Here is a 53,358-nt window from a genome sequence, read left to right as displayed (position 1 = left end):
TTAATGATGGCCTAAAATTCAAGTGCTAGAATTTCAGGATTAGTTATCCTCTTAGTGGTGGGAGGCAAAATACACCAGCAGTCCCAAACTCAGATACTAATGCAGTTGAAGGCTACCTACCGTCCAATCCAACTTGTAGTGTTTGTCAGTCATTGCACAAAGGATATACCACTCACATTCTCTTACTTCATCAACTGTACATCCAAAATACTGAAAAACCTTCAAACAAAATCCCTTCCACTTAACTAGTCCCACCCAATACAACTTTAGCTACAGATTTTTGCATGATGTCTTCCAGAACAGAAAACAATGGTTCAATGCTAAATACATCAGTTGTTCTGAGCAAAATGTGTTAGAGTAAGTCAGAGTCACCAGAGGAGTTTAATAGCTTGTAAACAGACATAGCAGGTTTCATACTCTGTTACCAGTTAATGTAAGATACACATATGTAAGGCAAAGTACATATTTAAACACACTTACATGGGCAATATCTTCTGTAAAAATATTTACAATTTAAAACAAACCAATTTAAGAAATGGATGAAAGTAAAAAAATAGGATACAGAAAACTCCCTCATACCATGGAACATCACCTAAATGAATATCATTTGGCATCAAGAGTCAACTCATTTCCTTAAAATTTGTATGTTACAAGTGCATAGTTGTGTTTCCTTCTCCTTAACTATAAGCATTTACAGTTGCTGCAGGCTGCAAGTATAGTGGTATGGTATTAGAACAAATCAAAATTATCACTTGCTCTTTCTTTTGCAAGGAAACCTGCTATTAAAAAAGTTTTCCCCAAATAGCAAGCCATGTGTTAAAAATGTGGCTACAATAGTGAAGGCCATCTTTCCTGAGCCAGGAACTTTTAAGGTTAGATAGATTGTACAACTGAACTAAGCCCTTTTGGCAATCAAACATAAGAGTATGTAAAGCCAATAAGTCAACATAGGAAAGATGTGATCTATACTATTGCACTGTGTGTGTCTGCTACATTCAATCTGATGCGGTAAGTCATTGCTATGACCCCCTGTTCTGCCTAATCCTCCAGAGTAACTGCTGATTCTTCCTGAAGGGTATACGTACCACTCGCCCCAGTCAGGATCTCACACAATTGTCAAAAGCATTATTTCCCCAGCACTGTAGCAGTCTGCAATCAGAACATTAGCTCTGATTCATGTAGCCTTGTTTCAATAGTACATATTCACCAATCTTTCTGCTGAGTTAAAACAGGCTGAAAATGAAGTTTTGGATAATGTATGCTCATAGTTATCCTTGCCGTTTTTCAAGATGGGCATTTCTTTGGCATTCATTCATTTTTGCCCAGACATTGGCCACTCTCATAAATGCTCATATTGATAACATTTTTAGCAAGCAATAAAAAGCCCCCAGAACTGATAGCAATTTAATGTAGAAGTGATTGTATGACCACCAAACATCTGATGTTAGATGTCATTAAAGTGCTGCTTTATAATAATCTCTGCCAGTTTGTGCTAATTAGAGACAGAGAGATTTGGAATTTTTACAAATCCCAAGAGTCACATCTGAACAGTTTGTTTAATCAAGCTGTCTTATAGCCTGGTGAGGAAGTATCCATGAGCACTGGAACTTTGCATTAAGCTTTGCAGATCAGTAGCAGCCATCTTTCCAACTCTCATCTTTCACGTTGCCATATGTCTTGGGAGTGGGTAATGATCTAAAATGAAATGAAATATTTTTCAGTTTCATATATAACTGTTGAAGTTTCTACCTACAATATATAACAATTTAAACATTTTATAAATAATTGAAATATAGACTTAATTCATTTACTTCTCTGCAATACAGTTTACTTAAGATAAACCCCAGAGTATTTTCAGTTTCAGGTCGCATGTATTGTATCTTGGCAACTACCATGTCAGAAAAAAAGGCTAAATAAATAAATAGACAGAAAACTTACTGCTATTATACTCTGTGAAAACGCAAACCTAATCTGCTTCCACGTGAAATAGGCCATTTTTTCACTGATGTATATAAACAGGCAAATCCTTATTTGGTCACATTTTGCTTACATCAAAATCTGACATTCGTAGAAACTTGATTATTGCATTGTGTACAGAGTCTGCATTATAGAACCATGAATCGTTTAGGCTGAAAAAGATCTTTAAGATCATCAAGTCCAACCATTAATTCAACATTGCTAAATCCACCACTAGAACATGTCTTGAAGTGCCACATCTACACATCTTTTACATATCTCCAGGGATGGTGACCCCACCACTACCCTGGCCAGCCTCTTCCAATGTTTGACAACCCTTTTGATGAAGCAATTTCCCCTAATATCTGATCTAAACCTCCTCTGGTGCAAGCTGGGGCTGTTTCCCTTTGTCCTATACATGTAAACTTGAAAAAAGGTAATAAAAGGCAATTAAAAAAAAAAAAGTTTAGTAAGTGAAATACTTTTCTGTAAGACAAGCTGTGATTTGGACAACCACACTTCACTACTATCACCAGCTTCCTAGCAAAACAACTGCTTTTTATTACACAAAGTTCCACACTGCTGACCAGTGCTGGCTCCAACTGCAAAACAGTAAGTGCTGTGACAGTCATTTGTCATTTCCCTGCCCAACACTCACTGCAGAACAGAACTTTTCCACTGTGCTATTTACCACCATTTAATCTTTTTCTACAGTACTAGAAACTAATTGTTTTTCCCTTCTGTTTAAGGAGATTCTTAGTATTTCTCATGGATGACTGCTTCTTTATGTCAGCTTCTACTTGCCACCTTCAGTGAAAACTGGCATTCACAGTTAATACTCAGTCTCTCTTGCAGTAGTTTTCATAAAGACACATCAAAAAACTTCTGTAGCTGAGTGCTAGCACAGTTGTGTTTAAACTAAAAATTCTGTTTCATCCTGTGGGTTAACTGCAGTGATTTTTATGTTAAGTTTAGCAAATGCTATGGATGCCTCCTCTGTCTCGGTGCATCTTCCTTCTGGAAGATGCACCAAGGAGAGCTGCCCAAGGAGAGAAACTACTCTCACCATGGTACCACTGCTTGAGTTATGGAAGCAAGTAGTTCTGACTCCAGAATGTGTCACACAAGTGAATTTTCTCTTGCCAGCTATATTTTGGTAACTTTTACCACATGCAGACCAATTCTTGCTGCCTTCTCAGCCCAGACTAAGACTTTATTTACTTAGTTCAGTATCTTCCATTACTGATTTCACTTTCATTCATTCACCTTCACTCTTTAATACAAGAACCTTTTTCTCTCCGTTTGGATTCAAAACCATTTTGGAAATACTTCACAAGGAGGTCTCCACTTCTGTTCTGAAGACCTTGAGATCAAAATAACAACTGCAGGAAGAAGCAGCACAAATACATAGCGTACAAAATTAATTTTGAAAACTTCAACCTAAGACTACCTGTCAGAGACTCACCTGCGAACAGGCTGTGCAAGTTTGCTACGAGGCACTGGGATGCCCCCCATGGAAGGGGCACTGGGTCTGGGCAAACCACTCCTCATCCCTGCTGGTCTGGTAAGAGTAGTACTGTTAATACTGCTGGCAGGGCTTGGCAAGCCTGAGCTCTGGGCTGCAAGAGGCCCTGGTGAAGAACTACTGTGCGACAGCTGTGCGGCTTCTGGAGAGGCAACCGAGCCGGGTCCATGGTTACTGAACGCTTTCACTGGCTGTCGGAGAGCTAAGGGAGACGGTGCTGCAGGCGAGCGGAATTTACTCGAAGAAGGTACTGGAAAATACAGAAATTACTTTCAGCTTATGTCACAATACTACTGAAATTAAAAACTGGAAATTACTTTATGTGATTATACAAACAATATGGGATGTGTAATGGAATACAGCCAACCAAGCAGCAATGAGAAACAGGAATTCAGATGTCCTCTTTGTCATGTGTTTTTGATATTGTAACTCTAATGCCCTCTTTTGCTTACTACAAATATTTATCAGGATTTGTAAGTAATCCTCATTTGGCTATAACTTTTATCAATCAAGTCAAAAGAAACAGAGAAGAAGATATTTCTTAAGAAGAAATTTAACTGCTTCAGAAACATGTAAACTTCATTCTCATCCATGAAAGAACACGTTGAAGAATATAGTATTCTAGTGTGACACAGTCTTTAAATAGATTCAAAGTGTATATTAGCCTTCAATAATGAAATTTTGAGTGCAGAGCATCTTGGTACTTCTCTTATGCTGTTTTTTTTAAACCACTGAATTAGAATTCATCTAAAGATATGGTTACATCCCACATTTTCTGGCAGATGAAAAAAAAAAAAAAAAGACGGGGTCAGTTGTCCTGGTTTCAGCTGGGATAGAGTTAATTTTCTTCCTAGTAACTGGTATAATGCTGTAGTTTGGATTAAGGATGACATCAGCCAACCCCCAAAATGAAAGAGGTTAAGGTGCTGCTATGAAACTTAAACCAGACAACTCTAACAATTTATAGCCTTCCTCTTCTTACAAACATTACCTAAATTATCAGTGTAACTAATACCTGTTTGTAACTAATACCTGTTTTCTAATACTTTGTACCTGAGTTAGTATGCAAGGTTTTGTTACCAAGTCCTTTCTGGGATAGGTTAGTAAGACAGAATATTCAACAGTCCTTTGATAATGCCAAACCTTAAGCATAATTCTTCACAAGTACGAGAAATATTTTCAAATTACACATAATTTATCACTGAACAGAATACTTAAATTAACCCATAATCTTAGTAATGGAATGAAATTTCACCAGCTTTCAAACTGATTAGGGTGGGTCAGTAAGAGTCAACACAGGACAATAAAATCAATCACGTAACGAAAACATGTTTGCATTTAGTAAATTTGCATGAACTGTTCTTTCCTCTATTAAATAAACATTTTATAGTGAGACCAAAGTTGTATTGTTTTTGACAGATGTTGTACATAAAGCAGCTGGTCCTTAACACAGCTTTTATTATCATTTTCAAGGTAGATCCACTAAGAACATGAGGAGTGAGAAAGGAGACAAGTAATCCTAAATGGGGTATAGAGGAACTGGTAGTTTTGAGATTGTACTTTGAAGCCGCTTCTTACAGGGAACATCTAGGAAGATTAATATGTACCTCATTACAGATGTGAATTGGATTTGATTCCTTTCTGCATTACCCAAGGGGGCCTTTCCCCTGATAGCAATATTAAACAGCATGAAGCCACTCATGGGAAAAGCTGACAAGAAAAGGTGACAGAGAGGTCAAAAACACATGACAGTTGCTAAGTGGCAGGGAGAGTAAGTAAAAAACCTTAAAATAAAAGCTGGCGTCAAGCCAGAGTATGTATTAAGGAAAGCATTAACAACAGAATGACTGGACAAGAAGAGCATCAAAGTGCTCCTAGGACTAAGATAGATTACATTATAAGTTTTTTAAATGTGATCTTGCCTGTAACATTGATGCAATCAAACCTGCAGAATTTCCAAGTGACTCTACACTGTAAATATAGGGAGCTTTTATCACTGAACTTCTCATTACAATGGTTGGAACACAAACACAGCACCATGTTAGCAGCTACCAACAGAGCAATGCCAGTGTATAAACACTGAATACAGCTTTGGGCCTCTTACAGGCACAAGGGAGAAAAGGTGTTTAGGTATGGAATATAAGCAACAAAACGTTGCAACTGAAGAAAGCTTGTCACATTCCCAGCAGAAGTAAGGATCCAGTAAATCAGTCTTCTCCATTCTCTTTAGCCTTCTGCTGACCATATTTTACCATGCTGCAAACTTGAGCTGTCAATTCATAAAACATTTCCTGTCAGCACAGCATTGCAGACATTGCTGAGAGCTGTATTCATTCTTGTACATAAAGGAATGAACTGTCTTCCAGAGCAGTCCACATGATGCAGTCTGGCAAACTGCCTAATAATTCTGTTCTACAGATAAAGAATTTGGTCTCAGAGCAGTTTTGGATATTCATTATAGTCAGTTTGGCCTATCTGTAAGACAGGACTATAAAGAGTGAGGTACTGCCTCACAGACTATTTGATAATTGCATATCTATGTATAGTATTTAGCTGATCCATGTTTAACAAAAACATGCAAACATGTAAGGGTAGTGCTTAATAACTTTACACAACTCAATCTCCTTAGAAAGTAAACTACAAACAACTACAATTAAAACATTTGTCAACCAAAAAAAAAAAAAAAAAAAAAAAAAAAAAAAAAAGAAGCATGGTGCAGTCATGACATTTAGATGTCCTACCCTCTCTGGATTCTGTCCTGGATTGTGGGCAGGGAGCACGAGATCTCCATGTGGCAAAGTAGGATGCTGTGAAGTTGCAAACTTATTTGGCTTGCATTCCAAGGCCAGCTGCTGCACACCAACTTGAAAACAGATTAAATTCTAATGCAGTTGTTAAATCACAACCATTATGATGAGGTGAATCAGCCCAACATGAAAGAACAGATGAGGTATAACTAAAGGAATCAATAAACGGATCTGTCATCTCAGTACAGGAAAGATGTGGACCTGTTGGAGCAGGTACAGAGGGTGGATGAGCACCTCTATGAAGAGAGAGGTGGAGAAGAGAAGGTGCTGGGGAGATGTTACCACAAAGTGGTAAAAAAAAAAGCCAAAGTGTGTGTGAAAGGTGTCAAGGTACGTAATGAACAGCATTTTAAGAAGGCAAAATCAATTGTTGCTCAGCTGTTCATTTTTCTGAAAGGAAAGTCTTGCTTCATTGCTGCTAAATACTTCTACGTTCATAAGGATCTCAGATCAGAAGAAAGAAAACCAACACATGAAGGACTATAAAATAGCAAATAACTGAAAAAGACAAAGCAAGTAACTGAAAGGGTCCTCATTTGCAGTAAGGAATGACAACAGCCATAAACTGGAATATATAACTGGCAGTGCAATGTTTACTGTTCCTCATTCTCTAAGGTTTGATACATTTTTACAAATAATACAAACTCAAATAAAAGCTAATTTTCTGTACAGTCCTACAGGTTCAGATGAGGCCATTGACCTAATAAGTGTTCCAGACATCCAGAGGAAGGCATGGCCAACTGGAAAGAAAGCCAAGAAAGCTCTGCAGAGGAATAGCAATGGTGGTCTTACGCCAAAGCAGAACATTGTGCAAACTTTACTCTATTGGTATGAAGTATGAAAACTATTGAGAGACTTCCTCTTAGGACATGTGAATCTGTTTCACAGTCATCATACTTTGCTAAAGCTTTCTGCATGGCATGAAGATGCCTCTAAGGAGTTGGCATTGTTAAACCCCCGGAAAGAAACACATACATTCTGTCAGCCACCCTCATGTCTGCACAAATGACTCTTACAACGCTTAAAAGATTCTAGCATCTACAAACTCATGAATTAGTCTTGAGTGTAATATGATGTTTACAATGAGATCTTCTTGGTTGTAATAGACAACAGACCAACTATGCTTAAAACCAGAATCACTGTTTACCTTAAATGTGAAACTGAGGCAGTGTCACATACAAGTCTGCCAAAGCTGATTAAAAATCAGATAAAACTTGTATAATTGGATTAGAGACTCAATATTTATCTTCTTTAAAAAAAAAAAAAAAAAAGCCAAGTTCAGCCATTAGCAAACTGGAATATTATATAAAAGAGTCTCTAATTCCTTGAGTCAAAAAAAACTTAATTAATCTATGTTGGGATTAACCTTCTGGTTTTGTGAGGAAAAGAGAAAGCACAAGTGCACGCAAAATAAGTTGCTAGTCCATACTCATCTTTTCAAGGATAAATTTGTTAGCTTTTGTTTCCAGCACAAAGGATTGTATGAGTATTTTTACACCTTTTGTTTTAAAAACTGTATTTTGCAATTTAAAAAATTCCTATACAAATATAGCCCTAGTGAATATGCATTTAGGAGTCTACTTTTCTAATCCGTATTTCCTGATTAATGTTAGAAAGTCACCATTCCTTGGGTTTTTATCTCAAAATTCAATCTCCTAAATAACACAGTTTATTTTCAATATTTAGACAAAGAAGTTAACTTTTATACAGCAAGGACCACTTGGTTAATCTCTACAGTACTTGCAAGATCAAGTTTATTAATCTAGAACATGTGAGATTTAATGCAGGTGAACCATTATTTGAGATTTGCTGGAGCTTGATAAGAGGATGTAAGTTAATTACCTCCTTTTGTAGATGGAGTTTGAAGAAACTGTTTGGTTTTGAAGGCAGCACGAGGCAAATTTTTCTGCCTTTGCAGAGCTGTTGAAAAACAAGAAGTGTTATATTTGTCTAAGAAGATAAGAAAACTAAATTTACTGGGAATTTCAGAATTGCATCCACTTGTGAAGCATCAAGGAGCAGTGTGAGTAAAACACTCAAAAAAGCTGTTATGACTCTGGAAGTGATGGGGTTTTGTGAATGGTGCTTGCTCTTAATGGCAAAGAGTTACAGAGGAGTGTGTCAGAAATTTTGCAGTGCAAAATGCGCAGATTTGGTAAGAGTAAAGCTTCTTGCAGGGCAAAAAGCCCAGAAATGCAAAACAAAAATTAAAACACCTAAGGGAGAACAAGCCACCTAGCAAACATGCTACAGCAATATGAGAGCAAGATTAGATACAAAGATGAAAATTAAATTTTCATATTTGACCTAGCAAGACTAATTTTTTCATTTTAAAAGTGTTTTCAAAAAATATTCTAACATTATACAAAAGCAGAAATCTTTGTCTAATATGATCATCATATAAACAAATTGTATTCTTCAGTTATGGAGACTTAAGCCTTCTTGAGAGATGTCTTTTTTTTTTCCCTCTTCAAAAGGTATGCAAGAGGATTTAAGCTTAAAATGAAGACTTAATACTAAGACTTACCAGCTGCCAGCATGTACACAGCATGATGGAAATTGGTTTTTATTGCTCCTTTGCTCCCTTGTCCTGCCTTTTGTCAAGTAACATTCAAGGGCTGGTTCTGCCTTGAAATGACCTCACTACCTACCAGTTACCAAGAGGAAGCCAATGTTCCAAGAGCTGCAGAATCTTGGCATGGAGAGAATTACTCATTGCCAGAAGGAACGCATTGACTCAGCCTATTTTCACCGCAGCATATTTAAGGGGGGGAAGGAGGAAAGTAGTCAGTGAAATAAAGCTTTGACTACACAGAGACTTCGTAAAATGATAATGTATGAATAAACATCTCTGCTTATCTCAGTGTATGAAGTTTTATACCAGCATAAAACTGATTGCACTAGCAAGGTTTACTTCCATAGTGAGAAGGAAGAAAGATGGGGGAACAGCTGTGCATAAAGATCCTGACCCTGAGTAAGGAAGCTCAATAACTCCATCACCAACTAGTGAATATCACTATAAAGAAGGCAGGGGAGGAACAATTCCAGTCCTGATAATAAAATGTTAATCCTTTTGCTTGATAGCATATAATGATTGCTATCACCTTTTCTATCCTTCAGTCAGTGCAAAATACACAGTATCTTATGAATTATAAAAAATTCATCGCGTGTTTTAACATCATGCTGAAATTATGACTAGACAGTCTAGTTAGTTTAGTCTTACTAACTAACTAAAACCGTCATGTTCAACAAACAGCAAAAAGGAATTAAACTGTACATCAACACAGTAAAATTCTGCCTGTGCCTTCTACTAATAAAAACGTTATTCCTTCTCCCAACTAGAATCTAATCCAAAACAGCCTGTGGCAATATGTAGTTCTAACTCAACTGGCACATGGTCTTCCTAGAAACTTTTTCTAAAGCATACATACGAACAGCCAATTAAGCATAGTATGATCTTTAAATATGAGCATAATTCCTAGAAATTTACTGAAGCAGTCCACTGGCCAGACTGCTTCAGTCCTCAAATATTCCACTTCATTATTTTTTATTGAATCAGTGTTTTTGTTATACCACACAAAATGAAGAACAACTTCTGCCTTCGTATTTTGAATTTGTTTTGTCCTAATTCACTAAGATTTCAATACGCTACTGCTCACGGAACTTCCTTCCCCCATCATTATTCACACTTCTTGCAAGTCAGAGGTGTGGGATGATATGGAAAGGATTTAAAATATGCACATATCAAATTCCTTCCTTCTCAATGGAGACTCCAGGAAATAGACACTCAACAGCAAAACATTTCTGTGCACCAAACCACTGAAAAGAGCTTAGGCAGTACAATTTGAGCAATGCTGAGCAAACATGCAGTTTGAGATAAGTGCCCAGTGCATGTTTATCCACACTACTTGCTGCTCTTGATGTGCTCCACGTGCTGTGACATTACCTGTCACAACTGCTGCGTGCTGAATACATGTAGTTACATTTACTTCTGATCAACTGACCTGGACTACTTGGTTTCTTCAAAACTTACTCTTCCTCCTTTTATTCTGAACATGCCAAGCAGTTGGATCATGGCGAGCAGACCAGTCACTTTACTGATAGTTTGAACAACCTACAGCTCTTTGAGAAAGCTTTGTATTTAGCTCTTCTTAAAAGTATCCATGTGCTCATAGTTCTACTAAGTACAAAAGCATCACACACAATCCAAAAGCAGGTAGCTCCTCCATGGAAGCCACCCTACAACTTCTACAGCTTTGTACAATCTGTGTGGTGTAGGACCGCAATGCAGGGATTTCCCATCACTAACGCTTTAGATAATACCTGTTCCTTGGGGAACACACATATTACCGTATCTTCCAGTGTTTTAAGGTGAAATATGTACTAGCTTTCATATTAAAAAAGTATTTTCTGCAGAATGGCATGGAGAATCAAAGTAAATGAAGATTCTAATTGTTACAACTGCTATTTAATTCAGTCTCTTTTCAAAAACAATTTGGATTGTTCACCACATTGCAGCTAAAAGTTAAAATGCCAATGTTTTCATGTTTACAGTTGTACCTCTGAACACATCATATGTGTCTTCCCTCTCTTCTGTAAGCAAACCAATACAATTTGGCTATAAAACTGTAAGAGGAATTGTCTTTTCAGAAACTTACTGGATTCCTAGCTCATTTTTGAATGCCAGCAACCATAGCAAGTTCAGTATTGCAGCCACAGCAAATGTGCAAGTAAATTATGAACCGCAAATCTTTGACAAGGAGCAAAGTAGTGACCTCAGGTGGCAAGCCAGCATCCTTGCAAAGGTAAGCTCATGCAAAACTAGCAGGTGTATGAGGAAGCTTCAAATCCCAATACCCAGAAATCATTGCCAAGGGAAAACAAAAATTTGCTGCAATTTAACAGTGCTTTGTGCAAAGTGACAAAATATAAAACCAATAAAACAGAAAGTATACAATAAAAAAGGACACAATTCTGGAAATTTTTATACAATGTACAGTTTTGCAGAAAATTTTTTAATCCAGACTAAGCAAAGATACTTACTCATTGACTTCACACACAAACCGTTTTACGATTGTCAATAGCAAGACTCTGACAAACATCTGTAAGAGCAGGGAAACTGTAAAAGCTAGAAATCTGGCCTTTATTAATGATACTTAACTTACATTTAAATGTAAGTTGGTCTAGAGTGGTTCACATTTGGGGAAATAGTCTATGAAAGAGAAGCAAATTTACCTAGTAATTCTTAATGCATCCACAAGTTGAAAAAAGAAATATAAACACAATCACACCACTTTGGCTCCTGCAGTGAAGTAATTGACTAAATATTGAATACTGAGACTTCTGTTGTCTGATCTTTCCAGAAAGTTTAAGCATGAATATACTTTTAATTCTGGAAATAGCCCTCTGGCTAACTAAATTGCTCTCTATGCTCTTCCCTTCCCAGTTTACTCAATTGTAAAGCACCAAAAAAAGTCTGTAGAGATTTTTACTAAAAATATTTTTTCCTTCACTTTCTTTCAGGTCATTTTGAGAATTCTTCGAATCACTGAAATAGCACATCTGTAGAACTGCTGTCCAACTGTTTCGAGTGCTTTATACTTTAATAAGCCTGTCTAACACGTAACAGTCATGCATTTGAACTACACTGATGTCCTTTCAGCTGGAAATTCCACCTGTCTGCAAAAGGTGGAAGAAGAGGGCCAAGGTGGAAGGATGCTGGAGTAACTTACATGAACAATGGTAAAGTCACACTAACTTCTATCTACTACAGTATCACACACCTGGGACTGACTGCCCACACAACCCTTACATCTGCTCTGAGTCTGTACAAAGACAGAAATCTTGTAGTCTTTGGCATGGTCTGTATTCCTTATTCTGTACTTAACTGTATGTGGTAGCTTTAGCACATTGTTTTGAAAGTTTTAAGACAACCAACTAGGTATGCCACTATGCCTTCATTGTTCTATAGGTAAAATACCCCTTAATTCACAAACATTATTTTACATTTCCCGTCAAATATTTAGATTACTGATGAACTTTTATCACAGCATTTTTATAGTTCAAAGCTCTACACATAATAATATTCATAATGTGTTCTTCCCTTGAAAATGTCACACAAAGTAATTAAATTCAGAAACTTGCTTTAAAAAAATGGTCAGGAAATATTTAAACAACAGGACCTGGCAATATTGACATATAAACACTGAATATTTAATTTTCATTTGCTTTGGCTTCTTTAAGGTCACCATTTTCAAGGATTTGTGAGAATAGCATCATTGTCATATCAGCACTTTTGGACAAACTAGGAAGCAGGAGTCCAGCAATGGGCTAACGTGTTTTGTGAGACACAAGTTCATCCAAACCTTTTTTCGGAAGTAACTGACACTTGAAGTAAATAAAATTGGCAACAGGATATATAATCCACATGCCAAAAAAAAAAAAAAAAAAAAAAAAGAAAGAAGGAAAGAAACTGCAGACAAGAGTTAACTTAAGGTGTTAAACTGAAATGAACACTTTCAGGTCACGTTTTACTAGTTTAAAAAAAAAGCAATAAACATCATCTAGGTGATTTTCAGAGCCTAGAAAGAAAACAGTTTGACACGCCCAAATACTCTATTTATATTCTTTATATTACTTCTACATATACTTTTAGGAAACTATGAATGACACCTTAGTAAGAAATCAGATGTTTTTTGAGTATTTTGTGTACCATAAAAACAGATTCACAAAGGCCCGATTAAAAATCAAGATTAGCATCTCCAGTGTGGCATGCAATGTTTTGCTTTGCCATGAGACTGGAAGACAGCCGAGTACCATCACTTAATTCTGAAATTTACACTAAGTAGCACTAAAGGTACTTACTGGCTGAGGCTTGAGGTTGAATGCGAGGTATTCCTCCATTTGGCACTTGGAAGTTTGAGTCACTTCTGCTGTTTTTCACAGACTCAGCTTGGATGTTAGATGTCCTGGACAAGTTTGGAAGACTACGCCTTAGTTTTTCTGTATGAAATAATACAAAGATACCACAACGTGTAATCTGATGCTGGACAAAGGTCAGATTGCGAACCCATAATTGAACTCCAAATGTAAGTGACACAAAACATTAGTCATATAAAACTACATTGCAATTTAAAAGTGTGTTTTGTTACATTAATTCTTCTCAAATCTATCACATACAAAATACTTATGTATCTAAAAAAGCAAGAATGAACATTTTTCACCGATGGTGGAAAAAATCAAGCATATTGTGTTTTGGAATCGAAACATATCTGGATTATGGTTCTCTGGCTTTTGTTGTACTACTATGAAAGCTGAACAGACAAACCTAATTTGCAGTTTTGCACAGTTTTCAAATTATTTACCTACAAAGTTATTTGTAACAAAATGCTTGCCTGAAGAGTAAAAACAACACAGTTGAGTAAATTTTTGAGACTGCCTTGTCCCATATCAGTCCATTTATACAACAAATAACAACCACCCACTTGGAAAGAACCTCTTCATACACAGCATTCAAAATTATTGAAGTGTCCAGTTACGCTTCATCTTTCATATATGACTTATCTACTCAGCTAATGCTGATACTTCAGGGGCCTTCTAATATTTGTACCACTGTTCACAGAATATGGAAAGATGCCATTAAGTATTTCTCAAGTCTAATGACATTCTGTGTATCTCCAACCCATGCAGAGCTGGGTTGGTAACATATTTCGGACAAAAGACTGCAGATGCCTTGACAGGATGAGCGGCCAACCTGATTCTGAAGAGGGATGCAGGGAAGAAGTATGTTACCCATGCACAAGCACTAAAAGTGAAAACAAAACTAAGCCTGCATTGGCTGAATATTCCAACAAGTGTACTTTCTGCCCTTAGCAGTTTGCATTGCTTTGCACTGCAGCTGGTACACTGTTGAACCCTGTCAACCAAATTTCCCTCCAACCATTCTAGAAAAATAAAATTAAAAAAAAAAAAAAAAGACAAAACCTGAACAACTCTTCTTGGCTGCTGCATGATCAACTCTGAATAACCAAGCAACACTCAATTGCACAAAAACCACTGCAAGATAATTCCTTGGAATTGTTTCAGAAACATGATCACACACTCTATTTTGATACTTCCGGTAGGTGGGATACTAGCTTTTGGTACCTTTTCTCTCATGGGATATTTTTATTGCAGCTCGTCTAGCATGCATTAAGACTTCCATTTTAAGAAATGAATGGGAAAAGAATTCTCAATTAAGTCAAAATGTAATTGATTAGCTTTCGTGTTGTACATTTTCCTGGATACCTAAAATTTCCCCAAACCATTATTATAAGAGGAATTCTTAATATCTAAATGTATATTCTTTCTAAATTTAAAATCTTACTTGCCAGATAAAAACTATGTTTGCTGAAATGGGAATATGCTTGCAAAATTTCATCCCAGTAAAAGGAGTTTCTGCCAGATTGCTACCAGGAGAAAGTACATTCAAGAAGGAAAATCGTATCAGGATTATATTATTTTGTTCTATGCCAATATAGTATAATTGCACTGAATTTACTGCAAACTTTATTATTTATTATGCAGCAGTTTTCACAGCTTGAGATATCTAAAATGCATGAGGTTAAGTACTAATGTTTTTAAGACTATGTTCATGATTGAAAAGTTCTGGAGTCCTGTGCAACCAGAAGAAAGCGTTCAGCTCACAGGCTACAGGCATGTATAAATCGCCACGGTACTCTTATCTGACCACAGTTACTTTCCTCTGCATTTTATTCTGTCATCTGCAAGGCCTAACCCTAGCAGTAAATGATAGTTTTCCTGCTTTATTTTAGTGCTTTTGCCTGCCAAATATAGACCTTGGTCACTATAAAACTCAATTATACTCATTGACTGGGTAAGATCTAAAATAAATATAAGTCTATCAACTCATCTGACTGTAAGGGTGCCCCAGGAGAACTTCAGCTTTGCTTGCTCTGCGCTTTCTTCAGCAATTCAGAGATTAAACCATGATGTTACACAGGCACATAGTTTTAGGACCGCACACTGCTGGAACTCCTTTAGAGAAACTACACAACTACTTGTGTAATGAACTTCGAGCAGTTTTTTACCTTCACTTTTGACATTACTAGTTTGCAAGTCTGTAGGATGGCCTTGAAGCGAAAGACGAGGTTGCTGTAAACGGCTAATCATAGGCTGCGGTGACACTCTACTGTACTCTATGCTTCGAGCAGGTGATCGGGAGCGAGGGGAATTTCTCGGAGATTGTTTTGGTGAAGGCCAGGGAGAACTGCGAGGTGATGGTGAGAACCTGCTAACAGCAGGGTGCACTGTGTGATGTGTGCCATCTTCCTCATCTTCTAAGCTCTGTGCATCAAGCTCCTGGTCGCTGAACGTGCCTCGCCGGGTGGAATTGCAAGAGGAGCCAGAACTACGCCGAGAAGCTGTGGCTGCGTACTCTTGCCGCAGGCCTGGCAACAAAAACATTGTTTACTTGATTCCAGCCCACAAACGGTTCAAACTAGAGACAGTGCACACAGATATCTGCACAGTTCTCAAACTCAAATTTGGCTCACCTTAACTCCTGTTATTGGAGGCATTAATAAATTGTGATTAGTACCAAAAAGTTATCTACCAGCTAATAATGACTTGAAATAAGTAGGTGAGTTCATTCCTTTTCCTAGTACAGCTGTCATCAGTCTAGGTGTGTTGTGTATGTACTTGTTCATCTCCTCTCCCAGGCTGGATACCAGCAACAAAGGCTACATCATAATTTTGGTATCATGTAACATCCTGTAACAATTATAGCAGCCACAACAAAATGTCTCTTGCAATGTATTAGTGAATCTAACCAAAAAAGCAACATGATAAGCTACTCCTAGAGAAACTGGAATTGTTAGATCAGTGGTCTTGGAAGCGTGGTGCCAACACCCCTGCAGATACGCAAACCAATCCACTGGCATACAGGAAGGAAATTCGGAACAACCAGTATTTTTAAAACAGCATTTATCTTGTCTTTATTTCATATTTTTAAATTATAAATTTGTGTATATTTGTGTATTTTTGTGAACGTTATACATTAGCATAATACACATATATAATTTATTAAAAAGTACATATATTGGGCACTTGGTTTTGGTTTTTTTCCCTGATAAGGATGTGCAATAACAGTCTAGAGACCACCTAGTTAGACAAATGAAATTATTACCACTTTCTGCAAATTCAGAGGGACAAGAAGACAGTCTCAACTAAAGTTATAATGAAAGAGAGACATCTATATAGGTGCTTTTCTTAACTATTCTTTGCCATATTGACTTTACATTTTAGTAATTTAAATTACGGTTTAAGCACTGATGTGAACAAGACTGGATTACATCGGGAAGGCACCATCTCCTGAGAAGAATGGTGATAGGCTGTAGTCCATTTTAACAACCATTCTTTTAGCAAATATTGTATCTTAAAAATTCATACTCTCCAGCATTTTTTTGTCTATTGTTCCTAAAGAAAACTTCCACACAGCAACTTCCTTACCTTAGCCTGGTGGCTGAAGTCCTTAACCAGCTTTCTCAAGTGAACTATATTTGTACATCCATAGTAGAATCTATACCCCTTTTCCAATCTTACTAAACAAGTGCTACTGCAATTATTCAATTAAAAAAAAAAACCCCAACAACTCCACTTTGATTTCAGGAAAAAACCCTCACTTACTTTCTTCCTGCATTCGTGCTAAAATTTGCACATCTGTAACATCATTTAACTTGTAATTAGACCCAATAGAGTCTTCATCCATCTCTGATGCACTTAATTCACTGTCCAGAGAGGACTGTGGACTTAGCGGAGGATTTCTATCTCCTGAAATTTTAAGATGACCTGTGGAAAGAAAATAAAGTAGCAGGAATTGCTGTTATTAAAACAAACAAACAAACAAACAAAAAAGGGAACCTGCATTTCCTTTCCTAGTAAAAGAACCACCAGTCTGAAGAGATTGCTACTAAGACATTGACATTTGAAACATTTGATTATTTTATTGCAAACCTAGGCCGAAAATGTAACTTACAAAAGCAAATCTTAGCCATTACCTTCTAAAAATGGGCAACTTTATAAAATCATTGCAGTAGTGTCAAAACAAATTAGTGGCATGTAATTTGGTCTATCATACCATGTTTCAACTGCTAAGAAGTTTGCACAGCTCTACAAAAAAGCAACTGCATACCTGGTTCCATCTGTGCTTTCATTCTCATCTCTGCATACTACCTTGTAATATTGTAAGTTTGACTGTATCTTTCTTAACAATAAGGACTTGCTGATTCAATGAACTGATTCAATTTGGAATGCTTAAAATACAGTTTATCTGAAAATACTACCTGTTCCACCTACACACCTTTGCTAAACTGTAACATGGAAACTAACAAGGAAAAACTCTTCCTGTTTGCTGCCTTCTGGCTGACACCCCATTGCCTGTTACATCTCTGTCCCCCTGGCAGGTATGTCATTGTAGCACAATGCAGAGCAGAGCTACCAAGATTAAACCAAAAACTGGGTAATGGCTCTCGTGCAGCGCAGGCTTCTGTAAAAGTCCACAGTGAATTAGTGATAGCTGGATTGTCAATGTAATGTTTTTTCACCTTCCCTGCAAGCTAATTTAAATTATATACAATAAGCCAACACTCTAACTTCAGAGTAGAGATGCATTCCAGGCATCAATTTTTCTCATGCAAAGGAAGTGTCTACAGTGTAGAATAGAAGTATAAAATATTGCCAGAAGTTAACGCTTACACTGCTGGCTGCGAAGTCTCATGGAATGCTTAACTGCAATGCGTGCTTCTTCCTTATATTATACTGTTCACATGTCAGAGGTACTGATGGATACATTGCATACCAAATGTTTCAGTTAGTAAGCAATGGGATAGTTGAAAAGACTTCACAACTACCAACCCCTAACCTTTGAACACCTACCATGGAACTTAACACCCCTGTCAATTTTACAGGGTGAATTCCAGAAGCTACTTGGAAGTCCACAGAATGAACTCTGTGTTTTGGTCTAACTGCTAATATATATCAGTGATTTCTGGGACATGGACACCCAAAGAAAACATTTTACATGTATCTCATGACAGTAAGTATGTAAAAAAGCTTTTCCTAAAAAGTTTAAATACTGTATGATGCACACATCCTACAAAACACTGAAAAATTCTGGAGTCTTTCTTATTCTAGTTTGATGCAAATGTTGTCTATCTGAGCATGTTTGTGAAAGGAAAAGGAGGAAGTAAGGAAAAGACCAGACACACACTGACTTACCTGAGGTACCAGGAGGTATGAGCTGTTTCACTAAAGCAGATTTCACTGGTGTTGAGGAGGGAGAGTTGAAGCCACTGCTGTAGGGGCTACCGGTATTTGGACTATAGGAACTTGCGTAACTGACTGCACTGAAAGGGCTGCTGTACAAACTCTGTCTCTTGAGAGCTGCAGGAAAGAGGGGAAAAGTGATGAATTATACTGAATGAATGAAAAACAAATACAATACTGTATTATGGCTTCCGTGTGATTTAATTACTATGCAGTTCAAGTAGAAAACTTCAGTCACCAGGAAGTTTTCCCACTGCTTTCTTCACCCCTAGATATAACCATAACGCGAAAAGAGTGGAAGAAGAGGGCAAGACAAAATAGTGACAAGTCTTTTCGTTTTAGAAGTCAGATCTAAGATCACTGCAGCTGATGTCTTTGAGATGCCCAGCAGCGTAGGTGCTCAGAAGCAGGAGGGCAGTAGTACCTCAGTTATACTAACATACATCCTATACTCAATTACATACAAACCAGAGCACACCACGAAGTCACGTTCTCCAGAACTCTCAGACCTGTCTGGATCACACAATACTTCCACAGTAACCCCAAGACTGGCACCACATAACTAAGCAGTATCACCTACAAAATTTCCCTAAGCAAATGCTAAAATGAAAAACCATTAAGTAAGGCAAATGCTTCTGGTTTGTATTTCTGGGTACTGTGAACCTACCAGACTAAAGCAAATTGACTATTTCCTCCTGTTAACCTTCTGTTCTAATGACTTGGGATATTTTGACCATAGGCTTCAGCCTCATATGCAATATAAGATCTAAATTGGGTGCTTTCCTCTGCCATGTTTCAATGTTGAGGTATTTTCAGATGAATTTTAAACACTGGTGAACATTAACAATGGTGAACAGTAAGATACTGCAATTCCACTGGTTGTCAAGTGTATTACTTGTTTAGTTACTTGACTATTTAGTTCAAAAATGTACATTTTTAATATAACAGAAAATGGAATTTCAACAGGGGTAGTGGGATCCAAAAGATATTTACACACTTTTGCTAAAAATCAGCTGCTTCACTGCTGGAAGTGTATTTATAGAGAAGTGTATAAAAGAACAAATTAAATTGCAAAATGTTAAGATGAAAAAGCTAGAAATCTCAACTTGATAGTACATAAATCCAGATTAGATTTAGTTGCAGCTCACCCAGCTGCTGAAAGTAAGCTATTAAAAAATACTGTGTGACATTTCTCTTAGTGAAAAGGGGCTTCAATGTAATAATTAGGCTACTGATAGCAGTGGACAGAAAAAAAAAAAAAAGAGTAATTGAACCCAAATTTCCTTACTAAAAATTATTGTTGCTTTGACATTAGAGGCCAAAACAGACTACAGTTGCATGAAATGCTGCTTTCAGCAGCAAAGCCCAGCAAAGCTTCGGCTGCTCCTCCCACCCGCTTTGCTCTTGGTCACGATATCCTCAGTTGTCCAGTGCAAACAATGGTGGGGGCTGCACTATTATCTGACCTACTGAAGTAGATTTAAGTTGAAAAATATCTAGAGTATTTTAACTGACTGCATCATTTAACCAGTTTTTAAGAGTGCCCCCAAAAAAACATATTGTCCAACCTAGCCCATAGCAGAATGTAGTACAGAGGCAAAAGCAGCAGAAATTAAAGCTGACTTTGCAGCAAATTCCTAAAATTACATCTCATGTAAAGATCCTTTCTAAACCAGCTAATATTACCAGTGTTTTAGTTAAGAGTGAAAAGACAGTTATAGATGAAAGATGGAAGGCTTATATTCCAGCTTTCACTGCAAGTCTTAGATAATAGGTGTTAATTTCAGCAATTTGTGAATTCACTGAATTCTAGCAAGTATTCATGAGGTACCTTCAATTTATTTTGAGTGTCAAAAGGGAAATCTCTATTTTATTACAAAGCTCAGTAAACAAAACCAGCAATTACAAGTCACTCTACGCTGGGTGATTATGATGAGGCCTTTGATATCAACTTCACAAAGGAACCCCAAAGCATCTATTCCAATTGAATCTTTGTTGTCACACCAAAAAAAAATTTACTTTTCATCTCTTGCTGAAAATATCACTAAAAATCCCTAAAATGTAAGTCTGCACAACAGCTCTTTCTTTTGTATTTATTACACAGATAAGTATTTTAAAATACTAACCACAAATTAGAAAACAATTGTACTACTGTATAGCCTTCAAAACAGGCTCTTTGTATACATCCGTAATGATACAAAGTATTTGATCACACACAGATATTTTTTTTTTGGATGAAACTTAGCATGCTTTTGCTACATATAAAAAGTTTGCTCTGGGATGTGGTGAGGCTTGATACATACAGTAATTTTCATCCTAGCTAATGTGAACCTTCTTCAGCATGATACATTTTCCCAGGAAAAAAAAGTTGGATTCAAACCATTTTTCTGGACCAGAATTCCTAAAGGTTTTCCTACAGGGATTTCTGTAACTCAGGAAGACATTGCTATTTTTACAAATAGAGATACGGTCTTTATTAGGAGTGTCAGACAAAATTAGCAAGACAGGTAACTAATTTGAACATTAAAATGATCCTAATATTAGATGAAACAGTGGCTTACAAAAGATTACACATTAGCTTTCAAAACGCCAGAGGGGAGGGTTGACAATCAACAGTTTTATTTTAACGTAAATTTTCTTTTATAACATCCAGAAACAGTTTGCAGCATCTAATTCCTTTTAGCTATGATTTTGCTGAAATGGTCATGAATCTCACTTTCGCTGTAGGAAATTGGAAAATGTGAGTGCAGAATATACCTAAAGTTCCCTCTAGTCTGAACACACTTCCAATACTGAGCATGACTTGCTCTACAATTGTGAACCTGAACTGACTACTGACAAGGCACTGTGCATCAGTAACTGCTCTCAGTAGCGTGGAGCTGAAAGCTGCTCTTCCCTCCTTTATTATTATGCAATGAAAAATATAATGGAAGAAGAAAATGTGAAATATGAGAGTACATTTGAGACTGAAAAAGAGGAAAAAGATATTAAGATTAGAAAGACGTAACAACAGCAACTGACAATGTAAAAATAGTCAATGCAAAAGAATCATCAGCAAGGATTCAGGAAAGTTACGCAAGTGTGAAAAGCCTTATCCATGGAGACTGGGATCAGAATCGATGAACTGCACCAGTAGCTAGTAACAGGTTAGGTGATGGGTCCATGAGGTACAAGTACTATGCAAAATGCAAGTCACAAGATACTCCTGAAGTTGCGGAGTAGGAAATACACACAAAGTTACAAGAAACACTACTTGTCTTCTCCAGTGAAGCTCCCTGCTACCCTAAATCTGTAAAGGAGGCTGGTTGCTCTAAAGGACAATTTTCTATTTTGTTAAAAATTCATTTTTACATGCAATCGTCTCCAACCAGCATGTGCCCATCTTTTCTACTGTAAGTATTTCCACCTATTAGTACTATAGATGAATTGTGGTATTCTTGCAAGTATCACTGCCAGAAGCAGATCCTCAGGTCTAGGGGGAAACAAAAAAAATAGGTAAAGTTACCTAAACACATTGTTTGATAAAACTTTCAAATGCGTCCATCTCACAGGGAAGTTTCCTGCCATTCTGCTTCAGCTATGAATTTTTAAAGATACCTTAGGGGTAACAGAATTTGTGGTACTTCTGGAACACTTCTACTCAGTTCTGAAAGAAGTTAAACCAGAAACAGAATTAGGTCAATCAACTGCTATCCATTCTTGAATACTCAGTGGTATTCAGATTCCCAAACTTGTATCATCATTTATAAATGCCTGTGATCTGAGTGCTTTTCGTTGTTTAGAATCTCAGTCTTTGCCTGTACCAAGCCATAGATTATGTTAACTGTTCAGGTACATTTTTAATAGACATTTGTCCAGGCAGCATAAAAAAGCACAAGAAATAGGGGAAGATCGTAGGTGACTCACACTAAGGGCACTTTCACCACTACGCCCATAATTTTTACAAGAATAAAAAATAGATTCAAATTTTATTAAGAACAATTTCAGCACAAACCAGAATAAAGACAGAATTGCTCCATAAAACAATACAAGGATAGGAAAAAAGTTACAGTCAAATAAACTCAGCACAAAGTTTACGTTCCATAGAAAGGAGGTGGCCACTGGAACCACTACTGGAACTGCATGTTCATACACCCTTAGCTCAAGTCCAACCATTCTGCTAATTCCTGAGGATAACAGTTAAACATGTAGCAGTAGCAGACTACAGAAAGATGGAACAGGAAAAGAATAGCTATTAATAGCAAGAAAGTAAGTTGTCTCAGCATCATTTAAAAAAAATAGGTTCCAACAAAGAAATAAAATAAAGCAAGAAACCAGATGGACAGAGAATTCTAATCAGATCTTCAGCGTTTTGCTACTGGTTTGACATAAAAAAGGCTGGTAGTAGAAGGATGGAGAATGCAGACTTTCATTCTCACAGGGTCAAACACGCTCCAGTTTTGACTATAACCAACTAGTTAGTATTAAGGAAGAATAATGAACCCTGGGTTTTTTTTTAATCTGACTGTAACTAGATCTTAAGTTACTGGGGATGGGAGGAAAAGAAATCAATATCATCTCCCCAAAGTATTCAAAAACTTAAGCCTCAATTTCCTTAGATGAAATAAAACAGGTAATCTAGCAGAAAACCAAGTTCCATGCTAACATACTGACAAGTACCTAACAATTATGACACCTTAATACAGGCTTCTATTTAAAAAAAAAACCAAGAAAACTTTCAAGTTAAAAACATTGTTTTTTCCTGAAAACATCTGACCAAACTATGCAGGTATTATAGAACTCTGAAATCATGACTCACGATCTAATGTCTTCTTTCATTTTATTTCATTCATACAATCCAGAAAATGAGTAGAAATTAATGACTGTTTGTAAACCATAATGAAAGCTTTAGACACAAGTAATTGACAGATGTCTTATCTCACAACCATCAGCTAATTTTGACTCTGTTTCAAAATAAATACACAGAACCCAGTGGTTTTAGTGTGCAGAAACTCACCCGACATTGTTTGTTCCAGCTTGTGGATCAGTGACTTCTTAGCACATTCAACATCAGGACTTGGGTAATCCAGTACCTGTCTGCACCAAACTAATGGACTGATACATTTTTGTACTGGATTCAGTTTCTTCTTTGGAGATGTATATAACCTGGAAAAGAGAGAAAATAAATAATTTATGAGGACAGACAAAATGAGCATAAGATGAGCATGCAAGAAAATACCACATAGTATGCCATTTCTGTTTTTATACTCTACCTACACTATAGTACAATCCCAAAAGATAAAGAAAGCACAGATTTGACCCTAAAATTAATCATTTTGGATAGAGTATAACAGTGATAACATATGGCTACCTAAGGACTTCAGACACTTTATGTAGATGGACAATTTCACAATGTCACATAAACCTACAAATGAGGATTAATCGTTTCAGATTCACCTGAAGGAAGGAAATTGAGCACTACACAATAAAGAACTCTTGTTTTCCTAAACAAAGGAAGCAATAAGCATCTTAGTAGCCAAGGAGCAGTGCTAAAGTACACAAAACACAACTACTGTTTCAGTAGCCTTGAACAATGCACAATTTATTTTTATTATTTCTATCCTAGCACCTGATCTTTTCGTACTCTTTGAACACAGAACAAAGGGACTATCTCTGTCCTAAGGAGGTATACAATCAAGCATTAGCAACAAGGAAGAAGAGATAATGCACACAGGAGAGCAGAGAGAAATAACGAGATTATATTGTTCTCCCAGATGTGCTGGCAGATGTACTTTGCTTGTCAGCATCTCCATTCATTTATTTTAACATCAGCATTCCATGACTGAAGAAAGTTGCAGTCCAGTTTAAAGGCTCTAGAAATTTAGCTGAAAACATCTCCTCCCTCAACACACAGATTAAAGGAAAAGTCATAACCAATCACACACTCAAACCAGGGAACTTTAAGCCTTACTTTGGACTAGAACCAAACTTGGAAATGTGGTTCAGCAAAGACAAGAGTGAATTGCAAGACATACAATGCTAACTAGAGATTATGTCATGTGTAGAAACAGCTAAACGAGTTTCTTCTAGGAGTAATGACAGACTTCATATTCCGAGTATGATTGTATGCCATAAAGAGTAACTGAGGAACATCTGACAGTCTAATCAGACATGCTTCTGTACAAAACATATAACAAAAGTTGTTCCCTTTATGCCAATGACAATAGCAACACAGAAGTTATTTCCCACAACTTTCATCTCTACAAGATTATCTCATCTCTCATCTGTAATTCTAGAACTTGAACTCCGTTTGTGTTACAATAGCTTTTAGAGATTTTTTGTAATTACTACCGTTAAGTTCACTTCTTACAAAAGCTTCCCAAGAAACATGTCTAAAAAACAGTGGTCTTTGTTAAGAGCAAGCTCCAAAACACTCTTCTCTCTAACATTGAAATTAGCAAGCTATGCTTGCAAATCCAGGAGAGAAAATACCTATTGGCTGCCAGGTTTTAAAACAAAAATGAAGCTGTTTGTTACAATCCAAATAGTCACTGCCACTTACTGTAGTTCAAGGGATTTATGCTTTGGCAAATATCATGTTGTCTGTTATAGCTGATTTTGTAGAAATGCCCACAATCTTCAAAGGCACTCAGCCTAGAAGAAAAGCTAAAAACCCTTCATGTATTTATATCCCTGAAGATCCTTGAAAAGCACAAGAGTTGCTCAATTTTCACAGTTGTGTAAACAATTATGCCACTTTCTCTTATTTCTATGACTATCTCCATAGCATTAAAAGCAATGTTTAACATTTACTATCTAACATTTACTATCTACTAACTTTAAATTTACTGTCTTTTTAGTATTTGCCTGTACTCCTTTCTGTCCTAAGGTATGCTTATACAATACAAAGAAGCGTCAAAGGCAACAAAGCCAAATTTTGTCCAGTACAGGCCAGACTCACTCCTAGTTCTCTGGATAGCTGACATGCCTTGCTGCGTTTGACAAGTTCCATGCACGTTCAAAGTGTTTACAGCAGTACCCAGTATAAAAGGCAAGAAATTAAAGTGCACGTCCTCTTTGAGAAACACACAAAAGGGGTACCTTCAACAAACCTACAAGAATGTTCTAATCAAAACTGCACCTGGTATTTTAAGCTTCAACTCATTCTTTTCAGGAATTCCCAACTGTTGCATTTGTTTCACAAGCAGCTTATTTACTGAAGCAATCCAGGCTCACACAGTTCCCTCTTTTCCACCTCCCTTTCTGACCAAATACATACTGCATATTCTTCCACCTCTTTCCAGTCAACTGTTTTCCTTCATCAATCTTTGTTTCGTAACTTAGACTTTAAGATAGAACTTGAGAACATACATATTTCATGCAACTCCACTACCTCTCAACACACACGTACATTGATGCAGTGACAAAACAGCTTTTTCAGGGCAGTTTCTTGTACATCATGCAATTATGAAGCCTCATTATAAAGTGGTGATCTTAATATCCCACCTGACAAAGAACAGCCAATCTCAAGTTTTGTGACTGACTTAATTCTACTTGCTTTGCCTAATTTGGATTTTACAAAAACCAGAAGGACCAAGAGCAAGGCTAAGAATCAGAGTGATGCTTCTATTACCTCTTCTTCTCTTCCCACCATCAGAAAAAGAACAGATATATGAAGATGTGCAAATAACTTCACACAGCTAAGTGGTCTTCCTTATCAAACTGTTTGACCCAAAAGACGTAGGCCCTCCTTAGCTGAAGAACCTTCCAGAAGAGATCCCATTTGTACCTGTCAATGTATTCTACAGCAATACAACAGCACTGATAAGCAGCACAGCAACTTCAAGACTGAAGATTACCAGCATAACTTCATACATCTTTAACCACTAATAATCAACTCTCTCAAAACAGGAAGTTAAAAACAATTGAGGAAGCTGACAACTTACAGTTACCACCCATACTACAAATGTTAACACACCAGAAACATATACTCCAATTTCTCCACAACAGAGTAAAGACTCTGCAACTCAGTGACATACGGTAAAGTAGAAGAAAACAGTATATAAAAAGGAGCTCAGGAGCTTTGATTTACTTTGAAACAACACTAAGAAGACCAGACACTATGATTCTTCTGCAGCCATTAATATTTCCTTCTTTTGGCTCTTACTAACTACACCACAGCAGCACCAACATGGGGCTGAGAGCAGCCAGAGGCTCTCCTGATTAGTTCCAGGAAGATGCAGCAGAGAAAAAGGCAGAGCTTTTGCAGGAAGACTGCTGTGACTACAAGTATATATGATGTCACCCAAATGGGGCAAGCTGCAGCATGCTGCACTGGGACACAGCTGAGTCAGAAAAGGCTTTGAAGAAAGAGGACACATCACTGCAGTAGGAGTGGAATATCTGTGTATGGATTACCTCACCTGAGGAACAACTCCCAGTACGTTAAAATACAAGAGGCTAGTTGCCACAGGCATGAAACAAGAAGCCAAGATTCTAACTGGGGGAAAAGAGGAAGAGTCTTTTTGTATCAAAATCCTTCCACCGCTCAGTATCAGAGTGAGGGAAAACACGCAGATGAACGTGAAGTCACAAATCTGAATTAGAAAGAAGATGGCAAGTGGAAGGAACTTGGAGTTAGTGCTCATTTATTTTAGCTACATTAGCTTTAAGCAAAAACTGGTAGGTGTAATAAAGGAAATTAACTGGGAGCATACAAAACATGATGCATGGAAAAGCAGGATGAAAAACCTGAAAATATCAAGAAGAGAAAAAAGCTGAAATCCCAGGACAGATCAGTAAGAAATGCCTTAAAATACAAGAAGGAAATAGCACAATGAAAAGCTACTGAAAATATATAAATCAGGGGACAGTAATACTGGACAGTCTTGGAAACAGATAATTTAGAACACAACGGTGTCAATCTAAACTCTTTTAGGACAATTTAAAAGTTTCAGGAAACCCTATCTGAAGTGGCTTAAGTAAGTCAAAATTTAAGACAAATTTTGAATAGACACGTAAAGATCTGAAAAGCATCACTGGCTGAAAGAAAAATCAATCACAAAATTAAGTGTCATCCTCCCTGCACTTATGTGGCCCACAGATTTCCTTTCCTTCTCCCCACCCCACAAAGGTCCTATGTACAGCTGTAGCTGAATGAGATACACATTGTTTAGTCTGTAATTCTTAGTTTTCAGCTCTACTTCACAGAATGCTTTTAGTTCCAGGAGATGCACAAATTACAGCAAACTCCAGTCTATGAATATAAACTCCAGGATGTGAATACTACAAAAATGCTTTGACAGTCTCACTAAACCTTCATTTTAGAAGTGGCACATCTCAGCTATGCAATGCGATTTTTGCGTAGAATTAAGAACATCCAAGAGGTTGCAAAGTGGAATTTCGAACACAACTATCTTTCTCTGCTCAGCAATTAAAGATAGTTGTGCCCTGGCTAGTTGCTGGAAATTACTGGCATTATTCATCTCCTCATCCAAAAGAACATGTTGGTGTCTGAAAGGGATGTTGTAGAATGGGAAATGGGCAATCAATAACACCATCATGTAGCCTCCCTAGAACTATCAGAGAAATTGTACAACTGTCCACTATTTAAGAAGCGTTTCATAAGAAATTTTTTAGAAAATATATGCTCAAACACAGCATTGTTGATACTTACGCAGAAGAGAAAAAAGTTGAGAAGTTCTGTGTCCTACTAAATGTGTTCCAAAATAAAATTCTGCTTAATGACTTTGCTTGGGAGCTCTAACACCTACAAGTAGTAGAAATGTGAATCATGCCTAAACAATACATAATTATGTAGTAAATTTCAGGAATATCATTAAGACAGTAAAGGAAACTCGTATCAAAGCTTTCATTATATTGAAATATCAAGCATGTTTAAAAGCTGTAACTACCACAGAAGAAGACAGAAGTGGAAAAAGTTCTTCCTCAGGATTCTTCCTCCAGTCCTCAAATATCTGTTTCACAACAAACATGGATATCTCAAAGACAATAACCAAATTATTATTTAATGTTACCAGTTGTTTTTTTTGATAAAACTGGCAACTTCCATAATCCTTGGTTTTCCTACATGCTTCTTTTCATATTATCTTCCTAGTTTGTGAAGACATTATCTGAATTTGGTTAAATTCCAACAACTTTAAATCAAATTGATATTTTATCTGCCACAAAATGAAAAGCATCCATTTCTCTTTTACTTACACCATGGAGCAGAAATTGATCAGAACCTGTCCAAGGGGTCTAAACCACATTAATCCAATTAAATGTAGCGGTTGAACAGGAAATGCTGCAATGTAATTTCAGCAATAGGATTTCATTCAGGTAGAGCTCTATCCTAAAATAGCCATGCTATACTTTACCAGCTCACTATGGCAAACCAGGATTCCAAAACAATGTTAGTGCGCAAGGGACATCAAGCAATATGAGATGGAAGACAATCATTACAGATGACAATCATGTATCTCAAACAGGCCCTTAGCCAACTAACGATAATGGATGGCTAGAATGGAAACATACACTTACTATAAACAGGTGCAAATTAGAAATAGCTGCTGAATGAGAGCGTAATAGTGAAAGTATGTGCCTTCCATTTCAACTAGTCAGGATACACAACCAACCTGAGGTCTTAAAAAACACTGAAATTATTACTTTGAACTATTTAGTTAGTATAAAAAACCCACCGATAATTTCATTTTAAATACACAATAACTGCCTCTTGTTTATAAATGAGGTCAGTCAACTGTCAGCTATTTTAACTCTGCCAAGGAGACTTTATGCTGACATGAAAACATGGGTAAGTGCTAGGCTAGTTTTTATAGCACTATCATTTAAAGAGGACACAATTGTTCTGAAGTTTCCTGAGCAATTGCATGCACAAAATAGAGACACAGCAAGCTCTATACTCCTACGCACATGCTGCAAGTAATTTTTGAAGAAAAGCACTGCATGTTTTGCTCACATTTAAAACAAAACTCCTCAGAAAGCTTAGGTGAGTGACCATGTAAAAAGTTACCACAAAGGAAGTTACAGCGGATTCACAACACATTAACTAATCTACAGTAATTGCCCACGTGTGCACACTTATCCTGCAATAAACTCAAGACAGCTCTCTTTTTAAAAACAGCACAGCAAGCCACCCTGCACACTGTTATCCAGATGTCTCCAACATGCTGCACATCCACACCCAATCTTACCCAGCAAGTCAAGCAAGGAGGTGCACACCACTTCTCTGAAGATTTCTCCACTCTGGGTGCCCCTCTGCCCTTTTATCTTTTCAATTAATTAGTAAGAAAAGACCCGTTCAGATTGAAATTTGAAAAAAAATTAAATTTGATCCAATCTGGCTCAAGAACAGCCAAATAGGAACACCCGATTATGAATGTCACTGATAACTTGAGGAAATAATCAGCAGGCCTAAAGCAAAGTCTCCATGGGTCTGTGTAGAGCTCAGTACAGTGTGCAAGTACAGATCTGCCCATCTGCAACCCTCAGTACCTTATCAGGAAGAAAGTTTCAGCACATTAAACAATATTCAGAAGCATATGGACAAGAAACTCAATCTAAATTCACTGAAATATTTTTAATAACTTACCACATACATTACACATTGAAGATTGTCTCATGCTGAAGTGTTTAAAACTTAAAGCATATCTGAATTTAAGTAACCACAGAAAAGAAAAACAAGCAAAAATACAAACAGCCCCAAAGCTCACTAATACTATAATGCTGTTTTAATAGCTAAAGCTGCTATTAAAACAGTAGTGCCAAAGTTCCTTTGCTTGTTTGATAGCTGCACCTTCTCCTTTACTTTTTCACTTTACACTTCTCTTCTGTATACTTATCTAAATGCATTTAAAGAATTAAAAGCTAAAAGCGAGCTGATCAACTCTACAATGTAGATTTAAAGAAACATGTGACATTCCAGTATCAACTTCAATCACAGTATCAAGTGTTCTGTCTTAAATTCACAGCCACTAATGTGAGCATTAAATGTAAAACAATGTAATTTTAACAGTTAAGAAAATTCTTCTGCCATGACAAGGCTGCAGACAATTTCATAATGGGGTATGAAAATGTCTTTATTTTACAAAACAGAAAAGAACAGTGATAACCAGCACCCTTTACCACCTATTATTGCCCACAGCAAGGTCCTTCTGAAATCGAAAGTAAAGACAAATCTAAACTTCTCTATAGAGACAAGCAAAACAGGTAAGATGAATCACTTTTTTATGAACAATGATTTAGATTTAGTTTCTTTCTGCAAGAGGTTTCCTCAGCTGCTAAGAGGTCTTTGATTTTTACAGTGTATAATCCCATATTTTAAGCAGGATTTTGGGTTAAGCAGTAGCGATCCAAAACCATTTGAACCTCAAAGAGTTCATATGAGGCTTAAATTTCATCGAGTACATTCACCCTTTCAGTTGATTCAATTACTTTATGAGTGACCTTGCATAACCAAGGCTTTAGGAGCAGGATCTTTATGAAACAGTTTAAGGGAAATCCACTTATTCACATCAACCTCTCCTATCTTCACAGGCTTGCTTCTTTTTGATTGCTATACTAGCCCTCTGAAAATTTCAAACTTCATTAAGAGCAATAACCTTCATTAATCAAATGCATAAATACAAAGTCATTTTACCTTCATAAGAAAATAAAAGGGGTTGGACTATTTAGTGTCTCAACAGTTGAATTAGAAGGTGTTTAGAAATTCCAGGAGCTTGATTTCCATTTTTATTAAGCACTTCGGAACAAAAATATTCAAATTAGCCAAACTATGTTTATCATTAACTGCATGTAAAACTACAGCAGGAAAACACAATTTTTTAAAATTACATATCCATATTTTGTCATACGTATGGCAAAAAGTAAATTTTTACAATTTCTCTTTTTTTGTTTCATGCATTTGTGTCTCCGTCAGTGTCACATGTCTGAGATTGAAAATTACCTGCTAAAACATTTTAGCTTCACAGTTGCCAAAATATTAATAAAGGAATGAAGACGTGCAAAAGACTGCCTCTAAGTTTTGCTGTCTTTTGAGGACTAGAACTTGCACAGAAACACGACGGTGCCACAATAACTGGCAGCCAAACACCTGACACCAGCAAGGGCTGTGCTCAGGCAACCATGCAGCTGCCCCGTGAGTGCCCAGAACCGCATCAACAAAAACACACAGCACTTATGCCACCACCGTCACCATACACTCTGTTGGGACATTAACTTTTACTTAGGAGACCCATTATGTTGCCCCTGATTTAGGATGAACATATAAAACAGTAACATCTCTTGTCACTAGAATTCATGTAATTTACAAATTTGGCCATCCCAGTCCAAACTTGCTGTGCAAATTTACCATATTCTATTTCCATCAAGGGCTGTAAGCCAGTAGATTACAAGGCATACAGTGAGAAATAAGAGTAGCTGCCTTGCACAGACTCATCTTCTGGGAGATGATGCCTTGTATTAATTTAGTGTTGGATGAGAATAAACTTATGCTCTCATACTTCTCCAGTGGGTTAGGCTGAATGTCAGGCAAATGACTTCTCCAAAGAAGTGCACACACTGTCTCCTCCCCGAGCAACTAAAACATTGCTCATGCATGGAATCATTCCAGCATTTTTAAAGGCGTTTCTAACTCTGAAAGACATTTTTGTTTGTTTTGTAAATTTGTCTGCATGTTTGCTTCCAAAGACCTTTGTAGATGGACCTACAACCAATTCTGCCGCAAGTCAGTTTGCCTGTGTTACACTTTTTGTCCCTGCACATGCTTCCCTTGCATTTTTCCGTTGACACGGTGTTGACACGGTGCTCCTCCCCATTATTTCCCCTGCAGCTCTAAGGCTGCTCCTCAACAACTGTCATAGGAAACTTCAGAACGACAGCTGGAGACAGCGCGATGTTTGGAGTCTTCTTGATTCTCAGTGGAAGCTCATCCAAGTGTAATAACGACAAGGCAAACAGCCACCTGCAGCTGTTTCTGCTGGAGCAGCAGGGTAAGCAGTCCATTTAGAACGAGGAACCACCTAAGGGAAACCGTGATCCTACATCATTAGCAATAAATTGGAACACCTAAGGGCAACACGTCTATGAGAAGAAAAAGTGTTACATTTGCTGTCTCTACAACTGAAAGAAATCGAGACATAAAACATACGTGATGCATGTCTGAAGTCTAACAGTACCTGGGGGCTAATTCTGAACTACCCTAGAAATTTCCCCACACGTTTCTCAACGCCTCCCCACCTCCTGCACTCGCGGAAACACTGACGGCTGATTGTGCGGCAGCACTGGAGCCCGCTCGATGTCCGCGGGCCCCGATGTAACGCTCCCACCGCGGCCGAACAGCAGCGCAGGGCCGCGGGCCTCCGATGAGCTCCAACGTCGTGTGCAGAAAGCGAAACACCCTTCCCCGGCAGGCTTCGGTACGTATCGCAGAGCTCATTAAGCCCTTCACCCAGCCCAGAGGGCGAGGCTGCGTCCGCACACAAAGCCCCGAAACCCCCCCTCCGACATCAGACACGCGCGTGGAAACAGCCCCTTCGCCCCCGGGCACGGCGGGGGAAGGGGGACGCGCAGCCCTGCCCGCCTCCTCACCAGCCCTCCCCCGCCCCATCCCCACCCCGGCCGCCTCCTCACCAGCCGGTCTCGTCCTCATCGCAGCCGGCCAGCCGCTCCAGCTCCTCCGGCCTGAGTACTGCCGCGTCGTCCAGGAGGCCATTGCCGCCGCTGCCCCTATCGCCGCCGCCGGGCTCCTCGGGGAGCGAACACCGGGCGGCGGCCCTGGGGCTGAGGCAGCGGCCGTCGAACGACGGGGAGGCGGCGGGGGGTGGCGAGGAGGGCCCGGCGCTCGGCAGGCGCTTGGGGCTGGCGGGGGCGGCGGGCAGGGCGCCGTGGCGGTTGCGGAGCTGCTCATTCTGCTTCTCTAGCTTCTTCACCAGCTCCTGAAGCTTCCGCACCTCCGCGTCTGCATTCACGCCCGAGCCGACGTCCTCCATGGCGGCCGCCGGCAGAGCGGCGGCTGCGCGGGGAGAGGCGGCCGTGCGGCCCCGTCTACGCGGCCGGGCGGCCGGCGGCGGGGCAGGGCCGGGGCGGGGCGCAGGACGCACATCCGCCGCCGCCATGTCACCGCCTCCTGGCTGGGCCGCCGGAACCGCCGCCCCTCGCGCCGCCTGCCCCGGGCGGCCCTGCGCGGGGCGGCGCGGAGCGGAGCGGAGTGGCGCGGCACAGAACGGCCTGGCGCGGCACAGAACGGCGTGCTATGGCATAGCATGGCGGCGGGTCGCCGCCCCGGCAGCGGGAGGCCGTGACTCAGCCCCGCTCGGCGCCGTCCGACGGGCTCTTGCGGCAGCATTGCTCCTGAGGGAGCAGCCTGGTCTGGCCTGACCTCCAGTGTCTTGGGGACCAGACAGGAGTTGTATGGGAAGCCCCAGAATACCTTCTAAAAATGTTCAAAACCTCTAAACAATACAAGGTGTGCCCCTAGTCCAAGGCCTAGGCGATGGTGTTGGGCCTACTGTGTATGACAGATGTGTGAACTGAACTTCCCTTGAGTCTTTAATTTTGTATAAATATATGCATATTCATGTAAAGATTGTGGTGGTTTTGCCATCTATAGCAAAACTTAACACCTTTAGTTTGAAGTAATTAGTGGGACTTTGGGATTTGTCACAGAATCACAGAATGGGTAAGGTTGGACGGGACCATGGTCATTGTTCCGGTCCAACCTCCGCGCTCAAGCAGGGTCATCCTAGAGCACAGGGCACAGGATTGTGTTCACTGGGCAATGTGTTCCAGTAAGGAAGTTCTTCATAATCAGGTGGAACTTGCTGTGCATTACTTTCTGCCCGTTGCCTGTTGTCCCATTTCTTGGGATGTTTTGTGTCTTGTGACAAAATGTCTCCAAATTTCATCAACTGGTATTGTGGGGATGCTCTGCATCCCCCTTCCCTGAGCCACTGAGACAGTGTCCTTAGTGCCGTCCTTTCACAATATTTTCCTCTTCCCAAATTCAGTCTACTCAACAGCATCATATTGGAGCCTGCTTTTGCTGGGGAGAGGAAGAACACCAGCAAGTGGGCCAGAGGATAGCTGGAGTCTGCAGGAGATGACACTGCAGTGAATAGTTTTTACCATGCTCAGGAAGGGAAGAAGGAAAATGAGACGGGTGCTCAGACCTGCGGGATGTGCTGAGAAGGTGCAACGTTTAGGGGCAGTAAATGCCACACAATTTGGGTTGTGTTAGGTATGGTGCATGGACTGCTGGCATGTTGAGACTCCCAGGCATGAGTTTACAGCATCCTTACCAGACTGGGTCACTTCCTTGCCTTATGCAACACTCTCCCCTTATACACTCAAAGATTACATTCTCCGTATGTATAGCACTATTTGAGGATTTATGCTGGGGTGGTTTTCAACTGTTACTGTTAGCTTCTAAGCAGAATCCAGGCCTTTGATCCATAAATGCAATTTATATCATTGTTTTCCCAAAACAATTATCACCTTAAGTGTTTAACTGTATTAAAATACTTCAGGGCTGGTATCTTTCAACAAAGCAATTTAAATTACTCTTACAGTAATGTCTTCATTATCTGCAAGTGAAACAAATTTTTTAGCAGCAGCAGACTTTGCCACAGATTTTGTATAGTTCTCACAGCTATAAAACTACTAAACAGTTTTGGCCTATGAGACCTTTGGCACTGCTCACTGAGACCACATTAATGACCATCATAGCTCCCTGGAGACTGGTCTGTAAACCAGTTTGTAAATCCAGCTCACTCTTATGTCTGTATGATATGGTACAAAGTCAAGTGCCTTAAGAGAATCCAGATATATTCTGTAAGAACAGTTACTTTATCAACAGAATTTACAGTCCTCCAAAAGGCAAGGAAAACAATTATATAAAGGTTTTTGACAATAAGGATCTTCCATGACACTGACACTTTAAGTGACAGTGACACTTTAAGTGACTACTGACAATTCAGTGCTTGGTGGGTCCTAACCTATGCAGGGAAATTTATTCCAAATTAGAACATTTATAGCAGGACCACAAAATACAACTTCCTTATTCTCCTTTAACTATCCTCAGACTAAATGTCAGTGGCACAAGAAACCCTCAGTCACTTGAATTAATCATGCTTTTCTAGTAGCAATAGGAGGAGTTTAATCCTCGCTATACTGCAACTACTGGGATCAGGATGGGACCGGTGGCTGGAACTGGGAGTGTGACAGTATGAAGTGGGTCTGTGACAAAGGGAGTGCAGAGAAGGACCAGGACCACAAGCAGACCCAGATTCCTGGGAGCTGCTGCCAAAACTGTAGCTGTTCCTGGTGATTTTGTCATGTTTAGGGGCCTCCTCTGTTATGTAATGGGGCAGCTCTGAGAGCTCTTTAGTGGTCAGTGCACTGCTTACATCCTGCCTCTCCTCTACTTCCTCTTCCTTTTTGCTTCCTCTTCCCCCAGTTCATTTTATGGTCTGTATGTCCTCCAGATTTCCTACTACATCTTTCTGTCCCCTGCTGACACCATTACTTTGCTGCCAGCAGCTGTAGCAGTTTTTTCTCTCCCCAAGATATGCTCCCTGCAGGTGTGTGTGGACAAAGGGGGAGGAAAGTGAGAAAAAAGTTTCAGAAAAAAGTTTCAGAGCTGCTGAATCATCTATTTTTACAAAGAGTAAGGGCAGTAGAGATGAACAAATGGAGTCACTGCTTAATAGTCACCATAGCCTGTGCTTTGAACAGCAAGAACCATGATTCTGCTTTCTCATTCATTCTTGTGCTGTGAGTGCCCTTCTCATGTGCTGGGAATTGAAGAGCAGCAAGGCTTGGAGCATAAGCTTCCTATGAAATATCAGGCCAATAATAGACTTCGATGACCTTTTTGGTCATCAGATTCCAAGCTTGCACTGGCCAGATGTGAGACCACACCCAAGCAGAGGTCCCTGGGTGATTATAAACAAATAGTATTAATTGATAGTAATGCCACAAAAATGAAACCTTTCCACTGCATCACAAGAGCAAGAGAAATTCCTCTGCACATGAAATTAGTTCTGTTGCAGAGCTTTTTGTGAACAGCTGTGATTGCACCCACTGTCTTTTCCCTTTCCTCAGAGAGGGAGGTGAAAAGCAGCCTTTCCACAGCACTATTTTTGAGATCTCAGGACATGCATGGTACTTCTTTTGTCTGACTTGGGGCAGGTTCTAAACTCATGAGGTGAGAGGAAATGAGGAGCACTCTCTCCTAAGGAAAGAAAGTCTGAGCAAGGCTCTCGTGTCACTCAGATAATTCAATGCACATCCTTCTGACAAGTGGTTCCTAGAAAAAGGCCACCAGGAGCCTTGTTTTGCTGACCTTTGAGCTCTCTAGCATGGACAGCCCTATGGTTAGTTTATCACAGCTGTGATTTGCTGAATTGTTGTCTTTACATCTGTCAAAACTTTTAGAATCTGACTTTGAAACCTTGATTTCACTTGTTACCTGGGAGGACAATTCCTCAGGGGGAATAGTACGTGAAGATGGGCAGATGCATGGTGGGAAGTTAACATTTGTTGCAAATACTTAACTTGATGCCTGGAGAACCGGACTGGTTTTTAAGCAGCTTTGTTTATTCTCTTGCAGAAGGGTTGTTGCCTGCCAGACTTCTCAAAGGAGGTGTTCAACAGGCCTACACATGTTTGTGTTAGGCAGTGTTTAGCTAAACATTTGACAAAATATAAAGTATTGTTTATCATTACAATATATACTGTGAGCTGACATTGAATACAGAGTGGAAGAAGCATGTTCCTGTCATAGTATGTCCCTTTCAGGATTAAAGTCAGAACTGTTCGACTGGTTCTACTAAAGAACCAACATTGTAACTTCAGTTATTTGTAAAAGATATCTCTGAGTATATTGGGCTCATCAGTGGTGAGACACATGTTTAGCCCTTTAGATTGGACTTTGGAAACTCAGAAATGCACTCAGTGTCTCAGTACCCATCCCCTAAAAACTGTAAACAGCAGTGAGGTGTGCATAAATACACTTTAAAAGTCTTTATAAATAATTTTTAAAAGGTATTTTCTGCTGACGATGTCATGGAGGCGAGACCCACAATCAGTACATCGGTCTCCTTATCAAGTTACAAGCCTGCCTGAAGGGCAGGCAAAATTCCAGCTAGGTTCTGCTGTTGAAAGTACATCTATCTTTGGTATCATCAAGTAGAAAATGTAGCTCCTTGGCATGAATTTATGTGCCTGTTCTTTTTCTGCACAGAAAAAAAAGATGTTAACATTTTGACCACAACCATCTTTAAATATGTATTTTGTGCTCTGGAGCCAGAGCAATTCTAGAATACTGGACAATCAGATTCCTAATCAGTCTGATATTCATGGTATACCATGTGGCTAGAAAGTGTATGAACAGTATGCACATCAACCTTTTTAGTTTTTTATAATTAGTTTACTGATGATCCTTTTCAAGTATTATCATCACAGTTGAGCATTGGAATAAATATTTCATATCACAAAATTGCAGAGTGGCTGAGGTTGGAAGGGACTTGGAGGTCATCTGGTTTAAGCCTCCTGCTCAAGCAAAGCCACCTGTCTGACTGTGTCCAGATGGCTTTTGCCTATCTCCAAGCATGGAGACTCCACAACCTTGCTGGGCATCATGTGCCAGTGCACAGTCAGCCTCAGGGTAAAAAAAATTGTTTCCTGATGTTCTTGTGGAGCCTCCTGTGTTTCAGTTTGTGCCCACTGCCTCTGGTCCTGTCACTGGAAAAAAGCTGGCTCTCTCCTCTTGGCACACGCCCTTCAGGCATTTGTATGCACTTGGCAAGATCCACTTCTTCCCTACCTACCGAGCTCTCAGCATTTCTTGATAAAAGAAAGGCTCCAGTCCCTTCATTTTTGTTGCCCTTTGCTGGACTCTCTCTGCAATGTCTGGTTCTCCCTTGTACTGGGGAGCCCAGAACTGGACGCAGGACTCCGGATGTGGCCTCCTGAGTAGGAGGGAATAATCATCACTCAGCCTGCTGGCAATACTTTGTCTGAAAGAGACCAGGATACCACTCGCCTTCTTCACAGCAAGAACTTGTAGCTGGCTCATCTCCGACTTGGTGTCCACCAGGACCCTCAGTCCCTTCTCTGCCAAGCTGTTCTCCAGCTGGGTGGCCCTCAGCAGATACTGGTGCAGGGGATTGTTCCTCCCCAGCTGCAGGACTTTGCACTTCTCCTGGATGAAGCTCATAAAGTTCTCCAGCCAGCTGAGGACCCTCTGGATGGCAGCATGACCCTCTGGTGTATCAGCTGCTCCTCCCAGGATAATGTCATCAGCAAAGTTGCTGAGGGTACACTTGGCCCCATCATCCAGGTCATTAGTGAAGACATTGAACAGGACTGGATGCAGCTCTGACCTCTGGGGTACTGTATTAGGCACTGACCCCCAGTTAGACTTCGTGCTCTTTTTGGGCCTGGATCACTGCAGACACCTGTTATGCCTTGGTACAGTGAATTTAGGGGAAGGTTGTTTGATTCACTCTGGGCGATGCATGGCAGAAACAACAAAAATATCAGCAAGTTCAACAACAAAAAAACTTTCATTTACAAACTTTAGAAGATTAAGGGTAGAGTAAGGTATTTGGCAAATTTTAAAACAACATCTAGACAAAATAAGGCACTTGACAAACTTTAACTAAGCAATGTTAAACTTAGCCAAATTTAACTTACTCAGACACAACAAGGCACTTTCTAAGGCATTGACTGGAATTTTTTAGTCTGGCTTACACTGTATTTTGAGAAGAAGTTAGGAGAAGAAAGAAAGAAAAGGTGAGGGAAGGGAAGGGCAGGGAAGGGAAGATGGGAAGAAGGAAAAGAAAAAAAGGAAAAGAAAAGAGAAAAGAAAAGAAAAAAGAGAAGAGAAAAGAAGAGAAAAGAAAAGAAAAGAAAAGAAAAGAAAAGAAAAGAAAAGAAAAGAAAAGAAAAGAAAAGAAAAGAAAAGAAAAGAAAAGAAAAAGAAAAGAAAAAGAAAAAAAAAAAAGAAAAGAAAGAAAAGAAAAGAGTAAATTCAGTTGTGTCATGGAGTTAGCTACCAGTATTTCATGTTTATCAATCACTTGGAAATAACTTAGTTGCTCTTTAGAAAACTGCTGAGCTCAACATACTTAAAATGCTGTGGTGACATTGAAGTGTCTTAAAACATTGGGAAAGGATTTTCTGTTGTCAAGAAGATTAATGATTTATGTTCATTTGAGAGTGCAGTGATTTTAATCAGTTGGGTAACATTAAGTGAAACCTTACATGTCTCCACCCTTATGAAGCAATCTGTTCTATCATTCAAAAAAAAGTTCCTAAATTTGCTGAGAACTCTCCCAACATGCTTTTATTAACAAGCCAATGCTGGAAGGAAAAAGCTTCATTACACTCAAGAAGTTTTTAAAACAGTTGTCCCTCTGCACTTTATTTAGCAGGAAAATGCACCAATTCTTCAGAAAGCAAAGTAATTGGAGAGTCAGCAACTTTCAAATGTGTTGAAAGTTTGAAATGCTGCACACTGGAAAAGCTAGTATGTTTTAAATGTCTTTTTGCATATATTTACAGAAAAATTTATTGCTGAATAGGAGAGAGAGGCTATACAGATTGCATAGACAAAACTTTGCAATTAAATTAGGTTTATGCTCAGTTGATTTATTAATGGCTTGTGTTTAACAAGGCTCTGCTTCTCTCTGAAGACAGTATGCTAATACTGACAAAAGTAATTAAGATTTGCAATCAAGAAAGGAAGATGTGTGACCATGAGTAACCAAAATACTGTATGCAAACAAAAGAATTACCAAAGAAGCTTGAGATATTACTTTGGTACTCGGTCTGGAGAGAAAACGAGAATATGTTATTTGAGAAGTGGCATATCACTGTATTATTAAAAACTACACCGTAATGCAACTTTTGCTCTTTTTTTTTTTTTTTTCTTCCCTTCCCTGTTCTCTTTTGAGAAAGTGTTTGTCTATTTTGCACAGTATCGAAGGTATCCATCGCCATCTAGTGACACCATGTTGTGCCTGAGTCGGAATTGAGCACGTTACAGAGCGTTCCCAGGGAGAAGATGGTGCACAGAACTCTTGCCACCCTCTTTCAGAGGACTTGAGGTCAAGAGACCTCGCTCACGGCTTTGGTGGCTCAGGGCTCACATCCTGAGGAGGTGGCTCAGGGAGGGTACAAATTTGTGTGGAGAGTTTTTAGTGGGACATGGCTCTTGCCATGCCTGTGCAGTGGGGAGGTAGCACAGGTAATGTGTGTGCTCTGGCCTCTGCACTAATATTTTCCTGCCCACATTTTGGGAGCACTTGGAGAGGACCCCCTGCACATTCCACTGTGGAAGAAGTATTTGGAGGATGCCATGAAGTAAATCCTACGGTGCAACCAGTCCCAACACTTACTGATCTTCTTTTCTTCAAGACCAGTGTTATTTATCACAGTGTCATGATTTTTTCCTTTTGGATTCTTATATGGTAATTTTTTAATATATCAAATGAGGGCTGATTTTACCCAACAGTGGTAAAATGACAAATAATTCATAGGACTGAGTAAAACATTCCCTCTGTGGTGTCCTGCTGCTCAAATAAGCCAGCTAAACTCGGGGAGAAGCTGAATTAGCCACTGTGGCCTCTGTCAGCAAGGACAAGCAAAAGGAAAGCCCCTGCAGGGAAACTAAAAGAAAATTAAAATTCATTTGTTTGCCAGAGTGTGTTTCTCAGGGGCTAATTAAGTGCATACCTTTTTGCTGAAGTTCACAAGAAGAACCATCATTAGATTTCCTTCTGCAAGGATATAGAGTTTGTGAATGAGAGGCAAATTGGGAAAATATTGTTTAGAAATCACAGTGGAATACAAGAGCAGGCTGTGCAGGAAGGGTGGGCAGGAGACCCCCTGGAAGGGCTTGCAGGCAAATGGCCCTCTCATACTGGCTCTTAGCAAAGTCAAAGGAAAATACTCTGATCTTGATAGGACAAGTCACTCCCTAGAAGTCAGTAGGCTTGATACAGAGATTCACCTGCCCAGTTGCAGGTGGATCTTGATAAACAATTTGACGTAAAAAAACCCAGGACAAATGTATTCCATTATTTTCCTATTGAATTATTTGCTTCCCTTCTAATATTATCACAATATTCACCAAGCAGACTGGGATTTTTTCTTTTTCAGTAATGACTACAACAGCAAGATCATCCTTCAAAATATACAGTACAACTAATCTTATTTATTTTCATGTGATTTTGCTTTATTTTACAGACATTTTAGAGACTATTAAACATTAGAAAAACCAACCTGATAAAATGGTATGTGTCATTATTCATACTTCTGCTTTGTATTTCCTCTGTTTCTGTTATCATCCCCTTTAGATTTTAGGATCTTTGTTTGGAGCAGTCATCCAGCTTTTGTTTTTAAAGTGCTTCATTTGTCACTAGTACACCTAATAGAACTACTCAAGGGGAAGTCAAGCTCTGCAGACTATAACTAGCTGAAATATTATTTTAAAAATCTTGGTGCTACTCAGTTGATTTGAAGTATCAGCACATAATGAGCCAGAATGGTTTAGTCAGATAACTGTGGAAGGCAACTGGCATTTCTTTAAGCCTAAAGTGCTCCAGAAATTATCTTCACCATGTATCCCAAAGGGAAAAATTATGGAATAGTAATTAACTGAGAAACCCTGAACTTTATAAAGTAAAGAGTGAGTCTACAAGGAACAGAAAATGAAAAAATGTCTTGCCATACAAAAGGCATGTGAAAATGTCAAAAGTGAAGCTTAGGAAGAGGCTGCAAAAGAAATTTAAGCAAATAGTAAAATGTACCTCAGCCATATAAACAACAAAAAAGGAGTGGATGCCTTATAAATCACGGATGTGGTTGCAATTAAAGGTAATCAAGGTCCCACCCCAAGCTACCTGACTGTTTGGCTCAGCATGAGTAATTATAATGTCGCAGTACACAGAGGTAAACCCAAAGATGTTCATGAGAATGGGTGTGGAAAGAGAAATTGTTGTGTGCAAGGTGAAACTGAAGGCTAAAGAACTCACTTGTCAAGGAGGCCCAGTAGCAGAGATAATAAATCCAGTAGTAAGGTTTTTACCAAAACAGACAACAATACCATATGATTAAAAGAATAAAAAATAAAGTAGCAGTATTTAGGGAAAAAAGTATGCACAAAAGTGCATTATGGTGATTTCAGTTGTCTACAAGGACTCAACATTTTGTGAAAGAAACGGATATGAAAGTAGATAAAAATTGGAGACATAGTTACCAAAGATAGATTGTGACAAATCAACTTGGTATTTTTCTTTGCTAAAATACACAGTGTTTTTAGAAAATTAAATTGCAGTCAAGTAAATCCATATAGATTTCAGTAAAATGACTGACATGGTGTTATATGGAAATCAGTGCGATAATGCAGGAAAATCAGATGAAAATGAGTCATGGTTTTAAAAGGTTAAAATTTTAGCTAAGAGTTAGAAGAAATTTGTTTGATTAAGATACAAAGTAGAAAACAAAAGATAAGTTAATGATTATTAGATGCCTAAGCTAGAGCTAAGTGATGTATTATTTGCCATTATATTTTTGTTTTAAGTTTTGTTTATAGAAGGAAACAGAATAAATGAACTGTCATCAAAACAAATTGAAACTAATAGAACCAAGAACAGCATCTGGGTTTCGTAATAATTAATCAAAAGTAGGAGATCTTGAGCTGCACCAAGAGGTCATGAAGGCCTGCCAACAGTAAGAAGGTAAAAAGGTCAGTGTGAGGAAGATATTCCTGACTTCATCTTTCAGGACCACTGACCCAATTCAAGAGAGAAACTGCGCATGCACGAAAGACTGATGATCTCATTTTAATACAAAGCGGAGGATGGGAGGTGCTGGGGTCATACATATGTAGAAGATGTAAAACTTTGAGTAAGAAATAGAGAACGAAGAACCTTGTACTTCCCTGGCATGTCTTTAGGACGCTACTCCCATGCCACCCACCAGTGCCTGAATAAACATACCACTTTCTAACTTTATTTAGTAAGAGGGTCTTCTGTCCGTGGATATCAAGACTTAATGAATCAAAAGAAACCAGCCAAAGAACAACAGCAATTACTGTACTTAGAGGAAACTGCTCTGGCTATAGGGGATGATTTGTATAACTGGATTAGGGACTGACTGTATTTATCACTTCTGTTAATGGTTATGTCCAAAGAAAAGAAATATTTAATGAAATACACTTGTGACCAAAAGAAAATATCTGAACTGCTGTAAAACAAGTCTCAATTAACAGAAGTCTAAAGCAACAAAGATAAGGTACTTAAAAGACTGGGAGGAATTTCTCCAGAAACTACAGGTTCATTAGCTGCTGAATAAAAATGAAGAGAAAACCCTGGCTGGAAGTGTTTATGCAACTGTTTAAGCTGAGACCTTATGGAGAGTACTCAGAACATGTCTGTCACAGTGAAGAAAGATTAATACACAGTCAGAGAAGGTTAGGAGAGAAACCTTAAAATGGCCAAGGAAACAGTGATACCTTCAGTGTAGGTCAGAGGTGTCTTGTTTGGCTCGACCAGATGAAACCAGATGTGGTTTCAGAGAGCAACAAGAGTAAACACTGGGGAGGAAGAACTGTGCAAGTCAAAGAACAGTGCTCCACGAACATGTTTCCCAGCTTCCTCCACATTCAAGTTGCAATTCTACACAGTCTGAACATTCCCAGTGCAAACAATACATTAACAAGCAATACACTGATGGTTTGCTATAACCAAAAACTGATCTCATACTCCCTATTTATTCCTATTATCAGTGGGAATTAAAAGCTTGTAGCATCGGGATCCCTCAGGCCCCTTTGTAATTCAGGTAAGCTGCAAAATTACAAGATTCAGTGTTGGGTTTTGTTAATGCATGTAATAATTATGAGTGTCAGTACACATACTACGTTGCAAGTGTTCACTGACGTATTTCTCTGTATATATATGTATATATATGTTTTTGACTTCAATCAAAATTTTAAGGTGAGGTATTACCATATGTCAAGTAAAATAGCAATAGAACTATTCTACCTTTTTGCTAGGTAGAATATAAAATTTTTAATACTTTAAAACAATTATATTTCCTCTCAAAATTAAAAAGGAGAAATAATATCTGAACATGTAGTTACCATAATGGAAAATCTATTTATTGATGGCTTGACAATAATAAGCACAGCAGAATATGTACATTTTATTAGAAGTTACCGTCTGTATGAATCCTTCTCTGTAAAAATCCCTGGCCCTTTGCAGTATTGTACTTTGTACACATGCAGTTTAACTGATTTTATCATTTTCAGCTTGAAACAATCTTTGGAGTGAGCTGTGACCTTCTAAATGCCTTTGTTGCTTGGTGGAAAGGCTGAGTCACTTGTTGTAAGGGATTTATGGAGGATGCAAAATCAAAAGAATATATGGGACAGATTCAGCCCAGGTGGCTGAAGTCAGGGGTGATCTAGGGCTAAATATGAGTCACATTTAGGCTTCCTCCAGGAGAAGGGAACTGTTTTGGGCTGAGGCATATTGCCCCCATCACAACCAAGCCTGCACATTAGGGCATGGTAGGACTCTGGTGTCTGGCTCAGTAAGAAACATTTTGCACTTCCTTTATTAACAGGTCTGAACCTGTTCCACTGCTGCACAATTCTTGAAGTACAGAAAGCCCTACATAAAAGCTAAGCTATATTCAGACATCAGAAGATGCGCCAAAATGACAAAAGTCAACCCTTAGTGGAAAGTTCAGAGTAGAGGGAAAATTAAAAGGCCTCTTATTTTTAACTGAGAATGTAGCAGTTTGTCTCAATTTCCCAGCTCAAACAATGTGGCAGGCTGGCAAGAGTGGGATATTTTCTATGGGCTCAGTTCCTGGTATTGTTTGCAAGCCAAATGTGAGGGTAGATAGTAATGCGTCAGCCCACTCGTAGTCATGGCACAGCCATCTCCTATGAGTGACAGGCCTGGGTACTAGAACAAAGAAACACATGAGGCAAGGGACTTAAAGTCTTCTTCCTTTCTCGTAAGCATTTTGGCAAGAAAATTTTGAGAAAAGCTGTTGTTCTTTGTACCAGTACTGGCAAAGAATTTCAGTGTGCTCCTTAGCTGACCCTGGATATCAGGTAAAATGTGCAAATGAATGAAGATTCTTTATGTTCTTTTCCATGTTACATATTCACATTACTTTCCTGTCATGTTATTACATTAGCACATTAAGCCACCACTCAAATCAGGCTGCACTGTGCTGAAGACAGAGACCTGTTTTTAACAACTAACTCCCTTGTTTGTGGCAAGTTGCACTGCAGCATTACACCATAGTACAGAGAAAGAGGAAAGGAAGGTTTAACAAATGTGTGTGGTTATATGATTTTACCAAACATTCCAGCAGGCCCACCACTTATTAAAGAAGTTTCATAAACTCTTTTGCAAGTTTATGGGTCTGCTAGCTTTAGAGAGGTGTATGCATGGATTTTTGAAGGCTAATTTAGCCTGATACGTACTTCTTTTACCTTTTGTTCATTAAATCAATAACTCTATTAGTGTTCCCTGCGAAGTCTTCTGAGTTTTACTCCTGGTATTTCAATAACCTGACTGTTTGATAAACTATTTCCACAGTTTGTCTTTCCTGCACGGAGTTAGCATTCATTTCTGACTCCTGCCTAGACTGTGGATACGAAAATCCCAAAATGTCAGGTTACATAGCTGCATGCCGAAGGAAAACCTGGCATCAGCTGACAACAGCTCACACTGAAAGGATAAAAAGTCATCATGGTGGAAATCACCCCGCATCCACAAGAAGATTAATCCAGCTAGATCAGTGAAGGTTATCACCATGGTAGGTCATGGTTTGCCCCTTCCCAGCTGCCCAGCAGTAGCAGCTACATCCTCCCACTTGGAAACACTAACTTCCTAGTCTAGAAAGTTAAGTTCCTAGAGGCGACTTTTCAGAGATGGTGATCAAGAAAAGGACAAGTGATACATATGAATAAGTGCTGCTCCATAAATCTAGATTATCACCACAGCTTGTGCACAGATCTTCCATGTTGTGCTGGGCAATGTTTATAATGAAAAATGCTACAATATTCTAAAGCACTGGGTAAAAACCCAGATTCCCTGTATTCCAGTGTGCTTTCAAAACTCCTTGGTATTTTGACTGTACCTTCCAGTTGTGACTATGATATCTTGTAAATCACAGAATCACAGAACTTTTAGGTTGGAAAAGACCTCTGGGATCGTCAAGTCCAATCTTTGACCAACCACCACCTTGTCAATTAGACCATAGCACCAAGTGCCACATACAGTCGTTTCTTGAACACCTCCAGGGATGGTGACTCCACCTCCTACCTGGACAGCCCATTCCAATGACTGACCACCCTTTCAGTGACAAAATTCCTCCTAATGTCCAGCCTGAACCTCCTCTGGCATAACTTGAGGCTATGTCCTCTTGTTCTGCCACTTGTTGCCTAGGATAAAAAACCAATCCCTACCTGTCTACAGCTTCCTTCCAAGTAGTTGTAAAGAGCAATGAGGTCCACCCTGAGCCTCCTTTTCCCTAGGCTAAACACCCCCAGCTCCCTCAGACACTCCTCATAGGACTTGTGCTCCCAACCCTTCACCAGCTTTGTTACCCTTCTCTGGACTCGTTGCAGTACCTCAATGTCCTTCTTCCAGTGAGGGGCCCGAACTGAACACACGATTTGAGGTGCAGCCTCACCAGTGCCGATTACAGGGGGACAATCACTGCCCTGGTCCACACTATTGCTGATACAGGCCAGGATGCCATTGGCCTTCTTGGCCACCTGGGCACACCTGGCTCATGTTCAGCCGCTGTTGACCAGCACCCCCAGGTCCCTTTCCACAGAGCATCTTTCCAGCCACTCTTCCCCTGCCTGTAGCACTGCAGGGGGTTGTTGTGACCCAAGTGCTGATCCCAGCACCTGGCCTTGTTGAACCTCTCACACTACTGGTCTTGGCCCATTGTTCCAGCCTGTCCAGATCCCTCTGCAGAACCGTTCTGCCCTTCAGCAGATCAAGTGCCACCTAGCCTGGTGTCGTCCACGAATTCACTGAAGGTGCACTTGATCCCCTCATCCAGATCACTCATATAGATATGGAACAGAATTGGGCCCAATATTGAGCCCTGGAGAACACCAGGGATGAGCCACTAGCTGGATGTGAGACCATTCACTCTCTGGGTCCAGCCGTCCATGCAGTTTTTGACTCAGCGAAGAGTGCACCCATCCAAGCTGTCAGCTGCCTGCTTTTCCTGGAGGATGCCGTGGGACACAGTACCAAAGGCTTTGCTGAAGTCCAGGCAGAAACATCCACAGCCTTTCTCATCCACCAGGTGGGTCACCTGGTCATAAAAGGAGATCAGGTTGGCTGGGCAGGACCTGCCCTTCCTATACCTGTGCTGGCTGGACATGATCCCCTGGTTGCCCTGTACTGCATTCAACATGATCTGTTCCATAACCTCATCAGGCAAGTACCTTTCGCTAGGGTGGCATTTGTCTGTAACAGACACATTTTACCAGACATAGCACAGTTGATAGTACCCTGCACCAATGTCCCAATCTGTTGCCATGTTGATATGATTCTTTTTTCTTCTTGACACAATGTATGTCTCCTCAAAACCGTGGTACAGCCAGGATACATCCTCACATTTACTGCAACAAAGTGCAACCCGGTGGCTGGCATTGAACTGGCAAGAGTGGGCTTGAAAGTAGGAAGGAGGTAAAAGCTGCTAAAAATTATGCCATCAGAGGCTATCTAAGAATGGCTTAAGGAGACAAGATTTCTCTTTTTTTGTTTGTATTTTTTGCTATTCGACTATCCTGTCCATGTTTGACTATGAAAATGGCTATGAAATGAAAATGAAAATGACCATGATATGAAAATAAAAATTACTATGAAATATGACTATTTCACTATGACTATGAAAATGAACAATATTTAAATAGTGAATGGTAAGTGTCCATTGAACTGGCCTACTAGCTCACATTTCTATTTTTTGTTCTCCTACAGACACATGTTAATGATACAGGAATGCTCTTTTTTTCCCTTAAATTTTCAGATCTCTTAAAATTTGTCCCAGAATATAGGCAATGTTTACATTGTCTTTTTCTCTGAATTATCTGTCATGGACTGTACCAAAGAGAAACCCTAATCTGCAAGGATTCAGAAGGATTCTAGAAGAAAGAAGCAATAGTGACAGGAGAGCCTTCCATGGCTTTGGAGAGACCTATACTTAACCTGATCTGGCCATTGCAATGAAAGGATGCCATGTCTGATGATAGCCCAATTACCCTGTTCTTACTCCATTAATAGGGGGTGGTAAGACTTAAGAGTTTTCTCCTCTTCAGTCTCTCTTTTTTCAGCCTTCCATTGGAGCATACTGTTCCCAGAGATCACTAAAGAAAAGCCTGTCTTTTAGGGCTTCCTCCAGCCAGTGAACTTTCTAAGAATTTGCTTGCTAGCATCTTGCAATTACAATAGGTTGTATTACAATCGGTACTGATTACAATAGGTACTTCTGTATTTTAAATATATAGTCTGCTCTCAGAGCAAAGAGCCCACAGGGGTCTCATGCAGTCAAATTCAGTATGTAGCCCACCACTACAGCTACCTACCCCACTGATGTGCTGGGGAACCCATTCTTTGTGTCAGTGGAAGGGTAGCCAGACCTGAGGCTGAAAGCAACTTTTCTTCTTACAATAACCTAATTATAAAGAGTTCAGAAAAGAAGGTTTTGTTTTATTTTATTTTTTCCAAATAAATGTCCCTTTCTTTAAAATAAGAGGACATGGAACATCTTTGTATTCTAGCCCCGTGGACAGAAAGCTATTTGTTGTTATAGCGGTAGAGGAAATATGGTGCCTGCAAAGAGGAAGCAGAGGGATAGGAATTGTTCAACTGTTTGAATTGCTTAAGGAGTAGAGTAGGTAAAAGTAGATAAAAGTAACATTCAGTAGCAGACAGCAGTTTGCTTGTCCTCAGAGCTAGGAAGAGGATTTCCCAAATACGTGGCTGTTATGCAGGTGTCTGGCATGTTTGGTGATAGTGGGCCCAGATCACTTCATGACCACTGGGTCCTCAGAGCATGATGGGATTAAATGATTAAACAAAAGATATTCAGATGTTCCCTCAAACAGTAGGCCACATGACATACATCCTTGCAGATTATTTCATTGATCATGGAGATGGGACTTGCCAATAAAAAATATATTCCAAAGCAGAGCTATATTGGAGATATACTCAGATACTCACGGAAACACAGCACTTATGAGTTTTGTAGTCGGCACTGGCAAATACATCTGTCCCTGTATAAGACATGTCTATTCCCTGAAAGACACGTGGTGCCGCCTACATGTCACAGCTGCGTAAGGGCCTTGGTGGGAGATCCAGCTGCTTCTATTGTGCTCCCTACTTTTCATAAATTTCAATCTATTGCATCAGTAAAGGCTTTGGAGGAACAGAGAAAGTGGAAGACTGAGAAATAGGTCATGGGCTGTGCAAGACAGAGAAAGTGCTAGGATGACCTTGTTGAGTTACTGTGATGGCTTGTGGACAGGCAGTAAGTATTGGAGCAATAACTCACAGGTCTGTTCTAAAATTACATTTATTTTTTTATATTTGTGAAAGGTGGTATCCATCCAGCCCAGCATCTTGCCTTCTATAGTGAGCACGAATGGATGACCAGGGATAAACAAGAACAGAGCAAGCCTTTTTAACACCTTCATGCACATATTCCTCAAGGCTCTGTCTCAAAAGGTGTCTGTGTTGAAATCCATCTGATCTGTTTCATCTATAACATCATTTGAAAATCAAAAGATTCCCCACATCTTCCAGCTGCTGCATGGTGAACCATGTCAGGTTTTTTTTACTTCAATTTAGCTCTTACTGGCTTCATGGAGAGCCTGTAGGTCTTGAATCAGAAGAGACAGGGAATAGCAGATTCCAATTCATCCATTCCATTCCATTCCAGATTTCATGGACCTTTATCATACCCCTTTTACACCATCTCTCTTATAAGCTGGAGATGATCCATTCCAGTCATTTGTAATGATAGATGCCACAGAAAGTCCCATTAATATATCAAATGCTTCCTCAGAGTAAGCTTCAAAACTATATGGAGAAAAAGAAAGCGTAAGGGTTTCTTTGAAATATCTGAAGGAAAAGACTGAAGAACTGATCATTTAATAAACTTTACCCTTCCAGAATGAGGAACCAGATGAGTGGAAAAGGAGGCAGAGGAAACACCGTGATTGTGTAATGAAATATTATATCAGGATGCACCCACTTAACGTCCTTGGTCAAAATCTCCCCAAGAAATGCTCAAAGTGTCCACCAGCAATCCATAGCCCACTTTGAAAATTGGTCTGCCAGAGGACCCATGGCCTCTTTGCCACCTGGTTTCTCTTCTCCTAACCAAGCTATATTCAAATACTGCCTCTGTGGCCATATTTTGCTGGGTTCTCCATCCACCTTCAAAACAACAATATTGACTGCAAGAAAGAGTGCTTTATGGTAGGTCTCTATTACACTCGACTGTTTAGTTACTTTCAGTGGTACAATGGAATTACCACTCCCAAAATCTCTCAAAACTGGGCCAAAGCTCTAGAGAAAGGAAAACACATTTGCTGATAGGGAAACCAGATAATGAAGAATGACAGCAATTTTTCTCTCATTCACAGGGTTCTCTCTTAAGAGTGAGAAAAACTCTTGTCTATTATCTCTGCCCACAGTGAGTGAGCAAATAGAAATAAACAAAGAAAATGCTCGGCAGCAAAATTGTCAGAATCCTTTTGAGAAATGAAGGGATAGAGAGAATTAGACAGGCATGAAAAGGAAAAAGAGGAAGAGCCTCTCTCTGATCAAGGGACTGGTAGAGATGCCTCTCTCTGGCCAAAAATATTGCAGAGTGGCTTTTTGAACCCAGAAGCCTACGCAAAAGAACAACACTGGCTTCAAAGAGAGAACTGGTATGAACCATGAGATGATGAAGCATCAATAGGTGAAAAACTGCTAGAAAAGATGCTTTACTAAAGTTGCCATCCAGCTTGTGTATTTCTCTTTCTCTCTTTGGTACTTTACACTACATGTGGTCCTGAAGTTTCATAAGCCTCAGTCTCTCCCAAAATGGAGACTTCCTCCTTGAGAGTTTGCCACAAGAAGTCTTCACCACTACTCCTTCCTTTGTAGTAGAGCAAAATCCTCAGAAGCAGTGTCATCCTGTAGTTGCTTACATTCCACCATCCTGATGATGTCCTTTGTCTGCCATTGTGGTAGAAGAACACAAGAAGGGAAGACAGAGCATTTTTAGAACTGAGAACTACAAATTCCATAAAGTTTGCAAGCAGATCTGTGATCCACATGTCCACCACAAATGCTCTGTTAGCTGATCCATCAACATCAAAGTAGTTAACCCCTGATCAGTAGTTGTAAGAACAACTTCAGCATGGAAATGGCCACATGCTTTGAACCACAGAGATGTGCCGTGCTGTCCCTTTGCTTCTGCTGCAGCTCTGGAATGAAGCCTCAGGAGTAATGCAGCTGCTGCTGGTTAAGTCACAGGGTAGCATAACACATAATCAAGTTCTCCGCTAGACAACACTTCTTTCTAGAGCTCAGAAAGTGCACTGTATGGAGCAAAGCTATTTCAGGTTCCTCCTTTAAGCAACTGTTCATTTTTACTGGCCTTTCCCTGTGCCACAGCAGCAGCAGAGGAGGTGAAGGAAGCTGTAGCTGCCATTGCTTGAAAAATGAAGCAATACTTGCCTGTTTTGCAAAAGTGACCACATCAGTGGCAGTGAGTAAGGATGTCTGCATGGATGCCTGAGTGTGTGCGACCACAAATGTGTGGATATGGAGGGAGGGGAGAGTGGTGAGATGGGCTGGTGGTACTGGTCATCATAAAGTGGCTGCATGAGACTGCCCACGTGTTTATAACAGAGAGGCCCCACACACTAGGCATTCTGCCCTGTGACTCCCAGGCCTCAGCAGTAGTGTGACATGGAAGACATGGCCACAGCGCCAAAATAAGTTGGAGGAAATTCCTCAAGTGAAAACAAAGACTTTGTAAGTCATTTCCTCTGAGCTGAACTGAAAGACATCTGTGTTGATACAGCTATTACACGCTAATCGCAACAAAACAAATCTCTTGCAAACAGCATAGACCCTACTTGCTTTCCTCTAGACTGACTGAAATGTGAGAGATGTGTTTCCACTGAACTTAACAAGATCTTTTTCTTTCAATGGGGTTTTGCAGTGACAGTTTCTATAGGTCAGATTGGGCTAAGAGAAGGAAAGAAGGTAAAGAAAAGAGCCTGCGCACCATCTCAGTACAGACCCTGAACTCTGAAGTTCAATGCAGGCACCTGAGGGGCGCAAAAAGCCACCAGTTATTCTGGCTGTAGGTTTGGGGTGGCTGGATGTGACTGTTACGCACGGTTAATTATGAAGGAAGGCTCTGTAAACCCGGGGGTCACTCGGACATGAGCAGATCCACGACGGACATTAAAGAGGAGCAGCCTCGGAGTGCACAGCCCATTCAGGATGGGGGGCTGCTGTGCCCACCGCCACCCTACGGCCCAGCCCGGAGCCCTGCGAGTATTCATTCCCACCCTGGTTTGGTACGAGAAATGTTGTACCCAAAGCACAGCTTTCACACAATTTAAAGCTAGCTGGGACCAAGAACCTGGATTTTGGGGGAGAGTTTGCAACCTGCTCCGAAGTTACG

General features: G+C 39.5%; 1 protein-coding gene across 3 annotated transcripts; it reads right to left on the bottom strand.

Annotated features, from left to right (window-relative positions):
- Positions 1–248: 248 nt before the first annotated feature.
- SLAIN2 (SLAIN motif family member 2) lies at positions 249–33,671 on the bottom strand. Of its 3 annotated transcripts, XM_032108968.1 has the most exons (9): positions 33,241–33,671; positions 23,609–23,757; positions 18,565–18,729; positions 16,975–17,136; positions 15,378–15,737; positions 13,153–13,290; positions 8,131–8,208; positions 3,422–3,731; positions 249–1,695 (listed from the first exon to the last, which is right to left on the bottom strand). In XM_032108968.1, the coding sequence occupies exons 1-9, from the start codon at positions 33,597–33,599 to the stop codon at positions 1,629–1,631; spliced, it is 1,788 nt and encodes a 595-aa protein (XP_031964859.1). In that variant the 5' UTR covers positions 33,600–33,671; the 3' UTR covers positions 249–1,628. The 3 variants fall into 3 exon arrangements, with proteins under 3 accessions (XP_031964859.1, XP_031964860.1, XP_031964861.1); XM_032108969.1 differs by lacking the exon at positions 8,131–8,208; XM_032108970.1 differs by lacking the exons at positions 249–1,695; positions 3,422–3,731; positions 8,131–8,208 and adding an exon at positions 11,087–11,390.
- Positions 33,672–53,358: the final 19,687 nt, after the last annotated feature.

The sequence above is a fragment of the Corvus moneduloides genome, chromosome 5 (assembly GCF_009650955.1).
Source record: "Corvus moneduloides isolate bCorMon1 chromosome 5, bCorMon1.pri, whole genome shotgun sequence".
NCBI classification, from domain to species: domain Eukaryota; kingdom Metazoa; phylum Chordata; class Aves; order Passeriformes; family Corvidae; genus Corvus; species Corvus moneduloides.
The sequence above is the reverse complement of the archived record's forward strand: the minus strand, read 5'-3'. Positions and strand labels throughout refer to the sequence as shown.

Bases quoted from the DNA above. Each gene is read 5' to 3' on its own strand.
- SLAIN2 (XM_032108968.1), bottom strand. From the start codon at position 33,599: ATGGAGGACGTCGGCTCGGGCGTGAATGCAGACGCGGAGGTGCGGAAG. The intron at 18,730-23,608 runs GTGAGTTTCTGC...TCTTTCCTGCAG, and splicing joins GCTGGAACAAACAATGTCGG to CTCTCAAGAGACAGAGTTTG. The intron at 15,738-16,974 runs GTAAGTGAGGGT...TTTTGTTGCCAG, and splicing joins AGCACGAATGCAGGAAGAAA to GCCTGCGGCAAGAGTACGCA.